The sequence below is a fragment of the Manis javanica genome, chromosome 4 (genome assembly GCF_040802235.1).
Source record: "Manis javanica isolate MJ-LG chromosome 4, MJ_LKY, whole genome shotgun sequence".
Classification (NCBI taxonomy): Eukaryota; Metazoa; Chordata; class Mammalia; order Pholidota; family Manidae; genus Manis; species Manis javanica.
Window position 1 is genome coordinate 162,957,825 of NC_133159.1, and position 69,732 is coordinate 163,027,556.

The window sequence follows — 69,732 nt, forward strand, 5'->3', positions numbered from 1 at the left end:
TTTAAAAATCACCAAGTGCTATCATTTTTTGAATGCATGATCCTGTGACTGGTGGCAAAAATGATGTGACACTGGACAAATGGTCACATGTCCTAAAGCATACATGTATTTGAACATACAATGGTGAAAGCACAACTAGCTAATGTTTGAACAGCTGAGCTTTGCCTGTGAAGGAAGGATGGTTGTAACTTTCTTAAACTCATCTCCTGCAGGGATGCCAGAGAAGGTTACAAATTGATGGATCAAGGATAACAAACAGGATTAACTCACTTGCTAATTCTGCTCAATTAATACTGAATACTCTGTCCGGAAAGATTCAAACACTTTGCCTAGATGCAGCAGGAGAGTGCTGTGATGGATTAGTACTGTCTGCCATGGGTGTAAGAATGAACATGGCAGCACAAACATCTCAGACATTTAACACACCTGGCCTAGAAAAGTCCTCTAGAGCTCACATTCTCTCTGCTTGTAGACACGGGCAGACAGCTTGCCTGAGTTTAAAGGTCCAAGGCGGAAAAAAGTAACACCTTGAAGGATACATAATAGGTTTCTTGATGTGGGGGCCCAAGGCAATGGACTTTGGCAAAAATTTGCCCAGGGTCTCAGAATGTATGGATTGCTAGCTGGAATGGGGTCTGATGTTGCATTTGCACACTTTCCACCAATACATATTTGTAAATAGGTGAGTTTTTAAAACCAGACTTCTCTGTTTCTTACAAACAGGAAAAACACTTTACAAATGACCTCTGTCTCTGGGGCCCAATCCATTCTACTCTCACAGATTTAGTAGCAGACAAACAGCTATAGACATAGCTTGTCTTAGGGTGGGGAAGCTATTTGACAGGAAATAAAGCAGGCATCCCATTTTAATGCCTTGCTTCATAATGTGCATGAAGAGACTTATTACCACTTTACCTGACAATTGTGTAAAAATGTTAAGAAGCAGAAAATGTTTGTTCAGTTGTATGAAATACAAAAAAATTCATCTGGTGCTCAACCACTGTGTTCTTACACTGGAGGGAAAATTATTCAGGTGAGAATTGCTAAGAACCCCTGCAGGATTTCCCAAGAGTCATTTCGACATACGTGTTTTTTCCTGAGCTGACTTTAGATGTTGGCTTTCCTGTGTAATACACACATCTGTGCATGTGCCTTTCACACTTCAAGGGGCTGCTTGCCCTCCCTGCCCTAGTTCTATGTAGAGAGGCTCAGGACTAATTTCTCTTGATAAGAATCCAGTACTTTATCAGTGCAAAGATGTCCTCATCCTTTTGCTAGAAAGCTCTGAAGAAGGTGATTCTGTTAGGTGGACCTACCAGGTTAGCAATCGAGAAAGTTGCAAAGGTGTCTGTCTCTGTGTAAGAAGGCAAAATGGAAATTTCTACCTGGGTAGCAAATCTTCTCACTGGTGCTTCATCCTTAACCTGGCCTCCTTTTCTTCACATGAGGAAGAAAACTTGAAAATTTACATGTGTAAGCAGCCTCTTGCAGTCTTAGAAGTTACACCCACATTGCTTATTACTGTAAATCCTAGCTAGGAAGATATTCCTCATTTACAAGTCAATCATTTAGCAGGTAGCCTCAATTATGGGACACGGAAGGAGGAGGCAGTGCAGTACAGTGACTAACGGCTATCTGGGGAATTAGGGAAAGGTGGGCTCAAATGCTATAGCTCTGCCATTTTTTAAAAAGCTGCGCAAGCTTGGATACATTATTTCAACTTTCTAAGCCTTGTTTTTCTCATTTGTATAATAGGGATGAGAAGAATCCTGTCATAGGCTTGGTGTATCTGTTATGCTAGTATATATAAAGGCCTTAGCATAGCTCCTGGCACAGAATAAAGACTTGTATACATCGGGTATTAATAAGAAACAAAACTCTCTTAGCAGCTAAGATATACCATAAATCCTATGTTGATAGTAAACACTTTTGCTCAGGGACAACCCATTAGGCCCACCCTCAGGGTCTATGTACTTTAATTTTGACAGGACTGATTTATCATGGCTTAAACATAGTTTTGACAGAGGAAATCTGGTTTCCCATGATCTAGCATGACAGGAGTACCTATAATCCGAGTGGGACAGGCGAGAACCAGGGCAACTGTCGGTAACTAGAGAGGGACATGCGATGGAATAGAACAAATCAAACAAGGCCAGGGCTCCATTGCAGGAATCCGAGGATATTTAGGAGGGGACAGTCAACTTCCTATTTCTCAAGAGTCCCTGGAAGCACCACTGTATCATGGCGTGACTCATGGCGTCGGTGAAGTGTGCCTTCATCTTCCAGAACAGTTTGTGTGCGCTCACTACTTAAAGGCAGACAACCAAGTTTTCCATTGCCAAGCAAACACTCACTATCAAAAAGGTTAAAATAAACATTTCAGTGCTCGAATCAGGGGAACTTAAGTTGCAGGGAAAATCCCCTTGCGTAAAACAACTCAATTTCCAACAAAGCTGGGTAAATGAAGTGTCACTCTGTTTATAAAGCTTAAACATCTCTGCAAATCAGTACTGTATAAATTCACCACCACCATCCCCCACACTCCCCGTGGCTGCTTAGCTTTGGTACAAAGGATCAGGGTCAACTTGCCTGTGACATTTTAATGAAGGAAATGTGTTATTTTGTGACATGTCCCCTTTTAACTCACGTTTGCAGTCCCAAAAGGGTGTAGTGAAAAACCACAGACAAAAACCAGTAACAAATAAGACTTTCCCACATATACTGTTCTTGATGAGGGAGTTTATGGGAAATTCTGGCCCTCTCCATGCTTGAGATTCCTTGATGGTAACATGGGGCTGCCGGGGCTAGGTGTTCTTCCAGGTCCCCTCCCACCTAGGTGTTCTAGGATACAGTTACCTGACCCAACTAACAGGTACCCAGTGAGTGTCCCTGCTCAGCTTCTCTAAGAGCCCTCTGAGCTGGCTGTGTGCGCTCTGGAGCTCCTCCTTCACCAGCACAGCATCCACCAGGTGCCCATAATGCTGCTCTATAAAGGCGGCGGAGGCAGCCATCTCTTGCTGCTCCTCACCCTGCAAGGAAAAGGGCATCTGTAAAGCAACTGTGTTGTTCTCCCCCAAAGTAAGAAACCTACAGCCTTTGTCTCGGGCAGTGTTCCAACCTCTCATTTTTAAATGATGAGTAGATGAGTAGGGCCCATTAATAACCAAGGGCGTACTCGAGAACAGAGTGCCGTGACAATACCAGCAAGCTTCCAGGAAAGTTTATGGGCAGTAAACATAATCAATGCTCAGTCACTCATTCACAAAATACCTGCTGAGGACCAGTTAACTGCAGCGTGCTATAAGGAGCTTTGTGGGGATGCTGATCTCTGTTTGTGTGTGTATTTCTCTATCAATATCATGCTTCCTGTCCAAAGGTATTTCCAAAGAAGTACTACTATTGTGTTACATGTCAATTTGGTTAAGTAATTACAGGAAAGAACTATAAATAATATGAACTATATAAAAGCAAAACAAGACATTTTGGGAATCAATGGGGAAAAAGGAGAATAAGTAACTCAAATACTCTCTGGAGACTCCTAAAGTCATAATGTAGAACTCAATTCTTCTTTTTCCATTTCCTCAAACCAGGGCCAAACATAGCACAGCAGACAAAGCAGAGCTATTTAAGTGCTGGGACAACCCTGATCAAACTCCCCATATCCTTAGGGTACCTGAATTCTTTAATCAAATTGCTTTCTTGACATCTAACACTGAAGCACAGAGAGCCAAAGGTCGCTCCTTTACCCAACCTGCACAGCATTCGGTTCTTTGTTTTAAAAAAATCTCTAATAAGTAGAGCTGGCTGACAATTAGCTCAGTTTTTGTCCCAGTGTCACCCCTGGATCTTCAATCCCACCTCCCCCACCCCTTACACACACACACATCCTGCAGGCCCGTCTGCTGCTTCTGGGGGTTTCCCTCTTACAGGCACCCTCGGTATCTATCCTGGAAGCATTTAGCTATTTGAGAAAGTATAAAAGGAACATTTTTGCCACTAAGTACCTCAATCTTCCTAATGAATATCTGCATATTGAAAGAACTCAAGTCAATCTCTAATGGAGTAAAATGTGTGACATTTGTTTTGCAGCCATAAATCCCCCGAACCCTTTTCTTGGCCTGTAAAGGTGCAACTCAGCCCCTGTGACTTCAGCATGAGAGTCACAGTCCTGAACAGCACACAGGAGAGATTCCTCCCATGCCACCTCTTGCCCCCATGCTGTGTTAGCTTGCTGGATCTGAAGCTGGTACTTCAATTAAAAGCTACTTGGTTTGGTTTTGGAGCTTAACATATTAGTGTGTTTTGTCACCCTCAGACCAGGTCCCTGACAGATGTCAGTCCCTTATTTTCTGGGAAGCTGGTTAAGTGAGGAATGGGAGGATGGCGAACCCCGTTTGAATTGGGAGACACTTCCACTGCCCCACCTTGAACATTCTAGTTACGTAACCATCTAAGTGCGGCCAGCAGGCAAAATGGAAAGATGGTCTTGTACAGAAGGAACAAACACCCTTATGCAGCTATAAGTGGCCCTTTTAGGCCTTCAGAAAATAAATGATCAACTTTAAACTTACAAGTGGGGCTGCCGAGTCCTCACAAGTTGGGGACATGGGTGGCGTCTTTTTTTCCTGAATTGCAGGCTTTACAAATATAACATAGGGTTTGAATTCTGAGGTCCTCAGTTGTTGCAGGGCCTGCAAAACAAAGTTCAGGAATATTATATACTTGGGAAATAGTTTATTGTGAAACATACTTTTCAAATGCTCAGTAATGGTGTGCTTCATCCTGTACCCTCAATGCACACTGACTACACAGTCATGACAACGGGCTTCAACTGGGCTAACGAACTGCTCATTCTCCCACTATCCACCCTGACACTGGACACAGCTGGGCCCTGAGGAACCACTTGCTGAGAACGGAGGTTCCAAAGCCTCATCTCTGAGAGCTGCCATCTCTCTTGGTTCTGACCCTACAGGTGCTAATTAACCTTCCTACACCCTTCTCCCCTGGCCCAGTCCCGATGGAAGAACCAGTGGGATTCAGTGGGTATCCACTTAAATGCCATCAATTAGGACTACACTAACCAAAATGTGTGCATCACAGAGGCCACCTTCTGATAGTCAAAGAAAAAGTTTGCTAAGCAAGTGAAGAGACAGTAAGAAATCACTTGCAACAAGTTGTAAAGACTTCACAAGGCTTTCAATGTGCAAACCACCTTTTTTTTTAAATAGATAAAAATGAGTGCTTTTTTTTTAATGAGTGTTTTTATCTATGAGGTAAGGGCCTCTATTTGGAAATTCTGGTGTTAAGCTGCTGTATGCACAATCAGCACCCCGACCCCCAAAAACCTCAATAAAATCACTTTTCAAATAAAATTTTTAAATTCAGACTTTCAATTTCAATTTCCAACTCCCAATTAGTCCAAATTAGGGAGGGTTTGCCATTATAACATAATGTGCTGTTTCAAGCAAACTCCTGTAAAATGAAGTCTATGGGATATATCATAAAATCAGAGCTCTGTTTCTATAGAGGAAAAAAAAATCCACAGAGTTCAAAGTTTAGAAGTGTTTCTCAAAGACAAGGTTAAAAAGATGGTTCAGCCCTGCCAAGCACACAGCATGCAAGGCGCGCAGAACTGGAAATGTTTTTGAAGCGCTTCTGAGGCTCACATCTCTTTTTCCCTTTCAAACTGCTCTCGTGACCACCTCCCTTGGTGATTCCGAGCCAGCCTGGTCCAGGAAGGGAGAGCCTGACGGAGCTGCGCCCCAGCTGCCATCTGTGCCTTTCCATCTAATTCCCTGTCATATCACCAGTGGCCAGTGGGTGCCACCATCTACGGCATGGTTTACTCCATGCACAGCTTACTATCCTACCTAAGTCCACAAGTTCCCTACAATTAATGTACTTGTGGAGTACACAGCTTTCAGTAGATTCTCAAAAGGAGACCTAAGAGAATTTTAACATCTGGTGCTCTGGACTAAAAATTCCTTAGACTGAGGTCAGATGTTCTGAAAAATGTACAATCCCCTAGTTCATACATTCCATTAATAGGACACGCCAACTGGCCCAAACTCACGTCTGGCTCCACGTCCACCAAACAAATTTTGTTTTTGGCCATCACAGCCTTGATGGCATCCAGGCTGGTCCCATAGAGATTTTCCTTATATTCACCATGCTCCAGGAACCTAAAATACCACCAAAGGAGAAAAGGCCTTCAGTTCCTGAGCTTGCCTAAATAGGCACAGAAAGGTGAATGCACCTCCCGCCACAACTTCTCTCCAGCACCCCCATCTCTTCCAAAAGCGCCCCCCAGAGGTCAAGTGGAACCCTGGACAGGCACAAAGACACACAGCTGCAGAGGACCGACTGGGTCGGCAAGCCAACGTACTTGTTGTGATGTAAGTCGGCCTCAAATGCTTGCTTAGAGATGAAGTGATATTCCACCCCCTCCTTCTCATGACTCTTGCGGGGCCTGGTGGTATCTTTTAAAGAAAGAAGAAAAGCTGGGCAAAGAGATGTCACATCACAGTAAGTGAGGACAGCAGCAAGCCTGTGTCCTCATTCCTTTCAGGAGTTCACCTCTGCTTTGTGCAGAAACCAACCACTTGCATTTATCCTGTGGCCCTGTGCATCAGGCGGTGCCACTTGCAGGCACAACTCTGTGATGTAGGCGAAAGGAGGCACTGAGCCTGAAGTCTCGCAGCTGGCTGGTAGCAGGCAGGGTCCTTGCTGTCTCGTGCCACGTGCTTGCCTATAACCACTCCGCTAGACTGCTCCCTGATGCTGAGGCTTTCGAAGAATTGCTAAAGGGGTCCCCAGTGCTAAGCTTTCATTTCCTTAGTTTTTCTTCTTTAAGAGCAAAGGGGACACAAATACAGATGACCCTCCTGTATGCTTTTAATTCTTTATTCAGTCACATGAAGACAATCCCTTGATTGACTAGATGTATTTCATTCAGCAAAGTTCTCACACAAATAACTTTAAGACACGTACTGTTGTGCACTGATTTCTGCAATAGAATGAAGATGCACGCTCCTGGGGGAAATCAGGTCCTTCACAGGACAGGAGCACACATGAAGCAACACAGCTTTTTCCAGAGCATTCCAAAAGAAAAGACGGGATCTTGAAAGACAGTGTTTTCTGGCCCTTGGGAGCCACCCACAAGGATGTGTCCTCTGCATGTGGCATCTTTGCCCAACCTCTCACAGAGCTGCCAGTGTCACCTTCCTGACCATGTCATTCCCTTGCTCAAAAACTTAATTCACCCACTGATCACATTCTGAAGACAGAGGAGTATCTGAGACCCTCATTCTCTACTGAGCTTCTGATTCAGCTTCATCTCCCCCTACATCATCCACACTAACTTCCCCAGTTCCTAATGCTGCTGCTCTGGGTCACACCTTCATCCTTCTGCACATATGTCATTCCCTGTTTACAAAACTCCTCCTTTCTTCTCTGCCTGGAAAACTATTTATGCTTCCAACCCTAGCATAAAAGTCACTGCCTCTGTGAAGCCTTCCCTGACTCCCTCAGTTTCTAAGAGCAAGAGGGAAAGTCACCTATCTGTGGGGTGCCTGGAAGCAGGTAGACCTGACCATGTGGGTACCTCTCCCCCTGGGGATGGATCTGGGTTTCTTATCCCAGGTGTGAGCAATGTCTGCATGTCGTGTTTCAGTCCATCCTGGAAGGCAGGGGCCTGCTGGAGCCTACCGAGTCCATCACAGGCGTGCTGCCAGATGGCCTTCCCAACACCCCGCCACTTCATATAGGGCCCATAGACTGGGCCATGAGCCCGGAGGCTCAGGGCAGAGTGGTATAGAAAAGAAAGGATTTGTACCTGCCCTTTCTCAGAACATTCTAGAAAGGTCTCATTACTATTGCCACAGCATGCTCTCTTGGTGGCAACCAGGAGCCCACACTGCCTCCCTCTGAGCCCAGAAGGACTGAGAGTGAGTCCCAGAGAGGGAAGGGACAGCCACGGACAGGAAGTGGCAGGCAGAGGTGAGAGGCCATTGTGTGGCCTTGTTAAGGATGTGACTACGACAGGCTGGCTGGGTTTGAATCGACTCTACCACTTACCAACCTGGTGTGACACCAGGCAAGTTATATAACCTCTCTGAGCCTGTCTTCCTCTGCAGTACGGGATGAGGATAACCCCTCTTCTCAGGGGTACAGGAAGGGATGACCAAGTTACTGCACATAAAAGCCCTCAGTATAGTTCCTAGGCTCTTCTTCTCCTTTTCACATGTTCAACCAAGGATCTCGGCATCTCCAGCTGCCTCTAGACTCAGAATCAGCAGGGATGTTATCACACAAAAATGTGCCCAGCCATTCTGGTGGGCCAGAATCCAACTACAAGAGCATGCCCAAGTGATATCTCTCACTGGGCTCTCTGGCTTCTCTGACCTGCTCTCTTACCCAGGCAGAGAACAGGGACCATCGGCGTCAGTCGCTGCAAAGAGGAGAATGGAATTCTCCCATGACCAGGGGCCCCTTGGTGTCAGACTGAGGTTGCCATTCTGCCTGCAGTGTGCTCTAGACTCCCCTCCCCTCTGCCAGGCAGGAACCAGGCAAGTGGTCCTCCAGCTTCTACATCAGAGGGTCCTAGTGGACCACCGAGAGTGGGCCACTTCTCCTCGTGCCCAGGACCCACGATCTGCATCTGCCTCTGTCAGGCAGTGGCTCTCAGTCCCTCAGACCCAAAGTAAGGATTAGGATGGATATAGGAAGTCAAGTCCCCCTGAAATAGTCATGTGTACACACACATGCCCACATGGGCCCTCTTACGTGGAATCGCAACACCAAAGTGCTGTGGGTTCTCTGCCACCACCTTCTGCTTCAGCTCATGTAGTCGGGCTCCCAGAGACCCTGGGAAACAAAGGGAAGGCTGACCAGTCCTGACGGAGCTACTTCCCCACCCCTCCAGGAGGAAACCAGCCCACTCCCTGGAAACTCAGGAGTCACCTACCAATCAGAACCACCAGGCGAGGCCGCTCACCAGGCTGGTGCTGGTACCTGGTCACCTCCTCATAGGTCAGCAGCTCTGGAGACTCGCCTCCTATGGATGCATTTCCTTCTTGTGGGCTTCCTAGCCTCTGTCTGCGGCCCAGCTGGAAGCTCCGCCTAAGACCAGCTTCGAGGGAAGGGCAGAGGGAATCACAGCTTTCATCCCAGATCTCCTAGTAAAGACTGTCTCCACTTGGCCAGACATGGAGGTGGGCTGAGTTCCACTAGCCTCTCCCAACCACCTCCTGCTATGGGAAGGGGTTGATCAGGATGCACAGGATAGTGGAAGGATAACCACCTGGCATACAAAAATTAGGGCTCAAGGTCACTTTTACTTAGCATGTGACTGACCTTGGGCAACTCTTCACCTCCCTGAACCTCAATTTCCTCATCCATGAAATAGGAATACAAATCTACAAGTGCAATGTATGGTCCCGGATTGCATCCTGGATCAGGGGACAATGAACTAAAGGACATTATTGGGACAATTGCCAAAATTTTGGTATGACCAGTATATTGGACAATAGAACTGTAAGCATGTTAAATTCCCAGTATTTGATAATCACTCTGGGTTACAGAAGAGAAAGCCCTTGTCCTCAGGGGATACATACTGAGATATTTAGAAGTGAAGAAACATAGTATCTACAACTCTCACATGACTCAGAAAAAGTGTCTGCAGAAAAAGGGAACATGATGAAGCAAACACGGCAAGGTGTTAACAACTGGTGAACCTGGATACAGAGCATATGGCAGTTTTTGTACAATTCTCACAACTTCTCAGGAGGTTTGAAATGGCAGTTGACCCTTGAATAACATGAGTTTGAACTGCATTGGGTCCACTTACATGCAGATTTTTTTCAGTAAGTACATTGGGCAATTTTTTGGAGATTGTAACAATTTGGAGAAAAATTTTCTTTAGATTCCTTTATTACAAGAATATGGTACATAATACATATAACATATAAAATATGCATTAATTGACTATTATCAGTATGGTCAACAGGAGGCTATTAGTAGTTAAGTTTCTGAGGAGTCAAAAGTTGTGTGTGGATTTTCAACTGTGCACAGGTTGGTGCCCCTAATCCTCACCTTGTTCAAGGAATAACTGCACTTCATGATGAAAAGTTAAAAAACTTTGACTGTCTCTAAGGCCTTTTAAAAGATAAGCCAAAACAAAAGAAGTGAAGGTACTCTGGAGACTGGGAAGAGGCTTCATTACTGCACAGTAGTGGCACAAACATGGAATAAACTGTAACTGAGATCAGATGATGATAAAAACAGTATTGATGAAGTGGTCCCTTTCTCTTTTCTGCCTGGGCTCTGGCATCCAGGGGCTGGATAAAAGTTGGAGTGGGGGCCCCCAGGCCTGGGCAGGTGAGCCCCTCCTCTGGCTGACAGAGGCTGCAGGGTAACGTGGGTCCCACAGGCTCAGCTGCTCCCAAGGTTCCTGGGGCTCAGATCACTCTGCCTCTGTCGCTCCCTGACCCAGGGGCCCAGGATGGGCTGTGCATGGCAGGGGGAGGGCCTGTGGGGGGAGAGCCCCCGCTACTTACCCACGTAGTGACCCCTGAGGTACCCCTCACAGTCACAGGTCTCTGGGAACCAAAGAGAGAGGGAGACCTGTGAGCCCTGCTGGGGGCCCACACTGTAGCCCAGAGGTCCCCAGCCCTGGATGGTCAAGCATGGCACCCCCAAGGATGGTGTCTTAGAGGGTTCAGAAGAAGAGCCATGTCCTAGTCATCCCAGAAAAACAAATTCTTCTGTTTCACTCAGTGTTCCATGCTTAGTCCCCAAGCAGCCTTCTCGGGCCCTGGCAGGGGCTCTGGGCCAGCAAGCCCCATCCCAGCCCCTCTAAGTTAAGATCTTTGTGAATAAGGAAGGGAGACTCACTTGCCCTGCCCCACCCTCCTACCATCCAGGTCACAGTCAACCCTGTGTGCCAGCTGACAGAGGAGCTCTGCACAGCTCAAGGAACGGGTCCAGCTGGCAGAGCAGGGAAAGGTGTGCAAAGGGCTGGAGGGGCACAGCCACCCCAGGGCAGGAGGGAGGAAGCAAGCCCTTCCAGCCCCAGACGTTCTACAGAAAAGGGGTCTTGTCCGTGCACACAGGGGACAGATACTGGGCCTACCTTTGTCACAAGGCTGATCATCTGCGGTTGCACAAAAGACAGATGGAACAGCGTTAGTGGAGGGGAACCAGGAGGCCCTGCGGCTGAGAGGCAGCCGTGGTCGCTTGTGCCTAAGGAGCTCTCCATCTGTCCCCTCTTTCTTTCCTCCAATGAGCCTGTGATCCGAGCTGTGGTGCATTATTAAACCAAGACTTGCTCTAATCAGCTTCCTGTGTCTCATTAGCGGGCTAAAGAAAGCCAGTTCTTCACACGTAAGCAGCCTCAGGGCCAATTTACTCAGCAGCCCTTCTGACTTGAGAGCGTCTGGGAGAGCGGTGGTGGGCAGTGGTCGCTGCGCCAGGGGAGCAGCGCAGTCCAGGGGGCTTACAGTGGGAACAGGACCTGCTCTCTCTTTCCTGGGGTTTGAGACTTGCCTGGTCAAAGGCAGATGCCTGAGGGGGCAGCTGTGGCATGGAGCAGAGCCACAGGCCAGCTGTACTCCAGTCACCTGGCACCTGTTCAGGTCCCTCACTTGGTTCCAAGCCCCTCTGGGCCAGAAAGGCTGTATGCCGGCGAAGCTTCCTTTCCATATGGGGCTCTAAGCTGGGGGCTCTGATCACAGGCTCTCTGCAAACCTGGCCCCGGCCCCATGCCCTTGACCTCATGAGCCTCTTTTTCCCCATCTTGGAAAGGGGGATGCCCTGACGCCACTACTTCACAGGGCTGTTTGATAATTAAAAGGCAAGAAGGTAGGTGGGTGTGTTTTCTAAATGGTAAGTGCAACACAGAGTGGGGTTGCCAGGTAAAATATGGCACAGTTCCTTAAATTTGAATTGCAGATCACAAGAGATAATTTCTTCGTATAAGTCTACTTCTACTAAAAATGTACTGTTGATCTGCAATTCAAATTTAACTGGGCATCCTTTATTTTTATTTGCCAAATATGGCTGCCAACAAATAAGCAGGATCACTCATAGCATCTCCATTCCCTTCCAACATCAGTGGTTCTCAAACTGTCAGGGTCAGAGAGCCCCTTAGGAATCCAGTGAAAGCTATGGACCCTCTCCCCAACACACACACACACACACACACACACAGGTTTGCACACACTTTTGAGAGAGGTGTTAACATGCCCCCCAGTATCAGCTGTAGTCCCCGAACATAGCAGCTCCTCTCCGGGGAATAGCTCCCCCCAACCTACCCCCTTTTCTCTCCTCATCTCTCTTCCCATCCCCTCCCTCCTTCCTCTGGAGCTCAGACAGGACTCTGGTGTCCCCTCCATCCCAGTACCTGCTTCTTTCCTACACAAAGCCCCCCAGTCCTAACTGCAGCCCCTCCCTGCACTGCCATCCCTGACCATTTACTCACAAGGGGGCTTCCTGAGGCTCTGGGGACTCGGCAGGGTGCCCGTGGCTCTCCGGTAGCTTAGTCGCCTGAGGGAACATAAGGATCAGAGAACCAGTCAGCAGGAACCTTCTGGAAAAGAAGGACACTTTCTGGGGTGCTCACTGATTCATGAGGGGAAAGAAACTGAGTCTCCTGCTCTGGGAGAAGCTTGCCCAGCCCAAGATGGTCACACACAGGACACAGCCCAGCCCCATGGTCAGTGGTCGGTCATTACTTTCCTATGACTGATTCTCAAGGGAGGCCCCCAGTCCACCCTCACCCTATGTCCCCATCTCTGAGGAGGCTGGAAAATAACAGAGTGAGTCCCAAGAGAGGCTGAGGGCAATAGCGATCCTACTTTAACGTCCTCCTCCCAGTGGAGGGCTCAGCCTGGCACATCACCCAATATGGCTGTCTTGGAGGGCAGCAGCCAAGGCCCCATCTCTGAGCTGAGAAAATGCTCAGGGCTCTTGGAGGTGGCTAGGTTCCCACATTCAAATGCAGCCAAATGAGAGCCTGCCCCCAAGACCTTCCAGCGAAAGATGGAGATGGCCTGAGGCCCCCCTGTAGAAACAGAGCGGCGGTTCTCAATTTCAGCTCCTCAGCATCACCTGGAATACCTGTTAGAACTCGGGGCTCCTGGAGTTCCTGACTCAGCAAGTCTGGGGCCGGGCCTGGGGTCTGCATTTCTAACACGGTCCTCAGGGAAGCTAATGCACCTGGCAGAGGGGCCACACAGTGAACCCCAAGGTCTACTGCTACAGCATTCCACACCCCAAAAGATGGAAGAGGACTACAGATCTCAGGAGAGGGGATGCAGTTATAACTGCCATGGCCTCTGACCCAGGATTTACACTTTTGAAAATCTATGCTAAGGAGATAATTTGAAATATGAGGAAGAGTCTCTGTGTGAGAAAATTATTGCAGCCTTGGGGCAGCGAAACCCTGGGGAGGACTGAGAAGCGCAGCCACAGTGAAAGGGTGAAGTCACTCAGGTACCACCCTTCTCCAGAGAATCCTCCCCTGCGTGCCTGGATGAGGGCCAGTCCTCCCACTGTGACCTGCAGAGCACAACGTCCCCCTCCCTCTCACCTATCACATTGGTATAAAGTGCTTCTTTGGACCACGTGTGACTTTCCTGATAAACTGGAAGCTCCTCCAGGGGAGACCCCACACTGGCTGCCTGTGAATGGATGGCCTGTCTCCTGATGCAATATTGTCCAGCCGTTCAAATCACACAGTAAAGAATAGGTAATAATGTGGGAAATACGAGTGTCAAAATGTTAAGTTACCAAAAAAAAGCAAGACCTCAAATTTCTATGCATCACTCACATAGAAAACACAGGGAGGAAATAAATCAAGCTGCTTAGATGGTGGGGAGACTGGGTAGTTTTCTTTTCCTCATCCTCCTCTTCTGTATTTTTATGTTTTATTTCTCAACTTTTTATAAGTATGTATTGTAAAATTCATGTTAATTTAGTAACATAGGTTTCCATATATGTATTTAAATCTCAAACAGCCATCACCACTGGTTTTGGAACAAGAACACAAGCGCAATTGGGACTTGGCTCAGGAATGACCCACAGGGTGCCCCCCTGGCTGGCTGGGCATAGATCTGGGGCTTTGTCATGCACCTATGCCTCTGGCCACTCCAGAAACACCCCCTTACAATACACCCCAGACCCACCTCTCCTGGAACTGCTTGGAGGGGATAAGGCCAGCTCGAAGGTTGGTGTCCCCCACGCGCTTGGCCTGCCACCACGTGGGGTCGTCCTGGCTCACCACCTCCAGGACCTGCCCGCGCTGGAAGGGCAGGCCTGCCTCCTGGCAGGGAATGGCCCGGTCCTCCCGAGGATTGTAGTGGAAAAGGGCCCGCATGAACACCTGCAGAGAAGGGGCTCCAGTGAGGTAACCCTTTGCCAGGTAAGCACAAATGTGTGCATGTCACATCAAAGGCCAAATGACAACTATCATTCATGATTCGGACGAACAAGTATCCTTGGGAACAGAAAGTTTACTCAGAAACACAGGGCACATGTTTTCTTTTTTTTCTTCAATCATTTTGAATAGTACAGTCAGGAAATCCATCAGGAATCAGAAAATGAGTAGATGGGCCCTCTATCTTTCCAACCTTCAAATTTACCTGACCTGTCATCCTTATGATAGCCTCTTAGCATACACAAAACAACAATTAGTCCTGGGAACAAAGAGTAAAGGCAAGCACGAACAAAGAGTAAATCACCTGTCATTTTGATATGCTAACTGCCCCTAATGAACTCAGCAGCCATCTGCTAGTAAACTAGATAGCTTAGTAAGAACACAAATATCAACACGATTACTGTTACTGATTTCTCCCTCACCACCTTTTTTCAGTGGGTAATTGGCATCCACATTTTTTACACTAAATCCTGCCTCATCTGTCACATACTTGGCCAACCCCCAACTCTCCCCTTTACCCTGACCCCTCTAGAGAAGCTGGTGGGAAGACACTGCATCTTAACACACTTTCTTGTTCTCTTCTCTAATTCAGTGGCATGGATTTACTTTATTTATATCTATTTCCAGACCATTAGGGCCCAATTACTTTAACAGCAAATAGAAAAAAAAGGCCAGAGGGCTCTTTAGACAGATTAAAAACATATTCTTTTAATATGTGTCAAGCAGAAAAGATTTGATTAGACAATAGTAAGAACTTTCTGGCCAGATTATTGTAAGGGCAGACACCCTCATCCAGCCACAGATGTTACCAGAGTCCCAGGCACTCAAACAGTATAAACTGCCAAGATCCCGGTTCAAGAAATATTCAGGAAGGATGGGTGAGAGAATAGGCTGCTGGTTTTGTCCTCCAGGAAAACCAAGCTCTCTACCTGTATCAAGTGAGGCCTGCAAAAGCTGCATATGGAGACCCCATAGCTTGTCTAAGGAAGAACCATCTTCCATCAGGTGAGAGTCCCCATTTTGCATGCCCTGGGAGTCAATCCAAACGTGCAAATGAGAAACAGCCATGTGAAGTTATTTCTTCATTTGACACTGTCCACTATCAATCCCCAGGCATCAGAATATTTACTGACATCCACTCTGTGCCAGATGTGACGATGTCCTTTCTTTCACACATTCAGTGCTGAGAGGCAGGGGCTGAGAATTAGCCTTCTTGAAAAACTGAGGGGAAGTATGTCATTCATTATGTTCTCCTTTCTGCCTTGATGGCCAGGAAATGCAGATCCAAATTAATTTGAAATCAAATTTCAGCTTAGGCCTCAATAATCTTCACCTGGGCTTTTACAACAGCCTCCTCCAGGGTCTCCCTGCCTCCAGCCTCTACCCGCTCCACCCTCTTCTACATGGCTTCCCTGGGAGAGTTCTATAACACATAGTTACACTGCTCCCCTCTTTAAAAAAATTTAAAAAAAAACGATAACACCTTTAAGAGCTTCTCACTGCCTATGGGGTTGTGTCTTGGGCTGTGGGATGCTCTCCCATACTCCCCTGGCCCTACCATGTCAGCGCACCCCAGGCTGACTTCCAGCTGCCAGCATGCACCTCTTGGCCCTCAGGCTTTCTCTGACCCCTAGGATCCGCTCTGCCCTAATCCAGCAGGCAGGAACTGCTAGGAATTAATCTGCTGGGTGCTGGGTGCAGCAGGGTGGGAGATGGTATACAGATCTCCCAGCCTCACTCCCTGGCTGTTGGGTGGGATGACAGAGACATGTACCTCCAGGAGACACCCCAGTTCTCCAGCAGGATTAAGTCCACGGTGCAATTTGCTTGCTAAACCCTTTGTTATGCTGGCTGCCGTCCTCTCCACACTCCTGTACAGGTGTTTCCTGGAGTGACCTCCAAGTAGACTATCTGCCCTGGATCCCCGCTTCAGGGTCAGCTCTGAGGCCGCAGGTCAGGCAGGGATCATGGCACAACCGAGCCCAGCATGGTGCTCTTCCTGACCAACCCCCAGACTTACCTCCCCCCGCTCTGGAGCCTCTGTATGTCTATGCCGACCCCTCTGTCTGAGCGCCCCTTCTGCTCTTCCTCACCAGGGAATCCTACTCATCTTCACCCTCTCAAGCCTCGCTTCCAAACCCCTGCTACGTGCCGGTAACTCTACAGAATGTTTCCAAAGCACTTATCACATAGCAGTGGGAGATTTGCTCCCCAGCTTCCCCTTCTGAACTAGGGATCCTCGAAGCTCCTCACCATTCCTGTCTCCAGCACCTGACACAGAGGAGGACCCCAAAAAAGAATGAAAGGTGCTCGACAAAGAAGGAAACAAATGGCGGTTACTTAATTGGTCCCGAATCCAGCACATCTGGTACCTTCTCCTCTTCACAGCCCTGATTTTCTAGTTCAAATAACCTTGCCTCTTATTAGTAAGCTATGTCAACTCCTGTTTAGAAAAGAGTCAGGGTACAAATAAATGGATCACTCTGTGACTGAATTCATTCTCCATTGCTCATGCGTTCTGAGGAGCAGACGCGCGATCTCGGCCCGTGACTGCTCCAGCCCCGCACGCCGGCCCCACCACACCTTGCTCTCCTTTAAACGGTCCTCCTCCTGGGTAGCGGGGATGATTTTCAGGGTGATGGATCCCTGGGACTGTGCCTGAAAGGAGAGCGCATACACGCTTAGCACCTTCCTGGTCTGCCTAACATGAGTTCAAGTCTTACTTCCCAGACCTGGAAACTCAGGTCCAGAAGGAAACCAGACATAGTGCCTCCCCTACGGCCACCCTACTGTGGTGGCACCCGGTTGAATTAATTAAAGCAAAACTCAAAAACCAAGTACCTGCATTTTCATGGAACAAAGACGAAACAGAAGATTTTCACTGAGAGCCAGAGGCCAGTGCATGCTGTGAATTCCAACTTCCCGGCCCTCCTGACCTCCAGCGCCCAAGGGGCTCCCTTCTTTCTTTTCTCTCTGGTTATTTTAACAACCTAGTTGAGTTTCATTTCCTTCTTTCCTTCCTCCTCAACACTTCCCCATCTAGGCCACTGCTACCTTCCCAGGGCTTCCCCTTTCCTATACCCAACAGGGACCCTGCACCCCAACATCAGGCCCACAGGGAAGAATGCCTGTGAGAGCCAATCTTGCCCAGTGGCCTCCCTGGCCCTGCATCGCTCTGGGACAGCAGGGGTGGGAGTCCAGAGCCAGGGAAAGGGCAGTGGGGGCAGAAAGGTGGAAGGGCCTGCCTGCAACCAGGGCCCCTACAGTGGGGGCATTAGAGAACAGGCCTCCTCCCTTCAGATGGTCCTGCTTCTGTTCCCCAAACCATCGGAAGTTAGTGAGGAGTGTCATGCCGGGGGAGGATGTCTGAGGATAAGGAGGAGAAAACTGACTGGGGCTTTCTACAATTTCAGTTTTGACTTGAACTCCCAGAAGCGCCTCTGGAGTTGTTCTAGCCCCTGCACTTAATATCCTGGAATCCCCTTACTGATGCAAAGTGCTGTATCCTTTCCCAGATGTTTACATCCTCAGGATAACCACACAGTGGATGAGAAACCACCCCGTCCCTATTTTACAGGAAAGGAAACTGAAACTGAGGATGACGTGATGACTTGCCCGAGGCTGCACAGCTAGAAAGTGGCAGAGGCAGGATGCAAATCAGTACTGGCTGACCCCAAAGCCCTTGCTCCCAGCCCTCCCGCTGCAGCCTCTCATTCCATATTCCTCAGCCCTTTGGAGAGGGGGCCCTTTTGAGGGGGTCTCCCAGAGGGTCGGGGGAGGATGGCTGTGCTGAAGAGAGGTTCTGAGGGAGGCCTGGTGCGCTGGACAAGCCACTTGCCCTGTCCCCACCACGCACCCCAGGTACACTGTAAGGCCACATTGCCTGCAGTCTCCTCCTGAGAAGAGGGAGCCCGAGCCACAGTCTGCTCCGGCTCCAGGAAGTGCCCTGCTTTGGGAAGACCCCGGCATGCATTCAGCACGGACCAGAATCTGGCTGATCTCGTCGGGCCGCTTATGCAGGACGGTGATCCCATTCACTTCACGGAGCTCATCTCCAACGTGGACGAGGCCTAGGAGACACAGGGCTGACCATTGGGAAGAGGCCTCAGCTCTGGAGCTCAGAGCTCTGGGCTCCGCCAACACCCACCTGAGGAACCGCCTGCAGGGAAGACAGCAGACGGGACCGGGAGGACGGGAGCCCTCCTTTGCGCATCCCTCACTCAGCTTTCTGGCCTCAAAACCACCCAGTGAAATCTCCAGTTTACAAGTTGGCAGCTGAGATCCAGAAAAAGCATGCAGCTTGCCCAAGGCCATACTGCCAAGAAATAATGGAGCCAGTGTTCAAACACAGTTACTTTCACGTAGGAGGCCTGTGTTCTTTCTGCTGTAAGCCTCTGCTTCTTTAAAAATGTCATTAACTCTTCACCTTCCTGGATTTCTAGATGCACTCCAAGCATGTCCCTCTGAAATCTTAACAAGGAAACTCAAAGGCACCAGGGAAGATGGCGTCCAGAGGTTAAATACACCTGTCTGTTGGCCTCTGCTTTCATGACAAGTGTCTCTGCATACGAGGCCCTATTTGCTACTCAAAGTGGTCACTGGTCCAGTAGCATCAGCAAAACCCAGAAGGTGGGGGGTGGGGCAGAATCCTGGGCCCACCCCAACCTGTTGACTCAGAATCTGCATTTTAACAAGATGTTCAGGGTTTTGTGCACATGCTAAGGTTTGAGAAGCACTGGTCTAGGACTCTCCACATCAATGATCCCCAGACTTTGGGGGCAAGCCCTCCCCGTACAACCAGGAGGTCTGCCTCCCAACTTAGTTCTTCCGCACACCAGCAATTCTCAATCTATTTTCCACCCAAACATACCTGGGAAGTGAACAGCCTCCCCTTGGTAAATGGCAGCCAGCATGCTGGGGAACGGTGCCCCTGCCCCCCAGTTAGGAATCACCCACCAAGCCCATGCCATGGGCTTAACTACCAGCCCCTGGGCTAAGCCAATGCACAGGCCCTTCTGATCACCCCCAAGTACTTCATGCCTGAGGTGTTTTCAAACCATTAAAGTTTTTACCAGGCTTGGGAAGGAGAGAGAATTCCAGCCCACTCCCAGAATGCAGAGCACATCCCAGAGAGAAGGAGAAAGAAAGGAGACCTGTGGTCAAAGGGGGAAGGCTGGGGCATGCTGGGCGTCACCTCAGCCAGGGCAGCATGGGTGCCACTCACCGCTCCGGTCCGCTGCACCCCCTCGCATGATCCTGGCCACCACAACAGCCCCCGAGTGCTCATCCCGCCTGATGGTGGCGCCCTGCATCGGACACAGAGCAAGCAGGCTCCTAAGAAGCAGCCCCAAACCTGAGACTCCGACTCTCAGGGCACAACAGAGCCTCCCGGTCCCCCACACCGCCCCCAAGAAGGCACATCAGTGGGGAACTCTCCAATGCCAAGGATGCAATAAAACCACCATCTCACATTAGTGTCGCACAGCATTTCAGTTTACAAAACACAGGAACACCGTGACAATCTCATTTTTGAGACCAGAGACGGGGTGAGAAGATAAATGTCCTCAAGGTCACCAGCTGGTAAGAGGGAAAGTTTTTTGTGATGTCAAATCTCTGCCATACCACAGTCCTGGCCTCTTGCAAAGACATTTAATAGTGAGGAGACTGCCAGCAAATTCTCAACCTGCCTCTAACCAATCACAGGGTTACTGGGTCAACTTGTTGCTGATGGGGACCAATTTATGCCCCAGCCAGAGTCTGGGGACCAAGATGTGGCCCATGAAGCACAGCAGAGATGATGTTTAGAATGAGAAAGGCACTAATGAGTCCTCAATTTCATGCACCACACAGGCTGGACTGTGACAGGGCAAGGCAGCAGTCAGGTGAAGAAGAACTAAGTTCTCGAGCTGGATGGCCCTGGGTTTGAATCTACTGCCATTTAGTAAAAGCATAGGGCCTTAGCAAGAAAGCCCCTTATCTTCTCTGAGTCTGATTCTTCCGGGATGTGGGACAGCATTTAACTCACAGGGTGGTTGCAAGGATTACATCGGGTAATGCATGTGAGGCACTTAGCATACAGTAAGCGCTCAGCAACTGTCAGCCATTCATTATTGGTTGTACCTGCAAACACACTGGTGCACTTTTACTACCGTCATTCACATCACCTATTTGAAGTTCACAGACAAATATTGCTGGAAAGAGAAACCATCAGCTAAAGAACCCTGTGGCTTCTTGGCCCTAGACCTTCAAACTTGCCAGGTCTCTGTCCTTTCCCCTTTCCCCATCTCAGCAAAGAGCCTCCTGTCTAGGCTGGTCCCTCTCCCCACTCCCTCCTCTCCCGCATTCCCAGTGCCCCCTCTCTACTGGCTGCTTCCCCGGTCCCTAAAAATATGACCGGCCATTAAAAAGCCTGCCCTGCCATGCCCCGTTCCTTTGGAGAAGTTTCTTGGAGAAGAGCATGTGTCTGCTCTGTTTCCTGCCCTCCCAGCCACTCGCTGCTGCAACCTCAAAGGTCCCCTGGTGCCCACTGCCTGCCCACTGGCTTCCAGTCTTCTCTCGTCTGATCTCCCTCCTGTCAGACTGGCACTTGCCCTCCCTCTGGAATTCTCTCTTAGCCTGGGCCCAGTGATACCTCTCAGTTCTTCTCAGTAACAATTTGTCTCCTTTGCTGAGTCCTCCTCTGTTGATTAAAGGGTCAGGAGCTACCCCAGCCCTCTACCTGTCTCACTCTGCCCACTCTTTACCGGGCAGGTCTCCACCTCTCACGCATGATTTAACACCTCCCAGATGCCAGCAGCTGCCAAGTCTCTTCCTCTGAACACACAATCTTTCCACCTCCTGGACACCTCCACCTGTGCGTCACACAGGCCTCCTGAATCCAGTGGGCCCTAAGCTCCTCCAAATTCCCTTCCTTGAGTGATGGCCCAGTGCCCACCCAGTCATCCCAGCTGGACACCTGGCAACTATTCTAGGCACCTCCCCAGACTCCTGCCCAAAGCAGGAATTTATTTCTTATTTAAGAGCTTACAATGGCTCCCCAGAGAGCCTTGGGGTCAAGCTACGCAACTGGGCACAGATAGTCACGTTCTTTATGATCTCCTCCTGATCTGGCCTCACCCCTGTCACTACTTACCTCGAACTTGACGTTCTACATCCAAACCAGGCAGCTCAGAGTTCCCCGAACACACCATACCATTTACTGTCCCTGGTTTCATTCACGCAGTTCCACTGTTTGGAATGCCCTTTCTCTCCCTTTTCCTTCTAGAAAACCCATTCCTTTTTTTGGAATTCGACCTGGGCATCACCTCCTTCAGGAAACCACCCCTTTCAGTTCCCTCCCTCCTGTGAACCACCAGAGCGGAAGTACTAAGTCTTAATTATCTCCAAACTGCCGGCACCCAACACACGCCTGGCACACCATCAAAGGATGATGGCCCCATTTTGCAGGGGAGGAAAGAGAGGAAAAAAGAGCTCCTCTTCCGTTTGCAGAAGTGGCCCGAGATCATAAGGTGAAGGCTGAAAATGAAGAATGCCAGTTGTGGCATTCTCTAAGGCAATAAGTCAGTTCTCTAGACTTCCACCACTTTCCTCTGTCTAATAAACAACCTTGTCCCTGTGCTCAGTAAATCAGTGCTGAACCAGGACCAAAATGGTAACAATCTGTCCACTGAGAAGAATGGCACTGTCTTGTGCTTCCTCAAATTCAGAGCAGGGACTGGCTCACTTTTTCTGCCAAGGGCCAAATGTAAATATTTTAGGCTTTGTGGGCCCCAGTCTCTGTTGTAACTACTCAACACTGGCACTGCAACTAGAGGCAGCCACAGATAATATGAAATGAATAGGCATGGTCATGCTCCAATAAAACTTCATTTATGAAAACTGGCAGCAGGCCAGGTCTGGCCCTTAGACCACAGTTTGCCAACCTCCGGTTCAGAGCATGGTGATCAGGACTGCATATAGCTGTGAAGGTTATCTACTGCACAAAGGAGCTTGGCCACAGTCAAGGGGGTTCATACCCACCCAGAGAAAGTAGTCCCTGCACACAAAGTATCAGAGGGCCTAGTGGCAGCCCTGACGAAGCTGCCATCACTCACCCCAGACTGTAGGAGGGTCCCTTCCCAGTATTCTGGGTGGGTGGGATACAGGCAGGAGGTGGGGAAGAGAGGTGGGTGCCACATACCAGGGGTTCCTTGTTCTTCACCAGGCGGACAATCTTCACTGATTCTTCATCAAAATCCTCATCAATATTATCAGGCAGAGGGGGGAGAACAGGGTCGAAATTCTTCTGGGCAACCGTGTCATGTACCATGAGCATGGCCTATCAGGAATGCAAGAGACATGAGGGCCAGGGGCCTTGGCTGGGCAGTGGTTTGGGGATCTGGGATCCAAAACCAGAGAGACAACCACCCTGACACTGGAGGAGCCCTCCCTCATCAGTCTCCTTTCCTCAGCCTCGTGACCCAGCGCTCCCTCCGTCCCAGGAGACACAAGCTGTGCGCGTGGGCAGGGACTGTGGCGTGACTACCCTGAGGTGGGGGGTGGACAGCAGCTGGAGCAGCTCCCTCTCGTCGCTGTGCACGGAGGCGGCCTGCAGCTCTTCCATCACCTGTAGGGAAAAGACACAGAACATCACAGACGGCTGCGGGGGCTTTGGACCTGCTGCGACTCATGCAGGGAAAACCCTGCTCCCTGAGCCTCACACCCAGGGACCCTTGCAGGAACTTTGACAGCCCCCAGGGGTGCACTGAACCTTCAGCCAGCCCAGGACTGCTGCTCCTGGGAAGTCATGCCAGAGACAAAAAGAACTCAAGCAGCTCTGCAGGGTGATCCTCACAGGAGCTAACCTCCGATGCTTCCTGTGGGCCTCTTCCTGTGGGCCTCCTCACTTCACTCTCACAGTGAGCTACCTTGGGCAGGTACTATTATTTTACCATTTTACAGATGAGAATGAAATGAGAGTGATTAAATATCTTGCCCAAAGCTTGTAAATAGCACAGACAGGATATGTACTTGGGCTAATCTGCTGTATTAGCTGTGTCCTCACTACTGTGCTATTTTATAAATGAGGAAATTGGGGCTCAGAGAGGTTGAGTGACTTGTTTAAGGTCACAGAGCTAGTACCAGAGGCAGTGCTGAGCCTGGGAGCCCACCATGCTGCTAATCACATCCTGTAGTGGAGAAAAGCTGCACCCATCACAGGCCCTCTCCTGGGCTTAGGCAAGTTTATTCAGGAGCTGCCTTACTAATCAACTGGGACGGCTTTTCCCAAGCCATGCAACCCTGAGGTCCACCAGAAATTAGGAAGCATTGCTTTATAAAATGAGAAGCCTGAGCCTGTAAACAAAGACATACTTGCTGGACCCCAGGACTTCATGGCATGCCTCCCCAGAGCACAGGTACAAGGGGCTCATTTGACCTATTCATATAGCCCGACACATTGGGAACTGCTGATCCAATCCAAATGCTCTCCTTCACAGCTGGGGAAACAGACTTTCTCAGGAACACACAGTAAGTAGGCATCATCATATGACCATGTCCCCCAGCCCAGTCCAAGGCACACAGCTCCTCCCCGCCTGTGTGTGAGGAGGCTCAGGGCAACGGAGGGGGAAAGGAGACACCTCCTTCCCTTTGGGCTCCTGAGTCCCAGTGTCCCCTAGGCTAACTATGGTGACAAGGCAAGATAAAAGGGGTGGGGAGCGGGGCTGACACCAAAAGGAAAAAACAGGGTCTTACATCCTCGGCAAGGGCCACAGCACTGTGCAGCACAGGGGTCGGGCTTTGCCTCTCATAATAGCGAAGCTTCTCGTGGATCTGCAAAGACAGCTGATATCAGGCTGGAGCCTCCCAAGCCAGCTGCCCAGGTTTACCCTGGACACCACAGTCCACTCATGGCTGTGGGGCTCTAGGGCTGCAGACTGGGTCACTGATGGGTTAACATGAAAGAAAGCCCTGCATTGTGGGCTAGTGAAGACCTTCCAGGAACCAGGGGATGGTGAGGATGACGTCCACCAGCCACAGCCAGCTAGGAAGACCTCCAGAAACCCTCACCCGGTAGGATGAAATGGGGCTTTACCTTCATTAAGTAACTGAGGCTTTTCTCACTGAAAACATCTCTCAGGAAGCCCATCTCTTCCTTGTGGTTAGAGTCAGGTCTGAGCTGAGAGGTCAGCAGCGCCAGGGTTTCATGCAAACCTGTGGAGAGTGTAAGAAAAACACAGTATAGCAAATCAATGGGCACTTTCTACCCGAGGGGGACCCCAAGTGGACCCTCGAACAATATTTCTGCCCTGCCGTGTGGACATTCTCTCCCCAGGCTCTCATTCTCAGGTCATGGATGCAGGGCACCCCCAGTAAGCCAATGCTGGCAGCAACCTGCCTTCTTCCCAGCTCCAGGCTTTGGACAGATTCGTCATCAAGGCTATGACAGGCCTAGCCCCGTGAAGACACTCACCAGAGTCCTCGGACAGCACTGGCATGTCTGTGCTGGTCAGATCCCAAGCTCTGCCTGTGGATTCTGGGAGGAGGGGGTGGGTGGTGAAGCTCCATCAAGCATATTCATTCAACAAACAGTGATTATACATCTGCTGTGTCTGTCCATGACCAATTTGGGGGCAGAGGGAATGGAAACAAAAAACTCTGCTCACTTTTTTCAGTGAGGAAAGAAAAGAAAACTAAGATTTGCTGTGTGCCCCCAGTGTACCAAGCTTTATGCTGGGCAATCCCATGTGACATTTTTCTTAAGCTGCAGAAAGCCTGAGCAATGGACATTAATAATTCCCATTTACTAATAAAGAAACAGTAACGAGGTCAGAACCCATACTCCAGTGGCCCTTCCAGGCTGGCCTAGGAGGTGCAAGTGGTCACAGCCTGACAGTGGGTGCTCTCCTTGCAGCATCTCCCCCACCTCCATCCTGGTATCTTCTAAGGGGCCTCACTCAAGTCCCCTGTCCTTCCCAAGTCCCTTGTCACACCTGCAAGTCCTTTGTCACACCTTCACCAAGTGCCTGGCTGGGGGCTACAGGCTCCCTCTCTCCCCAGCATCCCCAAGGTCCTACCTGAAGGGGGCCTCCCCCGAAGAGAGAGGAGAGAGTGGGTGGAGAAATGAGAGGTGGTTTTCTACTATGCACAAGGGGGGAACTCTAGCCCAGGAGGCCCCCCAACGTGCTCTGTAGCACGTGGACCTCAAAAAGTCCTCCTTCAGAAGAGGACAAGGAGAGTAATGATTCATTCATTCCTCAAACATGGAGCCGGCCCCGCTGCGCGCCCGAGCATCGGTGACACCAAGATGCCAAAGAATGGTACCCGGTCCTCCAGCCGTCGCCCTCCCCCCTGCGCCAGACTCACCCTCTGGCTCCTTCCAGCTGTGCCCCCCACTACCCCGGAGCGGCCGAGCACAGACTCCAGCCCGCTTTCTGGAGGAACCTGTGGGGCGAACACGGGGCTGGGCGAAGGAGAGGCGAAACCTGGAGGAAGCTCCGGGCCGTCTCGCAGGATGCGGTGCAGGGGGAAGGGAGCAGGGCGCACGCGGAGGGTGCGGGGAGGAAGGCCCGGACCGAGGGGCGAGACTGCGCGCCCCCTCCCCCAGGCCCGGGCTCGGTGGGCCGCCAGGCGGCGGTGCACGCGGGCAGCGGGTCCGGCCCCGCTCCCGCCCGCCGGGCCCCTCCCGCCGCAGCTCCCGGTCCCTCGTCTGTTCCCGGCGCGGGGCCCTACCTGGGCGAGCCGGGAGCTCGGCCCCACCACCCGGAGCTGTGAGGGTGCTGGAGCCTCGGCCGCCGCTGGCTCCGCCTTCCCGGCCCCTCCCTGGCGCGGCCGCGCGGGGCGGGGTGGCGGAACCCGAGGAGGCCGGGCGCGGGGAGGGGAGGGGAGGGGGCGCGGGAGGAGGAGGGGAGGAGCCGAGGGGGCCCTCGGCGTCCTGCACTGCCCGCTCTCCGCTGGCCAAGGCTCCGCTCTCCCGCCTCGTGGTCCTCCTGCCCGAGCTCCAGGAGCCCCCGGCCTGTGTACACGGGCACAGGGCCAGCCCTCCCTTCTGCCTCCACCGCTCGCACATTCCCCTCCCTCCGCGTGTTGAGAGGTGGGCGCTTGCTTAGCGTGGAGTTCGATTTTGCCAACATATATTGAGTTCTCCAAGTACCAGGCACAGTGCCATGGGCTAGGGGTTCAAGACGACCAACTCAGAGATCTCGGATTTGAGGAACCCTCAGGCCGCAGCGAGGACCTGTCAGAAGCGAGGGCAATTCTCTGTAACAATGCAAGGTGGTGAGAAAGATTTATCTTTGCAAGGTGCCCTGGGGCGAGGAGAAGGGAGGGAGAAGCGGGGGAGACGGCCAGGCTCCGTTGGGGGTGGAGCTGCGGGGGAAAGGAGGCTCTTGTGCGGGGGCTGCTCCTGGGATGACCGTGACGATCACTGACTTTCATTATGCTGTCGCTAGGCCCCAGGTACAACGTAGATCACTTCACATCACATTAGCCCCTGAGATGGAGACCACTATTATCTATCTCGGCTCTGTAATCAAGTAAACTGAGGCTCGGGGGTGGAAGGATGTGCATAGGGGAGAGGGCGAAAGCTGCTGAGTGAGTAAACAGGGGTTTGAGGGTGTTACAGGGTGAGGGCTGGACGAGTGAGTCTCCCAACTCCCCCAGCAGCAAAAAACACACAACACTTACCTGGAGTTGTGGACCCAGACCTTAAGTCTGGGAGTGAGTCTAAGCTTATCAAAGAGAGGAGATGGGCCACAGGCCATGGCAGCCGGATGCACGGGGAGGCATCAGTGGCAGGGTATGCCCTGATAATGCTTCCCCTCCTTCCTCAAAAATTACCCACACTAGTGCTTCTCAAAACGTAATGTGCCTGTGAATCACCTGGGGGTTGTGGAGGACTGGAGTGGTGCCAGAGTCTGCATTTCTAACAGGCTCCCAGGAGATGTGATGCTCCCTGTCTTGGAACCTCACTTTGAATAGAGAAAGACTACATGAGACACATTTTTACCTGGGGTGCTTAGTGTTAGAAAGATATCAAAAGCTCTCTGCTATAGGGTCAAAGTGATGCTGGAGCAACTAGATATTCACGTGTATGTGGTGGGGGGGTGTTCAATCTCCCCCTCACAGTACATATAAATTCTATTTAAGAGGGACTGTGGGCCTGAGCAAACTAATTTGATAAATCTAGAAGAAAACAGACCATCTTCTCTATCTTTTGGTAGGCAGAGCTTTCTTAGAAAGGATATAAAAAGCAGAGACCTGAAAAAAATTAATAAATGGGCTTCATCAAAATTTTAAACTGCTCATCAAAAAACACTATCGAGAAAATAAATAGGCAAGCCACAGACTGAGAAGAAATATTCATAACAAATATATCTGGCAAAGGACTTGTATCCAGAATAAGGAATTCCTACAACTCAATAATGAAAAGAGAACATAGCCAAAAAGCAGGCAAAAGCTGTGAACACGTTCTTCACAAAAGAAGATATATAAATAGCCAATAAGCATATGAGAACACGCTCATTCAATATCATTTGTCATGAGGGAAATGCAAATTAAAGCCACAGCAGGTATCGCTGTGCATGCACTAAAGGGTTAAGTTGAAAAGGACTGGTGGCACTCGTGTTGTCAAGGACATGGAGCAAGTGGAATTCTCAAACTGCCATGTGAATATAACATGGTACAAATAGTTTGGAGAATTCTTGGGCAGCTTCTTTAAAAAGTTAAACATACATCTGTGAACCAGCAATTCCACTCCTAGGTATTTATCTGAGAGAAATGAAACCATCTGTCCACAACACCTGTACAGAATATTCATCTTTATGTAAATTATAGTCAGAAACAGGAACATAATCCAGATGTCCATCAGTAAGTGAATGGGTAAATTGTGGTATATCCAAAGTGGTGTATTCGTCATCAGTAAAAGGAAACCAGCTACTATTCAAAGATCATCCTCACCATACAGTGTGGGGGGAATGTCAAAATATTTTATACTGAATGAAAGAAGACAGACATGAAAAATATATACTGTATGATTCCTGGGGTCTTGTGATCTTGATGCTGTCACTATACGTAATGTCTTTGACTTGGCTGATTCAGAAACCCCGTTTATTATTATTATACCAATTACCTAAATTACTCCAGAGGAGAGAGAAGTATTAACAGACTGATTTCAATAGAGTCGTCACAGAATTGCTCCCTTGGAAAGCACCAGGTAGCTTTGCAGGAGAAATACACCAAGCATTTAAGGAATAAACATCTTTAATTTTCTAGACCATAGAAAGAAATCTGCCAAAGTCTTTTTTTAGGAAGTAAAACAGCATTGATACTAAAACCTGTCAAAGAAAGTCCACCAAAAAAAAAAAAAAATCCCCAAAACCTACAAAGCAGTCTTACTCATGAAAAAAATCCTTGAAACTATATTAGCTGACAATTTCACCAGAACACTAAAAGAATAATACTCCATGATCAAGTAGAGTATATTCTAAAAATGGCTCAATATGTGGAAATTAAATGGTTTAATATTTGGAAATCCATTACTATAACTCAATGTAAGGTAATCTATTGACAGGATAAAACAATGAAAAATTAATGTTATCTCCATAGATGTTGAAGAGTCATACACTCATGATTTTTTTAAATATCTTTCGAAATTGAAGGATTGAAGGTGAAGATTAACCACATGATCCAGCAACTCTACTCCTAGATATATGCTGAAGAGAAATGAAAATGAAAACACAAAACTTGTATGAAAATGTTCAAGCAACATTATTTGTAATAGCCAAAAAGTAAACAAGAATGCCTATCAGTTGATAAATGGACAAAATGAGACAAAGTGAGATAATATAACAATGGAATATTATTTAGTAATAAAAAAGGAATGAATATTGGCCCATACACAACATGGGAGAACCACAAAACATGATGCTAAGTGAAAGAGGTCAGACATAAAAGAGCACATATTGTATGATTCCGTTAATATGAAAAAAAACATAATAAGCAAATCTATAGAGACAGAATGATTAGTGGTTACCTAGGTCAGGGGTAATGGAGGTGAAGAGACTGCTGATGGGTACCAGGTTTATTTCTGAGATTATGAAAATGTTCTAAAATTAGATCATGGCAATTGTTTTACATCCATCTGTTGAGTATACTAAGCCTTGTGAGTCTGCTAAAAATTCTACTATTCAATCTGTTAAGATACTAAAACCTATTGAATTGTGCACTTTAAATGGATGAATTTTACAGTATGTAAATTATATCTCAACAAAGTTGTTTTTATAAAAAGTCAATGGTCTAACTCTTCCAATTAAAAGACACATTGTCAGATGGATAAAAAAGCAAGTCTACTATGCACTGGCTAGAAGAAACTCGCATTAAATATGAAGATACAGATATGTTAAACGACAATGAATGAAAAAAGATTGACCCTGGAAACACTAATAAAGAAAGCTACAGTGACTACATTGGTATCAGGCAAGGCAGATCTCAAAACATGCAATATTACCCAGGATAAAGGGGGATATTTCATAATGATAAGGGATCAGTTAACCAAAAAGACGTATCAACCCTAAATGTGTGTGAGTGTAATAATCAAACCTCAAGGTATCCACCATCACCAGTCATTTAATATTGCTCTAGTGAAAAACCTATTGATACATGGGTGGAGAGAAAGCCTTTAAAAGGCTAGTAAAGTACATGTGCAACAAACTGTAACTCAAATGGATGAGGAAAAGGCCAGTTCAATACTGTAAATACATTAGTTCATTCTGAAATAATCTCCAAATCCATGCCATCCCAATTAAAATATAGAAAGTATTTTCAGAAGAAACTTATTAAATGCTACTAAAATTCATCAGGAAAAATAAGCATTGGTGAATAGCAGGAAAAATCTGAAAAAGAAAAGTTATGGGACCAGGTGGGGCGGGGTATAAGGTGGCACCAGCCCTGCCAGATAGGAAACATTTCTGAGATGCAGTTTGTTAAAGTTTAGTACTGAAGAAACCATCACCAGCTATTGAATTGTGCACTTTAGACAAATAGAATAGAAAGTACAGAAATAGTCCTCATGTATATTGTAATTTGACTTTTTAAAAAGATGATATTATAAATAAGTGCAGGGGAGGAATTACTTAAAAAAAAATAGTGCAGTGTCAACTAGCTACTCTTTATGCAAAAAGGAAAAGAGAAAGCTAGGTCCTTACCTCACTTCTCATACCAAAAGACTTTCCCGGTGGGCTTATCTTTATACCCTTAGAGTGAAGGAAGGCCTTTCTAAGCCAAAAATCCAAACCCAAATCTACAAAGAAAAGGATGTGTGACTAAATAAAATATAAACACTCTTATAGATAAAATATTTGTAACATTATATCATATGCAATATGATCAGTAAGTTCCTAATTTAAAAGAGTTCACATAAATCAAAAAGGTGAAAAAAAGGAAAATTGTCAAGGGAAATAGTTTGCTACAAAAGAAATATACGCAGCCACCAAACATACCAAAAAATTCATGTCCTTATTCATAATCAGAGAATGCTAAACCAAAATAAAAAGCTATGTTCCTTTTAATCTGTTAAAACCAAAATGTTTAAGTTTGTTGACATCTAGTGCTGTCAAGAATGTAGAGAAACGAGTCTACACAGTTGGAAGGAGTGTTAATTGTTGCAAACCTTCCTGAAGTTTCAGCATTATTAACTAAATGTTTACATGCACATGTTGATTAGCCCAGGGGATATTTGGGGAAGCAAGTTGGAAGGAAAGGTAAGCAGAGACAGAGAGAGAGATGTTTGGGTGAATGAGAATTTAGACCAGCAGTGTCGGGGAGAGGGCTGTTCCTGCAGGACAGACTCGAGGCACAGTTGCCCACGCTGGCTGGAGCCCAGGCAGGAGTTGCCTCACCCAGCCAGGGCTTGTCAAAAGGCTCCGGCCAGGGCAGCCACAGAAAAAAACAGGAAGATGAGCTCAATGCCAGAAACTGAAGGACTCGGAGATCCATCTTTATAGGAAGAGGCGGGCATAAGAAACACACCCTGGAAAAGATAGAATGTCAACCATCCTCCATCCTCCAAGAGGTGACAGCAAGTACCCTTCAGTCTACAGGTCCGCATCATTTGCGTTGGCATTCAGCCCAGACACTGAAGGGAACAGGGGGTAATTCTAAGAGGAGAAATAGGCTCACTCCCAAACGCTCATCGGGAAGGTGAGTCAGAAAAGTCTGAGGGAAAGGGTCTCAGCCCATTCACATCTCAGTGAGAACAGGGGAACATACTGTAACAACTTTTTTTTTTTAGATTTCTGGTAACTTTTCCTTTTTATTGTTTCTGTTACTCCATCTAAAAAAACGTTTAGATATGTGAAATAGAATGTGCACATAAGGAAGTGCATCAGCAAGATAACTTCAGAGAGTAAAACAATGTGAGCACCTGTGTAGCCACCACTCTGATGAAGAAATAACTCTGCCAGCCCCAGACACCCCCATGTGCCTGTCGAAGATCCCATCTCCACCCAAACATAACCACTACCTGACTTCTATAGTAACCACTTCTGTCTTCTGGTTTGACCACCAAAAAAATATCATCACAATATAATAAAAACAATAATGTGTTTTGATGAATAGGTTTTAATTTTAACAGTCTAACTGATCAGCGTTTTCCTGTCTGGTTTGTGCTTTTTGTGAAGTCTTGTTTAAAAACCCTTTCCCTACCCTGAGGCCATGAAGATATGCTCTGTGATCTTTGAAAAGCTTTAGCATTTTGCCTTTTATATTTAGTTCTGTAATCTACCTAGAATTGATTTTTCTGTGTGATGGGAGGGAGGAATCAAATCTCTTGTTCTATGTGGGTACCTAAGCATGTCCACACTATTTACTGAAGAGACCACCCTTCCCCCACTTCTCTACTGTGCCACCTTTGTCCACACTGTACCTCCCTTGGACCCAGGCAAGAAGAGCCCATGCCCTGGGCCACAGGCTTTAGCACTCTGCATATTATAAACACACACACACATAAATGTATTAAAGAACATACCATGCATTCCTTCACATTTGGAACATTCTCCACAAGTGTTTAATTACTGCTGTGTCACCACCTCTGTCTTCTTTCATTCTGTGTCCCCAAGAAAATGTACGTTGGACCTTCTCACTTTATTCCCCATTTCCTTTACTGTCCTTCTCTGTTTTCCGTCCTTTGGTTTCTCTGTGCTTCATTCTGGATAGTTTCTTCTGATACATCTTTCAGTTTGCTATTCTCATTCCAACCGTGTCTAATCTGAAACTTATCCATTGGATTCTTCATTTTAATTATCATATTTTTTCAGTTCCAAATTTTATGCTGATCTTTTTCTAATCTGCTGTGTCATTTTTTATACTTTCCAGTTCCCTGCCGAAAATGTCAAGCTTGACCTTTATACTTCCTTAAATGTAGGGAGGATAGTTGTGTCAAGGCTGTTCCTGTTATCATCAGTGTCTGGAGTCTCCATGGGTCTGTCTGTTTCTGCTGCCCCCTATCTCTGCACATTCTCACCTATGGAGTCTTGTCTCTTCATATGTCCAGTTATTCTTGACTGTATATTCTTGGTTGTATTTGAGAAAATGATTTTAAAAGTAATCTGAGGCTTAAGCTGATGCTATTTTCCCCCAGAAAGGATTTTTCATTGGTATCACTAAGGTGCCTCTGGGGGTAGGAGTAGGGAGGGTGTTACCAGACCAGGACCATCTTTAATTCAACTTCAAAGCTTGAAGTTTCCTGGGACAGAAAGCCTCGGGTCCCAGTCGAAGGTGATAAACATATATACACCAGATTGCCCACTCTGGGAGGGCCTTACCCTCCTAGCGCATCCCCATAGCTGCTGCTACTGAATCAGTTAAATGCTTCCAAGGACAAAAGCACTTTGCATGCCCAGCTCACCTTTCTGGGTTTCTACTTCCAGACCTTGGCCTGCTAATCCCTCATTCTCTCGTTAGCTCTTCACTGCTTACTTTTCTTTTTTTTAAATTAACTTTATACTGTGGAATAATTTTAGATTTATAGAAAAATTACAAAGATAGTACTGAGTCCCTGAATATTCTTCACTCTTTCTTTCCCCTAATGGTAACATCTTATATAACCATGTACATTTTTCACAACTAAGATATTAACACTGACACCTTACTACTAACTAAACTCCAGACTTTATTGGTATTTCACTAGTTTTTCCACTAATATCCTTTCTCTGTTCTGGGATCCAATCCAAGTTACCACATGGCATTTATCTTTCCATGTTTTTGAGAAAATCTTAAATATATGTCTATTTCATACAGCTTCTGGGGGAGGATGGCCCTAATTATCTTGTCTTCCATTGCAGCCCTTCCCCATCATTTCACTATCATTCCTAGAAGTAAAAAGCCCTTAAAACAGTCACCATAAAAATCTTGAAAACTCCATGCCTTGAGTGTGACAGGCATGTCCCCAGCCCCATTGTGGGAGGAAGCCTGTGGTTTTCTAGCACTGCCCATGATTGCAGAAAGTCTGCCTAATTCTGGGGTTCAGTATTTAGAAGCTTACTCTCCTGTATTTAAAACCTTGTTGCTGCACCTGTGTAAACACAACGTACACAATTTATTTTTTTTCATAGACTCATTCATCATCTAAGACAATCATCCTCAACCCAGAGTAATTTTGCCTTGACTTTCACAAGTTGGGGGGCAAGGAGAGGACCACTGGCATCTAGTGGGTAGAGACCAGAGATGCTGCAAAACATACCATAATTCACACGGGACAGCCCCCATAACAAAGAATTATCTGGCCCAATCGTCAGTAGTGCTGATGCTGAGAAACCCTGATCTAAAGGAAATGAATGAGCATCTTAGATCAGCAGAAGTGATTTAGTCCGAGCAAGTCCAATCCAGAGGGGAACTGGACCAGAATGACTAAGTGGGCCCTTTTTGGCCAGATTTTGTCTGCCTTTCTCCTCTTCCCTGCAGCTGGGACTTCAGTTTACAGCCTGGTTCTCTCAGGGAACTCAGATCAAACACTTCTCCCTAAAGCACGCTCAGGCCTAGAGGTCTTTAATGACCATCAGGGCCTAGAGAGTAGGGGGCAGCCTTCATGTGCAATGCAAATGCAATATAATGCCTGAGCTGTAATAGAGGACAAAATAAAAGGAAAGCAATTTGTAACCAAATAACACGTTTCAAAATATCAATGCTCAGGCCCCATGACACTAGAAAGCCTCATGACACTAGAAAGTCTGCCTGTGCTGGATTCCCGAGGCCCCCCGACTTCCTGTGGACTCCAGTGGGGATGTTTCTTCCTCCCTATGTGTGCAACACATCCCCTCATCCCAGCTGTGGCACCTCGAGGTGTGGCCAGGCCACTCTCAGGCTCACAGATACCATAAGGATGTGCTGAGCCTGCCACAAGCCCACAGGTCCGGGAGCCCTTTTGTTCCACTTTTCTCCCATCCTATGATGGCGAGGCATCCCTCCCCCCACACACACACACACTCTCAGTTCTCTGGGTGGGAACAGGACACAAGTGTCCTCTCCTCTTGGATCCCCAAACCCACCAGGGGGCAACTCTCTGTTGCCCCCTTTACACCCATAGGGTAAAATCAGGAGCAGAGCCCATACCAGAGCCTCATTCCAGGCCCTTCTCCTTCTCCCCAATTATTGCAGCACTTCTGGGCCAGGAAGGTTTGTTTCTAATGGAGTCCTTAAGCCTAGCTCTTGGCTAGATTTGGGACTGGGGGGCAGAGGGGGGGAGGACCCCACAATATACATGAAGGGAGAAGAGATGATGCATGTTGACCCAACACCCTCTTCATAAAAATAAAATCTTGGTAACACTTCTTTTACTCTCCCGAAATTATCATATGATAATCATAAATAATATACCCTTTCACACACTTACTTTTTAACAATTGCAATATAATGCCTGAGCTGTAATAGAGGACAAAATGAAAGGAAAAAAATTTGTAACCAAATAACACGTTTCAAAATATCAATGCTCAGGCCCCATGACACTAGAAAGCCTCATGAAGTGTCCGATGCTTCCCTCTGCTTGTAATAAATAAGTTAGGATTTAAGGAAAGTAAGGGATGCGAGGGCGATCTGGCTGCGATATCTGCCATCCCACCAATCGCCAGGGTTGATTTGGCTGATCCGCTGGCTGGGCAGGCTGCCCTTCCTCCCTCACAGCCCCGTGGGTGTCCATCCCTAAACTGTGAGCTTGGTGGAAGAGGACAACCTTCCCCCACAGAGGAGGAGAGTTCCTCCATCAATGGTATATGAGGAAATGCGTCTCCCTGCTCGAATCTCCAAACAAGCTCTCAAGGTCCTTTTGTAGGAGAACATAAGTGTTGTCAAGCTTCCAAGACTCCAGACACATCCAGATGAGGCGCTGCGTGGGGCAGCCTGCCTCTTTAGAAGAAAAAAAAGTAAGATCAGAAATTATTCTGTATAAAGACCCACCTCACCAAAAAAAAGAGCAGAAATATACTATCAAACGCTGGAATAAATATTATCTGAATGTGTTTTTATAACTGCAGCAACTGATTACCTTTTGTCGGGTTTTTTTGGTATCATTAATATATAATCACATGAGCAACATTGTGGTTACTAGATTCCTCCCATTACCTTTTGTAGTTTGTATGTGTGACAAGTTTTGGGCTGAGATCATTGTAAAAGCGTTTCAACCAATGGGAACTTATGCCCCTGTGCATTCATTGCCAGCAGTGCCCTTCAATTAAAGCACAACTCTCCACATTACCAGAATCACACACACACACACACACACACACACACACAAAAAAAAAAAAAAAAAAAAAAAAAAAAAAAAATCTGCTCTCCCAGAACCACTGAGTTAATAATGCTCCAGATATTAACCCGCCAAGTGGGTAAAATGCCAAAATGCTAGCAGTGGTTTTCTAACGTATAAAGGAAACTATAGGAAATGTTTCCACTCTTTTTCTTTCTTTCCTTTTTTTTTTTTAACGTTTCCGTATTGTGTAAAATTTGCTTACAATCTATATGAACTTTGCATTCAGGAGAAAACCCGACAATTATTTTGGAAAACCGTGTGCCAGGGATCCCTCGACTGTGAATGTTTGTTTTGCACCTTTCAAAGAGGATTCAATTCTGAGGTAGGAAATGGCAAACTCACTTTCTTAGCTGCTAAGCCAACTCAGGGCGTGCGGGGAGACCAGCTTTGCAGCGCGGCCTGCAGGTGGCTCCAGGTATTCCGCTCTGTCCTGTCCTTCAGCTTCCTTCATTCCCGTCTGCAGCGCCGCCCCGTGGCCAAGGGCGGTACTGCGGGGGGGACTGTTGACTAGGGGGGACAGTGGGCTCTGCCGCAGAGGCCCTTAACCTCTGTCCGACTCCGCTTGGCAATGTGGTGAAGCATATGGACCCTCTCAGAATAATGGTCTCTTAAATATATAAAATAAAATACATTCCCTTAAAAGAAAACCAATATTATTGAAGTGGTTATCAAAGCATTTATACTTGTATTATATAACAATAAACATGCTTCAGTGGCTCTTTAATAACCAGCTCTAGTGGCAGTCTAGTAACTAATTATTTTCCAAGTATTGAGGAGTATATACGATATTTCGAGCTATCAGTGACAACTTGATGTGCTAGTGTCTGTGGTTTGTATTGGTGACAAAGTCAGAGGCCCAGCTAGCCCTCATGACAGGAGAAGATATTACTTAAAGGTTAGGGGACTATATAATGTTTTCCCATCCAGATTCATGGACTCCCTGAATGTCAAACACACACCCTGTGGGGCACAGGGCCATGGGCAGGGTTACGACCCCCTAGAGGGGGCATGGGTTTGGAAGAAGAGCTCACGTGGGTTTTCAGGCACGGGATGGGTGGGCCCCCACACCCCACCCAGTGTAAGTAAAGGGAAAGGCAGAGGCGCCTCCCTTCCCCACTGGCCACAGATGGGTGACCCTCACGGCTCCTCCCTGACTTCCTTGTCCTGATCCGGAGCATTGGGGGAAGTGAAAGCCCACTTGGCCCTGAGAGGAGCTCTCCGCGTCCTGTGTGTGCTCCTGAGTGTCTAGCGAGCACCATGCAGCCCCTCACCCTGCTGTGGGGCTGTCTCCTGATCCCAGGTAAGATGGGGATGTGGAGGACGGGAGTGGAGGGATGTGGGGCTCATGACCAAGCTGGCCCTTGGGTCTGCAGAGAGAGGACCTCCTGTATCTACATTTCCTTTTTGTGAACTAGTGCACCCGCCTGATCCCTCCAGGCTTCACCCCCCTGGAACTAGTCCTTAGCCCTCAGGTGACGGCCAGGAGCCACGTTTTCTCTGGACCTGTGGGTCCCAGCCCCTTCATGGCTGTGTGGCTGTGAGGGAGACTTCCCTCTCTGGTTCTTGTTTTCCTATTCTGTGCCCAGCGTGGAGGCAGACAAGACACCCTCTATGTGGTTGCCATGTTAAACTCAGCAAGTACTTCTCGAACCTCACTAAACCACTCACAACATCCCTGAGAGATAAAGAATTAACCCTGTTTATCAATTCACAGGCCTGCCTTGTTTCTTTTTTGACTTTTAACATAAAAATTCAGGATATGTCTTACAACTCATGTCATTTTTTCAAGTTACAATGTCTTTTCTTAGTGGTACATCAAATTATGGTGTAGCTTACAAATGAGAGCATCTTCAATTCAATGAATAGGACATTATCATCTACAGATGAGCAAACTCAGAGACCAGAGAGGTCAAGAAACTTCTCCGAGATCACACAGCTTAGTGGCAGAGCTGGAATTCAAACTCCAGGCTGTCCAAATCTAGAGCTTTTCTCCATCACCACCCTTCAATGCACCAGCATTAAGCAAACAGTGCAGTCCAGTCCAGAGGACCTGTGGCAGGGGAGGGGAGTACCAGTTCTTAAAGGGCTGACCCCAGAAAGCAGTGACTGAGGAGGTGTCTTCTGGTCTTGTCCCTGGTGCTTGAATCCAGGGAATTCCAACTTCATCCTTGCTGTGTTTCAGGTTGTAGAGCCCTGATGGGCCCGAAGGAGATCAGAGGATTTGAAGGTGACACTGTATCTCTGCAGTGCATCTATAAGGAGGAACTGAGGACATACAAAAAATATTGGTGCAGGAGGAGAGGGTTCCTTTTCTCCCGCTGCTCTGGTGCTATCTATGTGGAAGGAGATGGCCAGGAGAGGACGGAGGGCAGGGTGTCCATCCAAGACAGACCCCAGGAGCTCACACTCAAAGTGACCCTGAGGAACCTCACTCTGCAAGACGCTGGGAATTATTTCTGTGGGGTCAAAAAATTGGGCCCTGATGAGACTTTCATGGTCTCTCTTCTCATCTTTCCAGGTAATAAATGTTTCTCCGTCCCTGGCTAGGGCACAGGAGATGCAGAGGGGAAGAGGGAGGGGTGGGTGGGTGATGAGCAGTGGGGCCAGTTTCCCCATCACAAGGGGGTGTAATGCTCATATCAACCTCACCAGAGACCTGCAGGACGCAGGGAGAGGAGGCAAGTCAAGGTGCTCAGCTGCTGCTGGGGCACAGCTTGGCCATACGGGCCTCAGCTGCTCTCTCACTCTCCCTGCCCAAGGTCCCAGTGCTAGTAGGTGGCAGAGCAAGACTGAACCCAGATGTGTCAAACCCCACACTCAGTGCCTTTCCTCTCTGCCCATATGTGGCAGACAGATTGCCGTGGGCTAGGGACAAGACTGACATTCCACAGAATAAAAAGACTCCCTCCCTGGAGTCAGAGAGATCCCTGAGGATTGCTCAAGCTAGGCCCCCCACTGCTGCATCCCCACCCAGCCCCACAGCATCACCTACACCACGGCCATACTGCCTCACCCTGCCTGTGGCCCCAGCTCTCCTCCCTTGCCTCCTCTTCCCCGGATCTTGGAATGCCTGAGAACTGGCCTCGGAGGTGCTGGTTGAGTTCAGGGACAGGCAACTGGGGCTGGAGCATGTCTCTGACTGCCCATGATCCCACCTGGACCTGCTGAGCTGAGGACAGAGAAACCAGAGAAGGCCCTGGGGAGTGGGCCACCCCAGTCTGCCAGTCAGTCGGGGTGAGGTAGGCCTTTGCATACCATTTCAGAGACGGGGGCACTGAGGCTCTGAGAGATGAAATGATTTGGCCCAGGTCTCACGGTCGGAAGTGGTGGAGCCACAATTCAAATGCAGGTCATTTCTGGCTGTGGTGTCTGTTCTTTCTCTCTCCTGGCCCCCAGCTGGGACCCATCCCATCCCCAGGCACATTCCCACTGCCAGATCCCCATGATCCATAGGTCTTTAATTCAGTGAAATAAAGGTAAACACCAAATGATACGGCGGCATCAAAACCACATTGAACCTGTTCTCCATGATTCCCTGATTGCCTCCAGTTCTTATCAGTATTCTGACCTCGTTTTTACCTAGTGGTGATCAATTTTACCTATATTTGAGCCTTTCCTGTTTTCATTCTTACTCTCAATTGTAATTATTTATTTGTGTACGATGTATGCATTATTATGTTACCCACCTGTATCAGACCTTGCTGACCTCTCTCTGTTGACAGTTGGGATACTGAAAATAAAGAAGATGAATGGCAGTGGTGTGCTGGTGAACATTCCAGCTGGCTGGGGAGGCTCTGATCTGTAGTGTTTGCCAGTTTCTGTGGTGCCACTGTCAGTTTCCAGCCACCCACACTTTAACAATAGGCTCACAAAGTTCCTGAAAAGTTAACCATCAGCTCTTTGGAGCGAGTGTGAGCCATCTCCAGCCCACCACTGAGCAGCATGAAACACCAAAATGTCTAGGAAGTTCAGAACAAGGCGAGAGCGCCCACTATCATTTCTTTCATTCCCTGTTGCCTGGAGGTCCTAGGTAATGAAATATGACAGGGTAAAGAAGTATAAATATTGGAAAGGAAAAGATAAATTCTCTTTATTTGCTGGAAATTTAGTCATTTACTCAGAATAATCGGAGAAAACTGACCTAGAATTAGAATAGAGATGGAGGGATAGGGGAGAGTCCAGGATGGCTCATAAGACAGACGAGGTGAATGATGGGCATGGGGGGTTGGGGAGTGGCTCTTGGGGGGTTGGCCACACCAGGTTTCTGCCCACTGTGCTGAGCACAGAGGTGAGGCATTTTACCCTTGTGAGTGTCCCAGTAAACAACTTGTTCCAGCATCAATGAGTATTAGCTCGGCCGGCGGCACGCTCTAAGTCCTGTGGGTGTGAAAAGGATGAAGGCTTTGCTCCTTCTGGGGAAAGCATTATGGAGGAGTTAACTTTTGAGCTGGTGCCCTAGGGCAGAAAGAAATGTGTTAAACATAGATGGAAAGGACAGGCATGGCACAGAGAGGAACAGCATGTCAAGGCATGGAGGTTTGCAGGAGGCTCGCTTAACTGGGAATGAAGAACAACTCTGGCTGGCGGCCTGAATGGGGAAGAGGTGAAACCTACAAGGTGGGTTGAAGACTGAGCTTAAAAGGCCTTGAAAGGCGTGCTAAAATGTTTGAACTTCAGGTTATAGGCAGTGTGGGGGGGCGGTCAGCTTATAGGCAATGGGGGACAGGCGCGGGCATTGACTGTTCTGATGCAGGAAGTGATAGGATGCAATATATATTTCAGAGACAAAACTGGCATCAGGAAGGGTGGCCCAGAAAGGGCAGGCTGGTGAGCAGCTGGGCACAAGGGATACTGAAGGTCTGAGTGGGAGGCCACGGGGACCACAGGAGGGAAAGGCCAGCAATCAGCTGGAATCTATCATCAGTGGCTCCAGGTAGCTGAGGGGAGGAGATGACGCTGCTCTGAGCCGAGACTGGGGGTGGGAACGCCGCTGGCTGCTCCCAGGGAGGACGTCCAGCCCAGAGCCATGACCCTTGTCCACCTGAGACTAGCTTCTCCCTTCCCTCTAGGTCCCTGCTGTCCTCCCTCCCCAGCTCCCTCCTTTCAGCCTCTTGCTACAACCAGCCTCCAGCCCAAGGCAAAAGCTTGGCAAACTCAGCCCCCAGGATTGAGTGAGTGAATGCTTTTTCTGTCCTTCCCCCTTGGCTTTATAGAGAAACACCCAGCGAGTGCCAGCCTGGTGCCAGATGCTCCACTGTGTGGCCCCCACAGCCCGGGAGCTGGACTTTGGCTGAGGACTGGAGGCTCAGCAGTTAGACGGTTGGCTCAAGGTCCCACAGGAAGCAGCCCAGCCAGGGAGTAGGCACAGCTTGACCACAAGCTCAGGCTCTGTATACCCCTGGGGTCTGAGGGTGGGCAGGAAAGGCTGGGCCTCAGACCCTGCCCTCTGGACCTGTCTCTGACACCCAATGGCTGGGGAAGGAGGTCATGGCCTGCTGAGGCATAGGTGGTGAGGGTGGTCATGTGATGGTGACATAGGACTTTCTGGTGAGGGCAGAGACAATTGGCCAGGACTCTAGCAGGAGGGCAGAAAGGCTGCAGGCACAAAAAGGGGCTGAAAACTATGCCCTGGTGTGGGGTGTGCCTGAGATGTGGCTTGTTTGCTCAAAATGACTTCGTCTAGGCCTCTGTTGACTTCCTGGGGTATCCTGTAGCTGGGGATGTTCTGAGAAACTGGTCCCAGGGAGGCTTGGGTTCAAGGGCCTCAGCTCAGAAGTCTGGGGATGCCGGGATTCAAGGGTCAGGGAAGGTGCTGAGGCCTTGCTTTTGGACTTCTAGCTTCTCCTGGTCTCCACGCAACAGTCACCACAGCGCAGCAGGGGAAGACAGGGGCCGAGGCCTCTCCATTCGCAGGGACCTCCCTGCACTGGCACGCAGGGACCTCCCCGCACATAGGAACCTCTCCATCTGCAGAGACCTCTCCTCATGAAGCAAACTCTCCTCATGCAGGGACCTCCCGTCCAGCCTCACCGCTGGACCCCACCTCAGCAGGAGACGCCGGTGTTGTCCCCAGCAGCAGCTCCAAGTCCAGGTGAGTCCCAGGTGACCAAGGTCACCTTCTGGGCCATCACCAAACTGTATGGTGCTTTTGAGCAAAAAAGGACCCAGCACTCACTCATCTAGGTCAACACACCTCTTGTCCTGGTAGCACACAGAGCAGAGGGCAGATTCAGCTCCCATTCCCCTGGCAGGGCCCTTGAGCAGTGAACTACCTGCACTACAGGGGCCAGCAGCCCTGGTGGCCTGGACATGCGGGGGTCACCATGGCCCCTGTTCCCACCTCTCTCCATGCCTCAGACTGAGGAACAGCCACCCCAGTTCAGTAGCTTTCACCTGTACACTCAGCACTAGGCCCTGTGCCAAGATGAACATATGGAATGAAAAAAAGGTTTTTTCTTACCCAACTGGAGTCCCAGCCTGAAGGACAGGGATTATATTATAGCTGCACTCAGTTGCCGACTCCGGCTAACTGCTGGCAAGTTCAGAACCCAGCTGAAAGTGCCCCCTGGGGTTGGCAGTGGGGGCTGGGGTCCCTTCCATTGGGAATGACCAGGTGTTATGGTCCTTGGTGCCCTCTAATCTCCTTGGGAAAGACAAGGGACGGAGCTGGGGCTCAGAATAAGAATGCCATGGTGCACGGCATGCCACTGATATCTGGTGACAGCCCCCGAGCTCCTTCCATCTCCTCTGCAGGGTGCATGTCCCAATGATCCGAATCTTGGCCCCAGTCCTGGTGCTGCTGACCCTTCTGCTGGCCGCAGGCCTGGCTGCCCTTGGCAGCTGCGTGTTCCGGTGGAGGAAGGAAGGTGAGCAAACAGACAAGAGCAGGTGGGAAGCTCTCAGCCCAAGACTTCACTGCCATCTCCCCACAGCCCCTTGTGGGTCGCTGTGTCCGTCCGAGATACAGGCATCTCTGAGGGAACCGCAGGGCAGTCAGCATTAGGGAAAAGCAACCCAGACGGGTAAGTGGGAGGATCAGGGGCTCTCGGCTCACTCATGTCTGTTTGAGCTCATCAGTCACTTCTCTCCCTACTGATCCCAGAGAATCCATGTCCAGTCTCTGCAGGTCCAGCCCCTCGTGTGAGGACTGACAACAGCAGGGAGTTCAGGACCAAGCAGTTGAACTTGAGCAAGATAGGCATTGTGGCCCTACACCTGCCGCTGGGTCTCCACAGCCCCTTCCGAGGGTTGGCTTCAAATCCCAGCTCTGCTGCTTTCTAGTTGTGTGACTTTAAGCAAGTCACCTAACTTCTCCAAGCCTCAGCTACCTCCAATCACAGATATAGAAATAGAATACGAGCCACATACATCTTTTAAATAGCCACACGGAAAGAGTAAAGAGAAACTAGAGAAGTTAATTTTAATAATATACTTTATTTAACATAATGTTCAAAACATTATCATTTCAACATGGAATCGATGTAAAAAGATTACTGATACTTATTCTACATATTGAGGCTTTGATACTGAGATATTGAGTCAGTGTAATTCAGAGAAGTCACATTTCCAGTGCTCAGTGGCCTTGTGTGGTTCATGGCTCCTGCGGTGGGTGGCAGATTAGAGGGCTGACTGAAATAACAGTAATAGGCGCGACCTTGTAGCAGGCACTGTGGTGTAGTGTGTTTCTTTTATCTCCTTTTATGTCCTCAAACTGTGGAGTTAGGAACTACTTATTGCAAGCATCCCCCTCTTACAGGGGAAGAAACAGGCACAGCATGGTTCAGCAGCTTGCCCTGGGTTTGCATAGCTCCGTAGAGGTGGGGCCAGGGAGATGTGTGCAGAAGGACTTTGCAGATTAGCAATGGCATCCCCGGCAGGTGGCCGGGGTGGGGGGGGGGGGGGCCTGGACCTGCCTCCCAACTCCCTAGGAAGAAACGTAGCTTTCCCCGTATCTCCAGGTTCCCTCCTAGGAGTCAGAGAGGAGCCCACAGGGTGGAAGCATCCTAGTCACAACCTCAGAGCCTCTCAGCCCCTTGCCTCTCAAACTGTGGTCCCTTTAGCAACAGTGACATCCCCTAGCAGCCTGTTAGAAATGCAGACTCTAAGGCCCCACCCCCAACCTCCCGAATTAGAATTTGCATTTTAATGACATTTCCTGGGGTCGTATGTGTACTTTGAGGTTTAAGAAGCAATAGCCTGATGGACAGTGACTGTAATGGGGTATGTGGTGGGGACTTGATAATGGGGGGAATCTAGCAACCACAGTGTTGCTCATGTAATTGTATATTAATGATACCAAAATAAAATAAACAAACAAACAAATAAATAAAAGAAGCAACAGCCTTAGTACACAGAATTCCTTCCCCAGCCAGTTTCTGGCCCACATGGGGGGATTGCCAAATACTGATTTCAAAAAGCTGCCAAGGGGCTGAGCTGGAAAGGGCTTCTCTGTGCAGCCTGCCTGCCAACCCCCTCTGGGAAGCTCCTGTTCCCAACTCTGCCTCTGTGGCAGCAGCTGCAGGCTGCTTCTGGCTACTCCTGCCTTAAGCTGTTCTTTCTGCTCTCTTTCAGCTCAACTGGCCACAGAGGCACAGAGGAACAAGAAGGTCCAACTCTCACACTTGGTAAGGAGAGAGGCAGGTTGAAGCCACGTCCAGATCCCCACAGGGCTGGAAGTCCTGACTTCCTGGGCCTTCCGTCTGGGCCTCCCTACCTGGTCCTCCATGGTTGACCTTGAAGCGGGCCTTGCTTCCCACCTCCAGGGAATTTGTATGAGCCCTGAGATCAGCCATTCTGGGTGCAGGCCAACAGAGAACCCCCCTTATCCTGGCATCCCCCCAGGTGCCAGGCAGGGCTCAGTCCCAGGACCAGCACCATCTTCCCATCCTCCTTTTAGAACCAGAGAACAGCAGAGCTGGGTCCAAAGGAGCCTTCAAGATCACCTAGTCCAAACTTTCTCTGAGTTTGATGCAAACCCCCTTTCAGAACATCTGCGGTGGGGAGAGTTAGAAATACATTCTCTTGATGCCAGTCCCAGCCCAGAGCTCTAGGGGCAGGGCCCAAGCACCTGAGTCTTAAGCACTGTCCCTGGGGATTCAGCAACCCTGGTGTCACAACTACAGACTCTAGTCTGCTTTTGCAGAAGAGGAAACTGAGGCTCAGGGAGGGTAAAAGCCCAAGGTCACAGCAGATGGTGGCCCACAGAGAGAGCAGGACCCAGGTTTCTCAACTCCCAGCTCTCCTCTTTCCAAAACCCCCTAAGCTTTGCTTGGCTCTGAGACCAAGGTGGCATGGCTGCCCTGGGACCCAGGCTGAGGGTGGTGCTCTGGCGATCACAGGGTCAGAGGGAAGGGGGGTCCCTTGCCCATCCACCTTCCTGGAGAAGGGGACCTGTTCTGAGGCTACCAGCAGTGGGCCCTTCCCTGATCCCTGCAGAGAGACTGTCCCTTCCCACGCTGGCACTTCTGCATAAGGACAGGACAGCAGAGTCGTGGGCTCAGGAATCAGAAGCCCCTCCTGCCTCGCCCAGTTCTCCACCCAGCCCCTCTTCCCTTGGAGGTTTACTGAGATGCCTTCACTCTGACCCTCTTAACCATGAGAGCAGGAAAGGGGAGCTTCCATCACCCTGTTTCCTGGCGCCTGCAAGGACAAAAGACAGGCTAGATCCCTCTGGGGAGGTGCTAGGCAGGAATGGGGTCCTGGGCTTCGGCTTAGGAAGCAGCTGTTGTTGTCTCACGAAGCTCAACAAGGCCAAAGGTGGCGGCGGACAGGAATGAAAGGACAGTCATGGAGGCAATGGGGGTGGCGCTGCCACTGGCCACCTCCAGAGTCAGCCTCCTGGTTGTGTGTCCTGGGGCTCACCCCCACGAACTCCGGAGGAAGGGCAGTGTTGGGGGAGAACCTCCGCTGTGCTGTGGGGACACCTGGGGGCTGCACCGGCTGCATCTCCCTGCCCTACTGTCGTCCAGCACACACTGGGAAGGGCTGCCTTGGACTGCTTCCGGCCGAGGCACCTGTCCCTGCCCCTGTTTGTGTGGGAAGGGGCAGAAATGGGCACAGGGCCAGGGCAGAGGGGCTGGGGTGGAGGGACTGCCTCTTTCTGGGAGAAAGATGGAACAGGGTCTCCGGAGGGGATCAGACACAAACCCTGTGAGCATGACCAGATGAGAGCTTTGGCTTTTCTGTTTATTTCCTTTCTGGCTTTTCTGTAGTTTTTAGCAGAGTCTGGAGGTGGAATTTAAAAGGTTTGGGGTTTTCTTTGCCCACAGTCAGTGAAAGAGGAAAGGGGACACTCCACTCTCACTGCCAGAGAGCCCTGGGGGTGTAAAAACTCAGAAGGAAGTGCTAGGGGTCAGACCAGCATTGTCCTTCCCAAGACAGCTATTGCTAGAAGCTCACCTACTCTTTTATTGAACACCTACTATGTGCCAGAGGCTTTACATTTCTCATTGAATCTTCCTAACTCCTACATGAGGTAGGTAATCTTTTTTTTTTTGTATAATTAATCAACAATTACATGAGGAACATTATGTTTACTAGACTCCCCCCATCACCAAGTCCCCCCAACAAACCCCATTATAGTCACTGTCCATCAGTGTAGTTAGATGCTGTAGAATCACTACTTGTCTTCTCTGTGTTGCACAGCCCTCCCTGTGCCACCCCCCACATTGTACATGCTAATCATAATGCCCCCTTTCTTTCCCCCCTCTTATCCCTCCCTTCCCACCCATCCTCCCCAGTCCCTTTCCCTTCGGTAACTGTTAGTCCATTCTTGGGTTCTGTGTTTCTGCTGTTGTTTTGTTCCTTCAGTTTTTTCTTTGTTCTTATATTCCACAGATGAGTGAAATCATTTGAAACTTGTCTTTTTCTGCCTGGCTTATTTCACTAGCATAATACTCTCTAGCTCCATCCATGCTGTTGCAAATGGTAGGGTTTGTTTTCTTCTTATGGCTGAATAGTATTCCATTGTGTATATGTACCACATCTTCTTTATCCATTCATCTCCTGAAGGACACTTAGGTTGCTTCCATTTCTTGGCTATTGTAAATAGTGCCGCGATAAACATAGGGGTGCATATTTCTTTTTCACACTGGGCTGCTGCATTCTTAGGGTAAATTCCTAGGAGTGGAATTCCTGGGTCAAATAGTGAGGTGGGTATTCTTATCTCCCCCTTCTTACAGAATCAGAAATAGAGGCTCAGAGAGGATAAGTAACTTGCCAACAGCGACCCAGCCCTAAAGAGGCAGAATGAAAACCAGCTGAGGTCCGTGGGACTGACTCAATGCCCTGGGCTTCCTCCACCTCTCCACACTGAAATACAAGGGGTCTGAGGAATGGAGCCTACTCTTCGGCTCAGGATTCTTCTCCCAGACTCAGGAGAAAGAGCCATCCTCAGTCCATGAACGTGGGGCGGCCGTGGCCCCTGAGTCCCGGTATAGCCCAAGTGGGAGTGCTGGGCTTACATCAGGACTTGACTCTCGCTTCCCAAAGCTTCCTTGCTTCTCTGCTACTATTTTTCTATTGCCAAGAAGCAGAGGCGCTCGGGTATACCTTGTATATTCAACCACCCAGAATATGCCTCTGCACCACCTGAAACAGGCCAATTATCCGCGTGGGCAGAGGGACCAATGAGAAATGTATATTGGACACAGGGTAGTAGTTCTGGCCACTGCCTATGTGTGTGGTTTGCTCTCTGCCCCATGAGGGTCTTGGCTTAAATTCAGTCATCCTTGAGTAGGTGACACTTCTGTGGCTGCTGGAGGCCAGTGGTCAGCAGTGGCTGGGTTTTGTCCAAATCACAAACCTGCAAATATGGGATTCATGGGAAATGGATCTCATGTCAGGGGCGCTCTGGGCTAGCCCCAGCTCTGGCACGTCCTTACCACAGCCTGGCTGGGAAAGAGAGTGGCCATGAGTGACAGCATTTGTGAAATATCCTTCCCCCTTCCCTAGTCCCTCGGCTCCTCATCCACCAAGTGACAGCTCACAAAGGAATGACTCCAACAGCCACCTCTGCCCCCATCCCCTGCAGCCAGGGAACTGACAGAAGCAGGGGTCCAGCTGGTAGACAAGGGACACTGAGACAAAGACAAGTGTGCGGCCTGCCTTACCAGGATGGCAGCTATAGGAAAAGAGCTTGGGTCTAGGATCAGAGAGTCTCCGGACAGACCTCAGCTCAGCCACTCGCCAGCTGTGTGATGTCCGGCAAATTATATCACCTCTCTGAGCCTCGGTTTTCCCATCTCACGGGGCTGTGGCCAGAGAGAGAGAGAGAGATGAGATGCCCCCCAGTAGGTGTCCAGAAAATGGGAGCTTCTTTCTTTGGTTTCAGTGCCCGTCGGGCCATGGGACTTGCTGGCTGGGGCACCTCAGGGCAGCTGTGTCCTTGGGGGCCTCGGCGGAGGCCTCAGCTGGCCCCAGCCTCAGCTCTGCCCAGCGGCTGGCGCGAGGGAGCGGGAGATGGAGGAGCCCGGTGTTCCCGACCGCAGGACCCACGGGAGCAGCCAGGCCTGGGCCAGGGGGCACTCTGGCCCCCGCCGCTCCTCCCCGGGCCTTGGTTCCCTCATCTGATTGAGGAGGGGTCGCTCAGACTGATGATCTCTGAAGACTTTGTCCTGTGCTGTCGGCTATTCCATGAGTCCTTGAGGTGTCCGACTCTGCTCTCTGGGCCTCTTACATAGTTCCTGCAGCCTGCATGTTCTTTCTGCTTAAAGGATAGAAACAGCAATAAAGAAAACAAATGAATTATTCCTAGAGTTCCCTGTTGTTGAGTGGTAAAACATTATCATGAATATTCATTATAACCCTCAGGGAAAACTTCTTATGCCCATTTTACAGCTGATAAAACTGAGCCTCAGAGAGGTTAGGCGGCTTGCCCAAGGTCACACTGAGGGGTAAGAAATTGGGCCTAAGGACTGTGCCTGGGCAGCCACCCCGCCCTGCGTTTCCCTCCTCTCGCTACGGCTCGCAGACCACCACTGCTGCTAAGAAAGGGCTGTTCTAACCCAGTCTGTTTCAGCCTCTAGGGAAGAGCTACATCCCAGAGTATGCCTTGATCAATCTTGCAGGGCCCACTGGGCCCCATGCCAGCCTGAAGCCCTCTGCCAGCCGCCACATGGAGATCCAGTGCCTAAGCCAGGTGTGGACAGAGGGCCCTGGGGTCTGGAGCCACCCAGCCTCGCTCCTCACTGGCAATGCGGGCAAGTGGGGGAGGGCCCTTTCTTCTGCTTCTGCTCCCCCAACCCTGTGCCCTGGCACCCACCCATCATAACCATGGGCCTAGGCCGTTCCACTTGGAAAGCCAGGGCTCGTAACTTTACATCCTCTTTTTCCTGATCCAGAAAATTCTTGAATAGCTTATTGGGAACCACAGTTTTAACAACTCTGGGTGGGCAGGATTCCAACATCCGCAGCCAGAACCTGGCCTGCAGCCATAAGGATGTTCTCCCAGGGGATGGGTGGTATTGGGGGCTGGGGGGGGCATGAGTTAAACAAAGCTTGGGGGTTCTGGGGAGGAGAACTTGTCCTGATGGACAGAGCACTAGAACTGTGGAAAAGGCTGGGGAGGACCCAGCAGCTACCTGGAGGACCCCTAGCTGGGCTCTGCTTTTCATCCCCCACTATTCTTTACAGACTTCAGAGGAAGATGAAGCCCCTTCCCCGGACCTGGAGGGGGACATGTTCCCAGGCCCCCCCCCACACATATCAGATGAGAAGCTTGACTTTTCAAAGTTCATCTCAGTCTAGGGGCAGAATGCCCTCCAGGCCAGGCCTGCTGTGAATCTGAATGGCTGGATTTGCACCAACTCAATAAGCTTTGTGCTCCAGCTTGAGCTCACCTGCCAGACTCCAGAGCTCTCCGGGACCTCCCCACGCTCTCCTCCTGCATGCCTCAGCCCGTCCTGCAAGCCTTTGTCAGCCCTGGAGCCTGCAGTGGTGGCCTGACAGTTCCGGTGGAGACAGGGACCTCCCCGGTATGCTCACATCCGTGGCCAAGGCATGCTGCTGGACCCTCACCAGGGCCAGGCAGGGGCTGGGAGATCTGGTCTGAGCTGTGGGCCTGGGTGCCCCCCAAGACTCACCTTCTCCTGCCTCCACTCCATCCTCAGACTCAGCACCACTTTCTCTTGCATTAACGGGGGAGGATGCATGCTGGGGTTAGAAACGGAGGGTACCTTCCTCCAAAGAGGATTTGCGTTTGCTTCTAGGTCCAGAAGGATACCAACTTGGAACCAGATCAGCCCCTTCCCAGGTCCCTAGTTTACCAGAATGTCTGGTTGCCTTACCTTGTCCCTGGCTTTAAATTTAACTTTCCGAATGTGATGCTAATATTGACATTTGCCCTTAGGGCAACTCCACCTTTCCTGTCCACCGACTGTACCTATGTTTTCTTTTGTTTTGTGGTCCTTGGAGATTTCCCTTCCCACAAGCCCAGCTACACAATAAAAATTGCTTTACAAATGATCCCATTGTTTAAAGGCACAAGGTACCTTATTCACCACTTGGCCTCAACTAGAACCCTATACATCCATTTTCCAGGCACTATGTAAACCCCTTGGATTTTTGTGTGACTTTAGGGGAGGGAAGAAGACCATTAAAACTGAACTGAGATTTCCATTCTAATGAGCAGAGACTTTGGGTATTTCTTACACCAGCATAGGATGGAATAAAATCTACAATCATTACATCAGAGTAAAGGATACTTCTTCAAATTAAATATATCCAGCTTAACTATAAACTTCCTGCTTTGTTCTTCATTTTCTTGTATTGTCACAGATGAAATGGTCCACAGTCCAGTGTGGGCACCACTACCACACAGTGTGCGGGCAGGTTCCTGGGGGGCAGTGGAGACAGGAAGAGCTGTTTCTGGAAGGAAGAGCAAGCCCTGAAACATTGGGCAGGGATAATTTTTTTTTTTTTTTTTTGAGAGGGCATCTCTCATATTTATTGATCAAATGGTTGTTAACAACAATAAAATTCAGTATAGGGGGGTCAACGCTCAATGTACAATCATTAATCCATCTCAAGCCTAATTCTCGTCATTCTCCAATCTTCTGAAGCATAACGAACAAGTTCTTACATGGTGAACGAATTCTTACATAGTGAATAAATTCTTACATGGTGAACAGTACAAGGGCAGTCATCACAGAAACTTTCGGTTTTGATCATGCAATATGACCTATAAACAATCAGGTCAAATATGAATATTCGTTTGATTTTTGTACTTGATTTATATGTTGATCCCACATTTCTCCTATTATTATTATTATTATTTTTATTTTTAATAAAATGCTGAAGTGGTAGGTAGATGCAAGATAAAGGTAGAAAACATAGTTTAGTGCTGTAAGAAGGCAAATGTAGATGATCAGATGATCAGGTGTGTGCCTATGGACTAAGTATTAATCCAGGCTAGACAAGGGCATCAAGACATCAGGGATAATTTTTTATCCTATAATTGAATAATTAAACTCTGAGATAATTTGTGAAATGGTCAGGCACAGCGCCAAGACTTGCAAAAGTGAAGAGTGAATATAAATATAAACATTCAGATGCTGCCTACTCAGCACCTCCTTCCTGAGCAGGGATGATGGTCAGAGGTGCACGCTCATGCCTCACACCTGGCATAGCTGGTTCCCACAGTGCATTGTGGGTCCAGGATGGTCTTTTCTGAGGACCTTTGGCTGCTTGCCTGAGCTGAACTCCTGCCACCTGAGAGATGCCCTTGGTTAAGCAGGTTCGGTGAACTCTAACCATCAGCTCTGTCTTCTGGCAACTCTCCACAGACTCCCCTCAGCCTCAGCGTTGTTTTCCACAAGTTTTTCTCCTTTGTTCCTTAGCATAATTTTCTAATCCACTCATGATAAAAGTCCTGCAAGTGGCTATCAGTCTGTCATTTCATAACAGTTACAGTCATTACTGATATTACTGAGTACTTCGAAATATCCCTCTAGCTGAAGGGCCCCATCCCAGGTGTGGAGCTGTAGTTAGGAGTGTTTGTGTATCTGTATTTAAAGTTTCATACTATTTACCTAATTTAGGCCAAGTTTACCTTTATCCTTTTGTTCTGCCCCCGAAAGGTCTTTACACTTTAAGCACACTTCAAGATGCTTCTAGGTCCTTTATCATGAATTCCTGCTGGAGGTGAATAGGGTTAAGCTGTTTGCCTCAGCTGGAAGTAAACTAGTGGTGATGAAGAGAATGAAGCTTCTGTTCTTAACCCATTACGGGGTTCAGAACTTACACACAGTCCATTTCGTCCATATAAAATAGGAAAGTCACACAGCAGCTTATAAGGTCCTTTCCTGTTCAGCAGTTCAGAGGCCATGGCCCAACTCATTTTTCTCCTTTTTTTAATTAAGGTATCATTGATATACACTCTTATGAAGGTTTCACATGAAAAACGTTGTGGTTACTACATTCACCCATATTATCAAGTCCCCCCCATATCCTATTGAAGTCACTGTCCATCAGTGTAGTAAGATGCCACAGAGACCCTACTTGTCTTCTCTGTGCTACACTGCCTTCCCTGTGACCCCCACACCATGTGTACTAATCATACTACCCCTCAATCCCCTTCTCCCTCCCTCCCCACCCCCCTCTCCCACCCCTCCCCTTGGGTAACTGCTAGTCCCTTCTTGGAGTCTGTGAGTCTGCTGCTGTTTTGTTCCTTCAGTTTTGCTTCACCAACTCATACATTTTTAAGGAAAGAAAATTCAGACAGGTGTAACCTCAGCTAATGATTCATTTGTTCAGAGAAATGGTTTTTGATTGATTACAATTGTACTAAATCTTATGCCAAAGGATGAGGAAGCTGGGCCTCTTCCCTCTAGTTGTTCATGGTTATTGGGGGGTGGCCAGCAACACAAACAATGACCACAGTCCCAAGGTGGTCACGTGGGCTCTTGGATGGTCACAGAGAGAGTGAACGGCAGGCACTGGAAACTGTGGATTTGGATCCTGGGAAATTTCTAAGACATTTGTCCAGGTGGAGATGTGCCTTGTGAGCAGTTGAAAATAGGGTGTCAGAGTCTTCATGTGTAAGACATAATGGAGGCTTGTTTTCCAAATAGCAGGAAAAAACAGGAGCGGAAGGCAAAACACAGCTGAGAACTGGCGTATTACATTCTCATTTCCTCCCATTCTTTTGACCCTCTTTGGAGAACATAGCTTTATTTTCTGCAGTAAGTAAGGATATTATCTTGCCAATGGGTTTCAGCCCCGGGCAAGTTCACTATGGATTCAATGAGACCGAAAAATGATAATGGAACGTTTTTGGGGTAAAAGGGTTTATACCCAACTTTATTCCCACAGTGGAAGGCCAATCACTAGAATCCCATCCACTCAGAGTGAGTCTGTATGTAGCAAGCCGGTCTCTGCCTCTGGGCCTCCCTGCAGTACAGCGGTCTCAGTCTCTGTCCTCGGTGCTGCCACCACTCTAGACTCTGCCCTCCTGCAGCTGTGCAGCCATGCCACCATGTCATCCAGAGCTCTGGGCAGAGCTCTTTATATAGAGGCAATAGCAACATATTGCCCACACATGTGTAGTGAGCTAGCTGACCAGGGCCAGGTGAGAATCCTGGCCACAGGAACCTTCACTTTATCCACATATATGAAGACCCACTTTATGCTCCAGATAGGCAAAAATAGGGATGCTATTCTCTCCAGCAGTTCTAAGTGCCTTTACTCTGGCCCGAGCCAAAGTAGGTGGCAAACTAAAGGCAAGGACAGCTCCCTTCTGACTGGGAAATTCGTGAATGGAAGGTAGTAGGGAATTAGGTGATCTGTGCTTTCAGCAAAAATTCCACCACCCTCCTCACCTCGCACACATGCACACACATTCACTTCTAGGATTCAGCAGTAGACAAGGAAATCTGCTCTCAAAAATACCAAAATACCAATCCTTTTTTCAATATGCAAAAAGCATTCATTCATTCACTTGGCAAACATTATTACCTTATTTTCAAGAATTCACTTCAGCATCAGTACCTCCTGGAAATGCTTTTTGATGACCCCATGGGCTAACTGAGCAGCCGTTTCTCATTACAGTATCCTGATCTGGACTGTCTTCCTACCTGCCCTGGTAGACTCCAGGCCTTTGGATGTAGGGACCATACTTTGTTCCAAGGTGCTCAGTAGATGACTGTTGAATTAATACTCAAGATTCCATGCTCTAATTTTTCAAGGAACTGGATGAGTTATTAAAAGATATAATGGAAGAAAAAGATCCTGTTCATAATATCAACCCCAATATAAAATACAGGGTCCCTATGTAATTAAGCCTACTGAGAGACCTAATCCAAACTTTGAGATTTCACAGATCAGTAAAATTTCCACAATGTATTTTGTCAACTTATCCATTTAGAAAGAAGAAAAAATTCTAATACCACAGCCCTTTTATAAAAGGAAGACCATTTTAACCCCAAAGAGTAAGGGAGACAGGGATGTCAGGATAAAGGAAAATTATTTAAAAAGAGTGAATTTTGTTTTATAAGAAAGTCACTGTGTTCTTTTTATCATGCTGCTACTGGTGGAGAACATGCTGGTCTGTACAGTCCTGCTTGGCAGATGGGCAGGTGGGAGACCCTGGCCTGACAAGGAGGCCTGAGCGCAGGAGAGGTGACCATGATCCTGCAGGAGAAAACTGGAGAGTTCTGATTCTTCCCAAAGTAATTGGCCAATTAACACAATGCCAGGTAAGATCCCACTAGGAAGAGGGTGGACTGTGACAGAGACCCTAGATTTCACCTTCTGGAATAAACAAGAAAGCATGACTAAGAAAAAATAATTCAAGAGAGCAGTTAGAACCTTTCTTTGCTAGATAATAAATTTACTAGATAGAAATTTCTAAATAATTAAATTTTTGATAATAGCAATTAGATAAATAGATCAATGGAAACAAGATGGATAGTCCTCCCTGCTCCCTTGCATGGCTGGCTTATCTCTCCCAGAGCTCAGGGGTCACCACCAAACCCGATCCTGAGGCGGGGCGGGGCTGGGCTGGGTGACCACCCAGCATGCGCTCGGCCTCCTGGGGTGCCTGCATCTATGAAGAGCTGAATCTGGGGATGGTAAGGTAGCCCACCCGCCCTTTCTGTCATGGTTCCCTTTCTTATCCCATGGCCCTCCTGCTCCTTATTCTTGTATTCCTCTTCCCTAAGCCTTCTCCCAAAGCACACCCCCATCCCGGCTTCTGGTTGATTTTCCTCCTTCTCTGGGAGGCATCATGGGGGGAAGCCCAGGGTGAGAGTCGGGAGCCTGGGGTCTGGCTCCAGCTCTGCCAATGACTTGATGCTTGATATTGCACGAAGCCCTCACCACTCTACCTCAGTTTTCCCAAATGTAATACAGTAAAAATCCACTCTGCTCTACTAGCCACATGCTACTGTACCAGGCGGGAAAAAGGATTTTTAGCAAAAACAAACAAAAAAACTGGTAGTAGAATTCCTTTTAGAAATTGAACTGTCTTTATTAGGAAAATACCTTGGTGCCAATTTGGGCCTAAAAAGAAATTTCTCCCACCCCAAAGGTATGACCAAAATAGGCAAGCAATGGTTGGCAAACGTGGCTACACATTAGAATGACTTGGGGAGCTTTTAAAACATACCGCTTTCCAGACTCCCTTCCCAGACCGGCAGACACTGGCTAGATCCTGATTCCTCTTCCTGAGCACCAAGAAAACTACATTTCCCAGGTTCCCTTGCAGAAATTCAGGGCCACATGACTATGTTCTGGCCAATAGATGTGGGCTGACAGGCCAATCCCATCAAGACCCTGAGCAATTTTCTACACATTCTGTTCCTCTTCCCTGACACTTACAGATCCTGTTTGTTAACAATGGCAGAGTCACAAGATCGGAAGAGTTTGGATCCCTGAGTTACTGCTAGGAGTGCTATCCAATCCCCATCAGATGTGATGCAAGCAAAAAATGAGTAATAAAGGTGTTAAGCTGCTGAGATTATATGGTTGTTAGATACCGCAGTTAGCCTTTCCTGAACTTCTGATTTAATTGATCCGGAGCAGGGTCTAGGCAATTGTATTTTTTTAAGACCCCACCCCACCCCAAGCAATTCTTAATGTGCAGCCAGGATTGAGAATCACTGGATCAGATGCGGAGTTGCTAGGTCTAATAATGAAATACTTCATTTCTAGGGGCACCCAGGAGGTGGGAAGATTGTCCAGAAATGAAAGAAGCAGAAGAGGGCCCAGCAACACAGAAAGAGGCAGGGGAACCGAAGAAAAGAGCTGACCAGGGAAACATTCTATGTGCTGGGAATGGGAAGGCCAGAGACATTCCAGGTTTGGAGTGGATTGATATTCAGTTCTCATCACAGCTATTAGGTGGGTGATATAAGCCCTTATGGCTTCCTCCTAACCATCAGTGAAGTCAGCCCCATGCTCACCCCTGTGTGAGTGGATGCTTTGGCGAATCATAGGAAGGGAACCATATTTGGTCATCACAGAGAGAAGGGAACAGCCAGAGCCCACTCCTGAGAATCCTCAGCAAGTATTCCAGACCCCACTAAAGAACTCGAGGTGGGAAGAAAAACTGACCCCTTAACCCTGAAGGATTTGACATACATGGTGACATCTGGGTGACACTTAAACCAGCTCTCTCTGGCCCCTATTATGGAATACCTGGAACCAACCCTATCATTAGTATTGGTAGAGTCTATGACACATTTACAGAGAATGAACCTGAGACCCAGAGAAATAGAGAGACGTACTGAGGGCCATACAGCAACCTCCAGGTGAAGCTGAATGGACTAGCCATGGAGTTCCTGAGTCCTCTGGTCCCCACAAATGCTCACAGACTCCTGGATACAAGCATTCAGAAAGAGCATCTTCTGGGGATGGGGAGTATGGAATGGCAGGACAGGAAATTTCAGAGGACATCACAGAGCCCAAGACATGTCAATCTGACTCCTACTCTAGAAGCATCTGTGCTGGGCTGACCTATCTTGCCCTCTCCCGAGACCATCCACCCAACCCCAACCAAAGACAAACAGAGCCCAGAAGCCTTTGCTTTCTTTCACATTTAATCAAAGAAAAAGAGAAAACCAATCAGAGAAAAAGTTGAAGAATCGGATGGCTGAGGGAGGGGCACAGGGAAGGATAGCTGGGCTGGGACCGAGTGTGGACAGTGGGGGCAGGTCCTCATCAACCTGAGGTCCTGCAAATCCAAGTATCCACGATGGGACGAGGGAAGACAGAGTCAGAGGGCTAATGCGGTGGGCACCCACACCTGTTCCAACCCATTGCGGTGGGGCTTGAGCAATGGATGTAGGACACAGTTCAGAGAGGGACAGAAACAGGAAAAGAGGGGCCTAGGGAGGCAGTAGGGCCCAGATGCACCCCCACCACCAACACTACAGAGTAATGTTTCAGAACAGCATCAACACTGGAGAGTTGCCCTTAAAGGCCAGGCACCAACTCCCCAGCAGGGAACCTGAACCTCCCCCATATCCCCACCACTGGTTGGTCTCTGCGTCAGGGGATTCTGGAGGTTAACCAGTGGGGAAAGGAGTGTCTACAACAACAGATCCTTTGTTATCTCTACTCCCAACTTCCCCAGGTGAGGTGGGTACAGGCAAATAAAACCAAGACCTGAGGTCAGCTGGTAAGTACTACCATTTTCTTCCCACTCCCGGTCACCTTGAGCTGAGGGTGAGGGTGACCAAGGAAGAGCTGAATGGAGGACAAAAAAAGCATAGATTTAGGGAAAAGATGAGTATAAAGATGACTGCACAGTGGATGCAGAGCTATGCAAATGAAGTGGGAGCATGCGTGACCTTTACATCTCATTTGCATATCTATGCAAATGTAAATGAGATCCCTAATATAATAAATATATTTCTAACTTTGTAATAAATATTCTGTTTCTTCTCCCTCCCCTTCCCTAGGAAATGGGCACACAGTGGTTCAAGGGCCAGCTTGGGCTGATGCTCCAACGAAGACTGATTAGACTGGGAAGCACGGGGACCAGGGGTTGGGGCTTTGGGGAGATGACCTGCAAGGACCAGCTCACCCCAGAAGGATCACAGAGAAGGATGAGGGATGAGATGCCTGGAGAAGTCTAGGGCAGCATTCTTTACTTAAAAGGGATTTTCCTATTTTACACAATTGCCCTCCCCAAAGAATGGAGGGTGGCATTTAGGATAGGCAGACAATAGGAGAGGGGAAGGAAGACATCTGGGGAGGGCCAAGGCTCTGAAATCTGGGATAAGGGTCTCATAAGAAATGGGGGCTGATAAGAAACCTCAAAAAGGGGACCCAAAGAGTGATCTCCAAAGCAAAACCACCCTTTGTTTCTCCTCACCAAAACCAAACCTGATGCACACATGCCAGTGGCAGAAACTCAGACTAGGCACTGCAGCACGCGGGACATAAGCTGCACAGAAATAGTGTGGACAGCGCCCCCTGTAGCTGTGCAATGAGGAGCCTGCCAGAGCACAAACATCCTTCAAGCCCATGCTCCACGGAGGGCCCCTCTGCACCCTTCCTCAGCCCCCCAGGCAGCCCTGATGTGAATGGGCCACCTAAGAGGCCAGACAGACCAGCCAGAGAGACCAATATGGACAATCACCATGGACGGGGAGCTGGACATGTCCCCAGCATGGGCCATGGAGAGCATGGAGCCCTTCTTCGGCCAGTAGCAGCAGGCTCCCCTTGCTGAGCTCAGCCTGCTCAGCAGGCTGGGTGACCCCACTGACTCCTGCCAGCCTTGCCCTGCAGGGAGCAGAGCTGACCTGCCAGGGGCACATTGGAGAAGTCTGCGGAGAGACTTCGGCAGTGAAAAGCTGTGGATGGGGAAGCACAGGGCCACGTGTGCTTGCGGGATGCTGCCTCATCTGGAGGAGCTCAGAGCAGCCCTCTTCCCCGGCTGTGGCAACTGGCTCTGGCTCTGGCTCCTCCAGCCTTCAAGATGGCAGCAGGCAGACACCACCACCCAGGCACCCCCCTGGCCACATGGAAACAGCCTAAGGCCTGCTACTAGGCTGCTCGGGTGAAGTGGGAGGAGCCCAGGAATAGGGTGGATGTGGCCAGTCCAGAGGAGAATTTCAGGGGACTGGAGAGAGGTGGCAGGGGGCAGTGTACATACTGACCACATGGTCCCAAAGCAGCTTTCTCTTCCCTGGACTGAGCATTAAGGAAGTGACTCTGATATACTCCTGGGCACAGCGTAGCCCTCAGAGAGGCATCTGATGGCCAGTGAGCATGGGGATTGGGCAGCACCTGGGCACAGAGGTACCCCATGAACACCCACCTCCCTGGCAGTGCACACCTCTGCACTGAAGCCAGATTTGGCCCACTAGGAGCCATTATCCAGGGAGAGCCAGACCACCAGGGATGGAAGCAAAGGATCATGGCTGGGGGTTCACAGCTGGGGAAAGGGATGGATTCAGGGTTCTGGGTCACAACCCAGAGGAGGTGAGTCCAGGCGAAGAGCTCAGTACACCCAGCTGACAGGCACCCACTGGGGCTCCGTCCGCAGCTTCTCCATGGCAGCTTGGAGCTCACGGAAGGTCCTCTCCAGGTTGCTGTTGACCAGGCTGAGGTCGAAGTAGTGCCCATAGCCCCTCTGGATGCGGCTGCTCTCCTCTACTGTCCGCCTCAGGTCTGCCTCCTGCCGGCACAAGGGGACTCCCCTGTCAGTGTCCCCCACCCCTGCCACCAGGGGATCCAGAGCCTCCCCCATCTAGTCTGCTCCCTAAAGCCCAGCCAGCATGGAGGGAGCAGACTCCCTGCTTGAGACGCGGGAGCCCTCCCTGCATGCCAAGGTGGCTGTCCTGCAACCATGGGAAGACAGACGAGTGAAAGGAAAGAGGCAGGAAATCACCGTTGGTAAGTGCCAGCAGGAAGTAACAGCTCTACACTTCTGCACAGCTCTGCAAGGCAGGACTAATTATTCCCCACCCACAGCAGAGGACACTGCGGGGCAAAGAGGTCACGCAGCCAGTGACTGAACACAGTCAGCCTGACTCCAAAGCCAGGGCTCCCTCCAGTCTGACCAGGCCCCTCACCAAGGCAACCTGTGAGGCATCTGCTACTCCTAGGGCACACAAGAGCCACGGAACCCCCACCCCAGACCCAGTTGAAGCTGCCAGCTGGCCAGGCAGAAGTAGGAAGGGAGCTCTGCATATTGGCTTAAATAAGCCTAGGTGGGAGCCGTAGAGCCTCCCGAGCAGCTCCGTGGCTCTGTGGCCGTGGGAGAGCAGCCTAGGGGAGAGGAGCCCACACAGCGTCTTCTGGACGGAGTGCTGCAGTACCACTTATGACCAGCAGGGGGACCCCTGAGCTAAGAGCTGCACAACCCTACACCTCCAGAGAAGGCTGCTCCCTGGGGGACTTGGGGGAGGTGAGTCCCCTGGAATCACGCAACATCTAACTTGAAACTCTCTTCCCCGATGCTAACTTAGCCCTCCAGCCAACCTTTCAGCCTCCAGCTTCCTCCCTCCCTTCAGCCTTTCCCCCAGCTGTAAATAGCCCTGAGCCCACCTGGTCCACCTCTGCCCACAGGTCTCTCCCACTGGCCCTTTGGGTTCCATTGATAAGCACTGTCCCACAGAGCTGACCAAGCAGTGGGCCTGGCAGAAGCTCCTGCACCCCAGGCTGGCTATGCCCCTGCCTCTGAGACTTTGGGCATATCACTTCCTTATTCACACCTATTTCCATACCTGTAAGTGGGAAAGGCTAGTCCCACCTCACTGATACTTGGGTGGATGCCTCTCCCCTTCCATGACACCACCTCTGTCTCTCCATCAGCTCCAGCCATCCCCACTCCGGGAAGCCATCAGACCCCTCCCACCACACCTCAGAATCCTCACCGTGAGCTGCTTGGTAGATACCCCGCTCTCCAGTGCAGCCCGATTCATGGCCCGCAGGGTATCAAAGTCGGGGGCCTCGATGAACACCACATAAGGGACAAACTCAGCTGTTCTCAGCACCTTCACTGCCTGCAGGAGAAGAGGAGGGTCAGGGAGAATATTGCCACAGACATCCTGAGAGATGGAGGAAGAACAGCTGGGGTGACAGGTGCCTGGGAATGGATGAGAAAGGGGTACCTGGGGTCCTGGGATGAGTCCTGGGGATGGATGGTACACCACAGCTGGCAGGTGGTTGGGGATGGGGTAAATGGAGGAGACTGGAGGAATGGGGGATCTGGGAGGCTGAAAGAGATTCTGGGTGGGCTTGGTCCCTAAAATACTTGAGGGGTTATATGGGGATGCTTGGGAGACAAGTGCCTGGAAATACATGGGAAAGTGCTGTGGGGAAGCAGAGTACCCAGAGAGAATATTGGGCAGGTTGGAAAGGAGCAGGCAGGTACCTGAGGATTGACATCCAGCACGCACACCTTGCCAGCAGCGACCACACCCCGGATGGAGTCGATACGTGTGCCATAGAGATTGCCCTCATATTCACCATGTTCCAGGTAGCGCCCAGCACGGATGTCAGCCTCCATCTCTGCACGGGACACAAAGCTGTACCCCTGGCCTTCCCGCTCTGAGTCCTTGGGCCGCCGGGACGTGTCTAGGGGGGAGGAGAGGCCAAATGAGCACAGGTAGACCACACTGCTTCACACACACATACATTTGTTCTGCATGGACCATGCAGCTCTGGAGGTGCAGCCTGCCTACTACCTTCACAGCTCTGCTATCTGGCCACACACCCAGCCCTCTCCCTCACCCCTAGAGTTCACAGACACTTGCAACATCCACATTGAGAGGGCCTCCAGAGACCACTGCTCTAACCCAGGGCTCACAGATGGGGGACTGAGGTCCATGGAGGGTAATGTCTAGCCCATAAACCACACAGAAAGGCCAAGCAGAAGCAGACCTGGGGTCTGCCCTCAGGTTCCTGCCTCCAGGAACAAGAACCCCAGCTGGTTCTGACATCAAGAAGTCCTGTCTTCCACAAGGCCACATGTTTCACACAGGTTCCTGGCTGGGCTTTTAGTAACTGAAGCACAAGAATGAGAAAGGCAAGGCTTGCCCAGCACACCTGGCCACAGGTTCAAGGGACAGCTTCCCAGGCCTGCAGTTTCCCCACCAACCCACAGAGGGCGCACGCCCCAAAACTCACACCAAACAGTACCACTTGACCTGGTTTCCTTGCAGTTGCCCATTGAGTGGACCCAGCCCTGGCCCCAGGGCAGCTCCTCATCCCTGCCATGCCACCGCCAGCCCAGCAGAGCCCAGCTCCCACTCACAGGGCACAGTGGTGCCGTAGCGATCTGGATCCCACGTGATGAGCTTATTCTTCAGGCTGCGCCGGCCCACACCCTGAGCCCCTATCAGCACCAGCGTTTTCCGGCGGAAGGGGGGCATGCGGGCCACCTCCTCATAAATGAGCAGCTCATGGCGGTCAAACTCTGGATACAGGAAGATGGTACTGCTCATCATACTGCTCGTCAAGTGGAAGGGGTGGGGCTGGGCTCTCAGGGAGGCCAAAGGAGGAGAGGGCTGGGGCCAGGTGCAGCAGAGAGAACTGTGCAGAGCCTAGGACAAGACTGGCAGCATCAGAGCCAGGAGAGCATCTGCACAAGTCATTGGCGTGGGGAGGGACGGGGACAGCGCAGAGGGCCTCCAGCACCCACCTGCATTCTTGGTAGTCAAATACATCATTCGCTTCTTTTTCTTTCCTGAAAGGCTGCCACATAGGGTCCCTGGCCATAGGGAGATGGGCAAGTGAGGCCAGGCAGGGCTGTGTCAGATCCCAGATTAGGGGTCTGTGTGGGGACCCTCATACCTGAGGTGGGTGTCAGCTCCAGGTCCCGCTTGACAAAGGCTTTCCGCTTCTCCTCCAGTAGCTGGCTGGGGATGAGCCCAGCGCTGCCCCCTTCTACATGGCATGCCTGAAATGAATATGGGACAAAGATCTGCCTGAGTGAGAAATCTCTCCAAGCCCTCATCTCCTCCCCACACACCAGACCTGGAGAGATAGGCACCCAGGCTCACCTGCCACCAGTTGGCATCATCCTGGTTTACAATCTGGAGCAAATCCCCAGCACCAAAGCGCAGGCCTGCTTCCTTGCAGGGGATGAGGCTGTCTCGAGCAGGGTCATAGTCAAAGTGACATTTCACAAACACCTGGCCGGGATGGGTGAAGGGTCAAGGGAAGAAGCAGAGAAAGGCTGAAGAAGAATATCCTTTCAGACCAGCCCCTACCCAATGCCTCCCCCTGAGGTAAGTGTCACACAGCCCACCCTCTCCCCACTCCCCTGGCAAAGATGAAAGAGGCCCTAGCATGCCCCTCTAGAGGTGTGATGCCCCCAGGCCTGCCTGGCCTGCCTCCTTGGTGGGTACCAGTCTCCCTTGCATCCAAAACAAAAGGACTCAGAGGGATGGGGGATCTGTTTAGGCCTGAGGCCATGTCCCCAACCACTGAGGAGGAGGCAGGATCACTGGGTAAGGTGCATAACCTAACACAGGACCCCTTTCTCCCCCAGCACCTCTATAATTGGAAGGGCCTCTCCACAGTCCGCCAACCGGAAGGCAGCTGTACAGGACACACAGCAACCTGATTGCACACACACACACACACACACACACACACACACACACACACACACACACACACAGAGGCAGGCACACTCCGATAGTGTAGAATGCAGGCAAATCCCTTGCACATGCTCATGAGTGCCCAAAACTAGTGCAAATACAACACATGCAGAAACCTATAGGTGGCTGGGTGAGCTGACCCCAGCCTGCAGGCCCAGCCCCCTGCCTTGCTTTGAGCACACCAGTTGAGAGTAGGGCTCCACTAGGGACCTGGGACCCTGGCAGCTGGGAGGCTCCGCCACTCCTTGGGCCTCATGCTGGGTTGGGGAGCTGGTGGAAGAACCCACCTGGCGGGGCAGATGGGGCTCCTGATAGCTGGGCAGGATCTTGAGGATGACACTACCACTGGCGCTGCGCAGGAGCTCCTGCAGTGCTCGGGGGTCGCTGCCCACTGGCTGCCCATTCACCTCCTTGATGATGTCGCCCACGTGCAGCAGGCCTTGCTGAGCCACCATGCCCCCGTGCAGAATGCGGGCAATCACCAACTCACCACCCTCCACACGGAATGTCACGCCCTGGGGGATGGAAGGCAGGTAGGATGAGACCTCACTGTTCTAAGTCAGAATCTTCAAAAGCCTCCTAATAGCCCCTCGGGTCCCATCCCCACCCATCTGTCTCCTCCCTCAGAGTTGTCTTCCATCCTTCTGCTCAAATTCTTCACTTACAGGAGCACTAATGGAGGCAGAATGGAGAGGGTCCTGGCACATCTAAGTATGCAGCTCATATGCACAGTGTCTGAGGTCTCCTGGGTCTGCATGGGCCCATCCCTGGGCAAGACTGATCCCATCTTCATCTTCAGTGCTCTCCTGACTGGACTGGGCCCCCACTGGTTGTTCTCAATCCCCACTCTGGGCACCCCCACGGGCCCTGCCTAGCACCCTCACCAGATGCTCTCCAGCCGTCTTGCGGATGCCCACCATGCGCACTGCATCGGGAGGCACTGGCTGGTTGCTGAACGTGGGGTCCAAGCCAGGACTGGGGGGTGGTGTCTCATAGGTCTTTGAGGCCACAGAGTCGTGCGTCTCCAGAAGGGACTGGGGAGGTGGTGGGAAGAGGAGGGGCCGTTGAGCAGTCCCTGTGGTCCCTCCCCATCCCAACTCTAACATCCTGCCAGCCCTTCCCCAGAGCCTGTCCCAGCTGCCACCCCAGCCCTGGGCCAGAACCTGGAAGTGGGGCTCCTGAAGGATGCGGGCCAGCTCTGCCGCCGTGCTGCTCTGCTCTGCTAGCTGTGCCAGGTCCCGTAGGATCTCCTGCACTAGCTCCAGGTTGTTGTCCCGTACAGCCTCCAGCTTCGTCTCCTCCAGCCGCTCATGGGCCTGGGGGTGGGGGCAGAACAGATGAGACCCTGCTTCCCCAAGAGCCCTGGGTCACCAACAGTGGCCCCCCACCAGCTCCAGGCATCTCTCTATGCTCAACTCCTGACTTTAGAGCCCACTCACGGCACTGTTCCTGGCATCAGCTTCAGATCCTCACTCACTCAGACACAAGCACCCTCACCCATGTGCACACTCACCCTGCTTTCTCCCTTCTGCTCCCAAATAGTGATTAGGACCCAGTTTAGGGAAAGGAGAATCCAAAGAACAATTACTTTCCATCCTCTTGCCAAAGAAGGCCATTAAAATTGCCAAGCTAGCCCCCAGGACCCTATGAGCATCTGAGTTCAAGGACAGCTTCTTCCGTCCGACATCATGTTTGGATGGGGTCTTGGACACCCTGGAGCATGAGTGAGGAAGCCAGGAAGGTGGAGTAACTTGTTCAACGTCATGGAGACTTAAACCTGGGTCTCTAGTCCCTCAGCCCAGTGCTCCCACTGAGGGAGAGACAAGAAATCAGCACACAGTCCCAGGAGAGGACCCTGTACCTATTTGTTCTGAGCTCCATGACATGGTGCTCTGGGAAGGGAAAAGGAGGCCTTCGCCAGTGACCAGCCCAGCGGGGAGAGCTATGCCAGAGGGTTGGGAAGAAAGGAGCCCCATTTGAGGGATATGTGTGAAGAGGTTTTTCCCTCTGAATCATTTGAAAGAGAGTTGTAGCCACAAGTCACTTTATATTCCAAAATACTTCAGCCTACATTGCCTAAGAACAAATACATCTACTCCATAAACTTCAACACCATTATCACCTGCAAGGACTTCTACACTGACACATTGACATAATATTCTCTACTAGATAGTCCATGTTTAAAATGTTCACTATTGCCCCCAAAATATCCCTGAGAGTTTCTCTTTTCTTATCAACAGTCTAACCAAGGACCGTGTGGTACATCTGATCGTCACATCTTTTTTATTCTCTTTTTAATCTAGAAAAGATCTCAGTGATTTCTGGTCTTTCAGGACACTTTTAAGCCCAGGCAGGTCTTAGGAGAAAGGGAAGTAGGTGGCTGTATGGATAAAACAAGACTGGTCATGAGTTATTAAATGTTGAAGCAGGGCACTGGATGATGGGGTTCAGGGGATGTTTTTACAGATTTCCATAATAAAAAGTTTTTCAAGCCAATGAGATGGGGAGATTTTAATAATACCCACAGGGATACTCTGAGGATTCAATGAGATGGTCACAGCAGGTGCTCAATAAAGGCTAGCTCTGTTCTGTCTTCTCCTCCCCAAATAGGCAAGGGGAACAGCATCCCACACAGGGAGGCATGCTGGCCCAGTTACCTAAACCAATGTCCTCCGCCAGGTGGGCAGCACTTCAAACTGCCAGAGTCTGGCTGGGCAGAGCGTTCCTGCTGGGGAAACACAACCGGAGGGTCAAAGGAGTAGCCGTGGGAGCCTTGCTGTGCCTTGATGTTCCTCAGAAGCTGGAGGGCAAGGACATGCCCTGGAATGTTCCACCAAACCCTATGTGATGCTCAGTCACTTAGCTCTGCACAGCCCACGGACCTCCCCGGGCTCTGTCATCAGTGTCTAGGACAATGCTGGGAGGCCGGGGCCCCAGGAGCTATGTTTCAAGAATGAACAAAGGCACCCAGGCATGCAACCTTCTCACCACAGGTATCCTGGCCCTGTTCTTTCAGGTTAAGAGGAGCTAGCTCTGTGCTAGGAGCATAAAGGTCACCCATTTCAGCCTTAGTTAGCATCTGCTGCTCCACCAATGGGAGGACAAGTTTTCCCAGGAGCCCTCATCTAACCAAGAGGGAAGCCAGGGTGTCTCCCAAGCCACTTACCTCCCACCTTTGACTTAAAGACCCCGCCCTGCAGACTGAACTATGACTCCTCCTGGCCACGTGGGTGTCTTATCCACACATGGAAAAGCTCAGCTCTCCAAGCTCAACCTTTCCAGCCCAGAGGAAACTTTAAACATTTACTCATTCAAATACAAAAGAAACACTACAGCTGGCTGATCTAAACAGGCAACTGACCAGTGCTGAGAACACACAACATGCTTCAGGATTTGCAACACACTTTTGTGTAACTTTGGACACTCAGAATTGAATTAATCATACCCTTGGTTTGTGGTATGCTCTCATCATTGGTTTGCGCATGACTTCCAAAAGGAAGGTTTCTAAAAAGTTAGCTGATATTAAATCAGATATTTTTGTAGTAATATAACAAGGATCTAAGAACCCACTACTCAAATCTCAGTGAGGACCTTGACAATATCCTACATCTAACCACACGTCCCACCTACACATCTACTCACAGAAACCATCCTCTTGATTCCCTGTGTTCATCATGTCCTGGTTTCTCATTTTACATAGTTTCATTGTATCTAAATGTATTTGTCATATTCCTTAAATTAATATTTTTGGTTATTTTACTTTTGAAAAAGGAGTTATGATACCTATTTTTATCATGTATATAAATATATATATATATATATATATATATATATATATATATATATAATCCCCATGGGCCTGATTTTTTTTGACTTAAGAAATTAAGTGAAAAATTACTTCACTTGTTTTTTTACCCATTATCATTTTACTAAGATTTACTCTCATTTTTCATATTAAGAGATAACATATCTCACTATTTCACACTTCATATTATTTTGCTATGATTCATTCTTTTTGCCCCACATCCCATTAGTTCATTCATTTTAACCACTGTGTTATATCCCACTGTGCAGATTTGCCCTGTGTTATTCATCTCCTCTTTCCTTGAGAATCATCTGGGTCAGTTCAGGTTTTGCCACTGTGAACAGTGCTGCTATGAACATTCCTGTCTTCCTCTCCTGGTACACATGTGAGAGCTTCTCCCAGGAAACTGCTGGGGCATGGGAGATGTTCCCAGGTGGGTGCATGCTCCGAGGTGAAGCAGCACATTGCAAAATACTATGCCATTTAAGTATCACAACAATCCCAGTGGGTTAGTAGTATTTAAGGCCATTTTCACAATAACTTATCTGAGGCTTGAATGAGTAAAATAAATTCCTTAATAGCACATATCTCACTGGTTTATACTAGGGCTGCAGTCAAAGTTTCCTGACTCTCTGAGCTCCTCCACAATTATGGTATCACCATCTGGGTACCTATATTTCGAAAGCATGTTCTTGGTACAGGCACACACTACTGTATTAGAGGCACCAGGCCCTACAACCAGGAGAGCAGTTTTGAATTTCTGTGGCAACCGTTTACTTAATTCTGCTCTGAAAATTATCTTCAGCACAGCAGAGGCTCAAGCTTATTACAGACCAGAACCTCAGGCCAGGGACCCAGCCAGCACTCAAACCCAGGTTTGCCAGGTCCTGATGCAGAGCTATAAGCAGGATGGAAATGCAGACATGCTGCAGAGCCAATCTTTGAAAGCTTTTTCCTCTGGCCTCCCACGCAAACTCTCTGATCTTGGCAGAAGACAGGGAATTCTCATTTGAAGCCCAGGCTCATCATTAAACAGTTCAAAACCTGACAGAAGTCCCAGAAAGTGGTGTACCAGAAGGTAAGGGCACTTTACACTTTGGATTCATCCATATGGTTTGCTTTGGCTAGTGGGGCATTAGCAAATGTGATGCAAGCAGAGGCTTGGGACTTGGGGCTTGTCCTCCCTTGCTGTGGAGACCACCAGGTGAAGAAACCTGGGCTGGCCTCTGAGAGGATGAGAGACGGTACCATCCTAGACATTACAGCCTCCCCAGAAAGACACCAGACATGGAGAGAGACCATCCTAGACCACTCACCCTCACAGAGCAAGTCCAGGCCAGAAAAACCACCCAACCAATCCACGAAATCATGAGAAACGAATCATGGTTGTTTTAAGCCACTACACTGGGATGGTCTGCCACTCAGCAGAAGTTAACTGATACACTGGGCTCGCCACCACTGTAGCCTCTGCTTGCCATGTCCCCTGGTCAGTCTCTCAGTGACTGCCCTGGGCTCTCATCCTTCTAGGCTCCTGTCTCTCTTAGCCAGCTCTCTCACCGCAGCCTCACCTGACTGACAGGTGTCCTAACTGGCAACAGTTTGCCTGAATTGCTGACTACCATCTGCCTTGGATTCTTCACCTTGGCCTTACCTGTTGGTGGAACACCTGCTGCTGGATTCACGTCAGCCCTCCCAGATGTCACCCACCTGCCAGGACCGCCACCTGCTGTCTGCAGCCAACCCCCTGGATTTATGATCTGCCTGCCAGATTTAACTGCCCTCCAGAGCCTTTACCTGTGGATTTATCCCCTCAGGCCCTGCTCCTCCTGATCCCACATCTACTAGCCCTGCCCTACTGACGCTGACGCTGACAGTTGTCTGCCACATCCCCAGAGAGGAGAGTCAAGCCCCTCTGGGGGTAAGAGAAGGAAGCTAATAGCTAACACATGTGGTTCCAACTTGACTCTGTTCCTGTGGGTTTCTGGGCCACTTTGCCAGGAAAAACAAATTTTTCCAGCTGCATCTTTGATCAAAGAACTTTGTCTATTAGGTTAGAAATTTGTCTATGTATACACAATAATTAAAATTGGTGAGAAGGAATAAGTAGGTCCTATTGTCCAAAGCAAGTCATGAGGTCAATCCCAGATTGAAGAGTGGAAAGACA

The 69,732-nt window shown here is 49.4% G+C and overlaps 3 protein-coding genes across 28 annotated transcripts in view; 1 reads left to right on the forward strand and 2 right to left on the reverse strand.

Annotated features, from left to right (window-relative positions):
• Window positions 1-2,721: 2,721 nt before the first annotated feature.
• On the reverse strand, window positions 2,722-27,232 carry MPP3 (MAGUK p55 scaffold protein 3). Of its 8 annotated transcripts, none has more exons than XM_036997543.2 (21): window positions 27,098-27,232; window positions 26,144-26,648; window positions 25,778-25,855; window positions 24,885-24,947; window positions 24,507-24,625; window positions 24,167-24,244; window positions 22,959-23,039; window positions 22,614-22,751; window positions 19,659-19,740; window positions 18,419-18,504; window positions 17,018-17,092; window positions 14,184-14,380; window positions 12,479-12,543; window positions 11,132-11,152; window positions 10,557-10,598; window positions 8,966-9,130; window positions 8,785-8,865; window positions 6,386-6,479; window positions 6,074-6,182; window positions 4,572-4,691; window positions 2,722-3,029 (listed from the first exon to the last, which is right to left on the reverse strand). In XM_036997543.2, exons 2-21 carry the CDS (start codon window positions 26,478-26,480, stop codon window positions 2,853-2,855), a joined length of 2,208 nt encoding a protein of 735 aa, XP_036853438.2. In that variant the 5' UTR covers window positions 26,481-26,648; window positions 27,098-27,232; the 3' UTR covers window positions 2,722-2,852. The 8 variants fall into 8 exon arrangements, with proteins under 8 accessions (XP_036853438.2, XP_036853436.2, XP_036853437.2 ...); XM_036997541.2 differs by having other exon boundaries at window positions 18,419-18,519; XM_036997542.2 differs by having other exon boundaries at window positions 24,167-24,256.
• Window positions 27,233-37,336: 10,104 nt separating this feature from the next.
• On the forward strand, window positions 37,337-50,669 carry CD300LG (CD300 molecule like family member g). Of its 10 annotated transcripts, XM_073235664.1 has the most exons (9): window positions 37,337-37,506; window positions 38,389-38,724; window positions 40,989-41,139; window positions 41,276-41,377; window positions 42,216-42,297; window positions 42,960-43,072; window positions 44,778-44,830; window positions 49,225-49,344; window positions 49,839-50,669. In XM_073235664.1, exons 1-9 carry the CDS (start codon window positions 37,464-37,466, stop codon window positions 49,853-49,855), a joined length of 1,017 nt encoding a protein of 338 aa, XP_073091765.1. In that variant the 5' UTR covers window positions 37,337-37,463; the 3' UTR covers window positions 49,856-50,669. The 10 variants fall into 10 exon arrangements, with proteins under 10 accessions (XP_073091765.1, XP_017536392.3, XP_073091762.1 ...); XM_017680903.3 differs by lacking the exon at window positions 40,989-41,139 and having other exon boundaries at window positions 42,045-42,297; XM_073235661.1 differs by lacking the exons at window positions 49,225-49,344; window positions 49,839-50,669 and adding an exon at window positions 48,538-48,953.
• A 6,554-nt stretch (window positions 50,670-57,223) lies between these two features.
• The window catches only part of MPP2 (MAGUK p55 scaffold protein 2), a 22,749-nt gene continuing 10,240 nt past the window's right edge, over window positions 57,224-69,732 (reverse strand). For 8 of the 10 annotated variants that reach the window (XM_017680901.3, XM_017680896.3, XM_017680898.3 and 5 more), the window contains 10 exons: window positions 64,927-65,079; window positions 64,648-64,797; window positions 64,051-64,278; window positions 63,161-63,292; window positions 62,952-63,057; window positions 62,800-62,868; window positions 62,413-62,574; window positions 61,531-61,733; window positions 61,031-61,159; window positions 57,224-59,829 (listed from right to left, as the gene is read on the reverse strand). In XM_017680901.3, coding sequence (XP_017536390.2) covers window positions 59,653-59,829; window positions 61,031-61,159; window positions 61,531-61,733; window positions 62,413-62,574; window positions 62,800-62,868; window positions 62,952-63,057; window positions 63,161-63,292; window positions 64,051-64,278; window positions 64,648-64,797; window positions 64,927-65,079 — 1,509 coding nt within the window. In that variant the 3' untranslated portion in view covers window positions 57,224-59,652. The remainder of the gene's footprint in view (window positions 59,830-61,030; window positions 61,160-61,530; window positions 61,734-62,412; window positions 62,575-62,799; window positions 62,869-62,951; window positions 63,058-63,160; window positions 63,293-64,050; window positions 64,279-64,647; window positions 64,798-64,926; window positions 65,080-69,732) is intronic. The other 2 variants (XM_073235668.1, XM_036997243.2) reach the window with 2 other exon arrangements.

Excerpts from the sequence above, each read along its gene's own strand:
- MPP3 (XM_036997540.2), bottom strand. The coding sequence starts at position 26,480 with ATGTGCGAGCGGTGGAGGCAGAAGGGAGGGCTGGCCCTGTGCCCGTGT. Across the intron at positions 23,040-24,166 it reads CTGTGGCCCTTGCCGAGGAT|GTGATGGAAGAGCTGCAGGC; the intron begins GTAAGACCCTGT and ends TTTTCCCTACAG. Across the intron at positions 22,752-22,958 it reads TGTCCACCCCCCACCTCAGG|GCCATGCTCATGGTACATGA; the intron begins GTAGTCACGCCA and ends CATTCCTGATAG.
- CD300LG (XM_017680902.3), top strand. The coding sequence starts at position 37,464 with ATGCAGCCCCTCACCCTGCTGTGGGGCTGTCTCCTGATCCCAG. Across the intron at positions 38,725-41,275 it reads CTCTCTTCTCATCTTTCCAG|GTCCCTGCTGTCCTCCCTCC; the intron begins GTAATAAATGTT and ends CCTTCCCTCTAG. Across the intron at positions 41,378-42,044 it reads AACTCAGCCCCCAGGATTGA|CTTCTCCTGGTCTCCACGCA; the intron begins GTGAGTGAATGC and ends TTGGACTTCTAG.